The sequence below is a fragment of the Lycium barbarum genome, chromosome 9, assembly GCF_019175385.1.
Source record: "Lycium barbarum isolate Lr01 chromosome 9, ASM1917538v2, whole genome shotgun sequence".
NCBI classification, from domain to species: Eukaryota; Viridiplantae; Streptophyta; class Magnoliopsida; order Solanales; family Solanaceae; genus Lycium; species Lycium barbarum.
In genome coordinates, this window is record NC_083345.1 from 8,981,343 (window position 1) to 9,052,996 (window position 71,654).

At 33.6% G+C, this 71,654-nt stretch overlaps 5 protein-coding genes across 8 annotated transcripts; 4 read left to right on the forward strand and 1 right to left on the reverse strand.

The window, feature by feature from the left end:
* The first annotated feature begins 5,535 nt into the window (after nt 1–5,535).
* On the forward strand, nt 5,536–12,721 carry LOC132611269 (probable methyltransferase PMT3). 2 transcript variants are annotated; one of them, XM_060325687.1, is made up of 8 exons: nt 5,536–5,695; nt 7,899–8,319; nt 8,501–8,665; nt 8,788–8,970; nt 9,059–9,653; nt 10,897–11,009; nt 11,135–11,355; nt 12,188–12,721. In XM_060325687.1, exons 2-8 carry the CDS (start codon nt 8,056–8,058, stop codon nt 12,501–12,503), a joined length of 1,857 nt encoding a protein of 618 aa, XP_060181670.1. In that variant the 5' UTR covers nt 5,536–5,695; nt 7,899–8,055; the 3' UTR covers nt 12,504–12,721. The 2 variants fall into 2 exon arrangements, with proteins under 2 accessions (XP_060181670.1, XP_060181671.1); XM_060325688.1 differs by having other exon boundaries at nt 5,544–5,802.
* A 13,568-nt stretch (nt 12,722–26,289) lies between these two features.
* Nucleotides 26,290–37,663, forward strand: LOC132608865 (uncharacterized). Of its 3 annotated transcripts, none has more exons than XM_060322636.1 (14): nt 26,290–26,651; nt 27,719–27,995; nt 30,436–30,610; nt 31,337–31,420; nt 31,515–31,756; nt 31,883–32,102; nt 33,068–33,147; nt 33,232–33,316; nt 34,543–34,674; nt 34,761–34,874; nt 34,987–35,034; nt 35,690–35,774; nt 35,982–36,038; nt 37,181–37,663. In XM_060322636.1, exons 2-14 carry the CDS (start codon nt 27,775–27,777, stop codon nt 37,282–37,284), a joined length of 1,647 nt encoding a protein of 548 aa, XP_060178619.1. In that variant the 5' UTR covers nt 26,290–26,651; nt 27,719–27,774; the 3' UTR covers nt 37,285–37,663. The 3 variants fall into 3 exon arrangements, with proteins under 3 accessions (XP_060178619.1, XP_060178618.1, XP_060178620.1); XM_060322635.1 differs by having other exon boundaries at nt 26,291–26,651; nt 27,618–27,995; XM_060322637.1 differs by lacking the exons at nt 26,290–26,651; nt 27,719–27,995; nt 30,436–30,610 and adding an exon at nt 30,666–30,983.
* An 829-nt stretch (nt 37,664–38,492) lies between these two features.
* LOC132610093 (probable protein kinase At2g41970) lies at nt 38,493–41,579 on the reverse strand. The gene is made up of 7 exons (XM_060324352.1): nt 41,270–41,579; nt 40,260–40,507; nt 40,044–40,170; nt 39,566–39,803; nt 39,309–39,441; nt 38,898–38,984; nt 38,493–38,790 (listed from the first exon to the last, which is right to left on the reverse strand). The coding sequence occupies exons 1-7, from the start codon at nt 41,397–41,399 to the stop codon at nt 38,689–38,691; spliced, it is 1,065 nt and encodes a 354-aa protein (XP_060180335.1). The 5' UTR covers nt 41,400–41,579; the 3' UTR covers nt 38,493–38,688.
* A 1,574-nt stretch (nt 41,580–43,153) lies between these two features.
* LOC132610904 (putative pentatricopeptide repeat-containing protein At3g23330) lies at nt 43,154–47,275 on the forward strand. Its single transcript, XM_060325314.1, has one exon. The coding sequence runs from the start codon at nt 43,442–43,444 to the stop codon at nt 45,680–45,682; it is 2,241 nt and encodes a 746-aa protein (XP_060181297.1). The 5' UTR covers nt 43,154–43,441; the 3' UTR covers nt 45,683–47,275.
* A 3,779-nt stretch (nt 47,276–51,054) lies between these two features.
* LOC132608831 (casein kinase 1-like protein 10) lies at nt 51,055–58,890 on the forward strand. Its single transcript, XM_060322594.1, has 15 exons — nt 51,055–51,730; nt 51,833–51,873; nt 52,451–52,520; nt 52,617–52,765; nt 52,842–52,937; nt 53,481–53,551; nt 54,889–54,950; nt 55,029–55,092; nt 55,192–55,276; nt 55,426–55,552; nt 55,680–55,753; nt 55,847–55,910; nt 56,398–56,534; nt 56,683–56,999; nt 58,406–58,890. Exons 1-14 carry the CDS (start codon nt 51,655–51,657, stop codon nt 56,959–56,961), a joined length of 1,395 nt encoding a protein of 464 aa, XP_060178577.1. The 5' UTR covers nt 51,055–51,654; the 3' UTR covers nt 56,962–56,999; nt 58,406–58,890.
* The last annotated feature ends 12,764 nt before the right edge of the window (nt 58,891–71,654 follow it).

The following is a 71,654-nucleotide window of genomic DNA, read 5'->3' on the forward strand; positions in this document are numbered from 1 at the left end:
CCCGGAACCTATGGGTTTTAGCCGAAGGGCAAAATTTAAAGGCCACAAATATGAGGGGCAAAATTTAAATACCACCCCAAAAAAAGGGCAATTCGCATTAGTAGAGATTGTTTGAAATATAGTGGCTCATTTGCACGATTGCCCTTCAAAGGCACTGGTCTTTAATTTTTGTCCCTCAAATTGGTGGTCTTTAATTTTTTTCATTCGCCTAATATCTCAAGGTTCTGGTTTCAAACCCCGGCTTAATAAAAAAAAAAAATTGCAAGGCAACGTTTCGTAACAAAATTAGGACTATTCGGGAAAAAGTTAGGCCTTAAGGCAAAGTTTTTAGAATTTTAACTGAATAAAAAAAAATTGTCTTAATGGAAACCTCTACCTTAAGGTAGAGTTTTGCTTTAGGCATAAGGCAAACTTTTGCCTTGTGAATGCAAACTCTACGTTGTGATTTTTTTTATTTTTTTTATTTTTGACTAAGCGGGAATTTAAATCCAGAATCAAGGGTTTTTAGCGAAGGAAAAAAATTAAAGATCACCAATTTGAGGGGCAAAAATTAAAGACCAGTGCCTTTGAAGGACATTCCGCCCAGAAAAAAAAAAATGAAATGTAGGAAGTGTTCCTACTTCCTAAGACCAAGTGGTAAAGGCCCAAAACTATGATAGCCCAAAATCTCATATTGCAAGTTCAGTCAGTCCATTCAAAAGTAGAAACACGCTCTAATGATCGACAAAGTTTTATGCTTCTTAAAAAAAAAAAAAAAAAAAAAAAACTCCTTCAGCGTGCTCGCTTGTTCTATCTATAACCGGTTCAAATTATGACATTATCTTGACTAGAGGTGTCAAAATGGGCTGATCCAGTTAGGGAAAATTTTATAAATGACTAACTTGGAAGTCTTATTTTTGCTTTTTAGCTATATTTTACCTATTTACATCACGTAGCAAACATATAGCAAAACTCAACACTTGTTACTTATTGTATTCGTGTCGCTGTATTCATGAATACAGTCATTAAAATTTGCTGAATTTTGTATTCAATTTAAATGTATTCAACTCAACTGTATTCATTGTAGCTACTTTTACACTATATTCACCATATTTTTCGGTATGAATACAACAAATACAGGCAAAAACACTTGATACATCATAGATACACCAAAAAATTAACAAATACGTCATATTTTCCGGTATGTATACAACAAATACAAGCGAAAAACATTGTATACACGGTAAATATACAAAAATATAGCGAAAATTCAGACTTTTCCCAGATCTGTCCGGAAAAAAATTCCAGCGAATACAACAACGTATGACATTTGTATACACTTCAAAAAGTTCACTGTATTCATTTGTATACATTTCAAAATCCAGATATGACATTTGTATGTATACAACAAAAAGGAAGTACTTCTGTTAGATATGAGTTTTTTTTTCTTTTCTAGCATAGACCTGAGTTTTTTTTTCTTTTCCGGCATAGACCTGAGTTTTTTTTTTCTTTTCCGGCGTCCTCTCTTTGTGTTGATACAAATGTGTTGTAAATGGGCGGTGTCACTCTTCTTGCTTTCCTTTCTGGCTATGCAGCCATGGCGGCGTCACACATTTTTTTTTTTTTTTTTTGCTTGCTTTCCATTTGGCCAGCACTCCGCGGTTTTGTGGTGGCCGGCGGCAGACTAGTGGGGGAAGATAGGAGAGAGAGATGGGAGGATTGGGTTGGAAGTGAATAATGTGATGAAGGGATATTCTACTTTGTATATATATATAGCTATAAGTTGTATTTAACATATTATTATTAACTATGGAATGTAATTATTTTAAACTATAGCTACTAAATATAAATATGCGGTAGAGTTAGTTATGCCATGTAGTTATTCCAAGAATTAAATCGGCTAGGATGGGCTGGCCCTTTTAATTGAAGGGCCTGCCAAATGACAGCCCAACCCTACTCTAAACGGGTCGCGAGCTAGGATGGGCCAGCCCTTTAAGTTTTTTCATCTTCGAAATAACATTTTCTAGGTGATTTTTTGTGCAATTTGAATATGAAATTTTTGCAATATGAAATAGAATCTTCTATCACCCATTCTTGCGCAAATCCATATCATAGAAGAAAAAATTCAAGTGAACAAATATAATTTATTATTTTTAATCACTAATTCAAATCACGTTCAAAAGAAATTGAACATAATACAAATTCTAAGACTAAAACGTATTACTCTAGTTTCTAATCACCACTTTGTAGTAAGTAAATTCTTTTTTCTCATTTTAATTTACTTTTTTTTTTAAAAAAAAAAATTAATTTATTATTCTTTTTTGGCTTCAGCCCAAACCCTTGAGGCCGGCGGACCAAGAGAGGCTGAACTTTTGAGCCTCACTTCTATATAGGCCAATGAAATCTTAGCCCAACCTCATAGGCCAAGTCCATATTGACAGCTCTAATCTTGACCATGTAAATCGTTCTTGGGCAGCCACACCTTGCTTGTGCAATGAACATCATGGACTTAACCCATGAGCCTTTTTTTTTCATGGTAGGAAGCTCCCGGACACAACACATGGGTAGAATTTGTAAATTTCTGCCTTAAGGTAGAATTTTGCAAAATTTGCCTTGTTCATTTTTTTTTTACTGAGTTAAGGTTTGAACTTACAACCTCGGGGTATTATGCGAAAGTCAAAACTTAAAGACCACCAATTTGAAGGACAAAAATTAAAGACCACCCCAAATGAAGAACAATCCGCGTAAAAAAAAAAAAGTTGAACGATGTCAACCCAGGCCATGGGCCTTTGTCCATTGAGCCCATCCTCGTACTATATTCGGGTGTGGCCCTTAAGTTGTTGGACATTCAAACAGGCTCGTAAATATTTCTTTTGTATTGGACTTTTAGGACTGGCCCAATATAGTAGATCCAGCCCAAAATGAGCCACCGACGAAAATTGACAGCTTTCGTGAAGTCCGCGTTATTTTGGAATCTAATTAACGTAATTCTAAGGTGTCGTGCAACTTGTAGTCGTTAGATATCAAATTATTAATTAAAAAATTAAACATGATATAAATCAAAACAGTTCCACACGAGAGAGTAATATTTTATTTTCCTTTATTCTATTTCATATGACTTATTTAACTGAATGAAAATTGAAGATAATTAAGTAGTATATTTTATACGTTAAACGATGAAAGAGTTGGTTTGATGAATACAATATCACATCAAAGTCTGTGTTTGTAAAAAAAAAAAATATTAAAGCTATATAAAAATAAAGTGATTCCACACATAGTTAATTTGCAGCGTCATAAAATGAAAAAATGTCATATAATTGTAACGTGGAAGTTAAGTAAATGGTTCATTTTATCTATAGGACGAACGTGCACGTAAAAGAATTTAAATTATGTTTACTAAAGAGTAAAATATGTTTTTACACGTTCTCTACAATTTAACCAAATTTCTATAAGTTATTTCTCGTTTTTCTGGGCTATCAAACTGTGTATTGTATATTCTAATGCTAATATACAATTGGTTTTTAAGTAATTTGATAGGATCAAGATTTATCGGCAAGAAAACTTTAATAGTACGTAACCAAAAAAGAAAGAAAAAAAAGATTTTGATCAAAGTTTGATGATGTTCTCAGACCTCAATCACATGCAGACTCAAAGGTAGAACTTAGAGGCTAGAGTTGACCATAAAGTATGTGGGATTAGAACAACTTAAAGATAATTTTAATATGATGTAATATTATCTGCTTTGAGTTAGACTCGAACGTTTTGTCCAAAAGACCTCACATCATTAAGAAGATTTATATATTTTATATGTGACTTTTCAATCTTTTTAGCTATCATGTGAAACTTTATTTGCAAACTCGAAATCTTTCACTAGAACTATGTTTCACATGGCCACTAACACGAATTACATATCACCTCCTCGCATTAAGTTCCCCTTCGTCCATTAACACAACTTATGGGTAAATTTTCGAAATTTGTCATGCATGTGATTGAGCATTTATAGCTACGGAACTCCAAACTAGCTTCTTGATTTTGTGCCTGTGTTTTTTCAAGCTATCCTTTACATAGTAAAAATAGTAAATTGAGCCCCACAACATCATGCTTTAATTTTTATATGCATTTTATGAAATGATTGACTTTGATACTAGTTGTGTAGTACTAAATTAATTAAAAATATTTTTGATATGATATGATATTGTCCGATTTAAAACACACATCATTAAACATCACTACACCTTATAGGTAAGAATATCACTCGCATCTAATAAATTACTAGCATTATTATATACTCCTTTCGTTTCATAATAAGTGATTTTTTAGGCTTTTTAATTTTTTTCAAAATAAGTGGTGCTTTAGGATTTCAAGAAGACTTTGGGCAGATTCTTCTAAGATTATCCTTATTTAAATAGTCAAGACTCATTAACTATCTTTTATTTTTCTAGAAAGTAGTAAAGCTTGATTAGAGGTAACTTAGTAAAAACACTCCTAATTTTTTAAGAGCGAGCAATTTCTTAAGAGGTATGTATGAGTCTAAAAAATCACTTATTGTGGAACGAAGAGAGTAGTAACGAAATAAATGTTAAAATTCATTGAATCAAGTGCACATGGGCAATGGCCAAAGATCCCATTCCTCTACTCATGGAATTTCAGTTTTCTCACTATATTCTCCATCTACTATTATATTTTCTAGATTTTCTTATTGTTTTGGGGATTTCAATCACAGATAATAATAGTTCTAACATGACAATATAACGACCAAGACACCGCGATTCAAACATTAGCGTCACGGGTTCAGATCTCAACAATTTTTTTAACTATTTTTATTTCTTTATTAACCATATATTAAAAAATATGCAAAGGAATAGTAAAGATAAACACTTTTCAAATAATAATCTCCAAAAGGAACCTTTCAAGTTTGTCATAAACAAAAAAATTTCTATATACACTAGCGGTTAAATATTATTATGAGTCCAATTAATAATGCTTTTACCAAAAAAGAACGCACAACTTGCACAACACATTCCAGATCCACTTTTTTAAGGATTGAACTTGTTTATTGACATGCTTTAAAATTAAATTGGTAGATTTAGTTTTAATCAATTTTTTTTTTAAAATCTAAGTTGTAACAATAGCTCAAATTTTCCTATTTAGACAAAAGTATTTATAAAATACTCAATCTGTCCCCGAATACGCCTATTCTTAAAATTACCTATTACAATTCACACCTATTTAGACAACAGTATTTATAAAATACTCAATTAATGTTTTTTTTTAATAAATAAATATAGTGAGGTAGTAATTTTTTTTTATCCCACTTGATAGCCCTATAAAAGTCCCTTTTTTTTCTTTTTTAAAGAAAAACTGACCACACTGAATTTTACACTTAGCAACATGAAAGTTTGCACCTATCACTTTTATTCCCTCAATTTTCCCAAAATAGCAAAAAACATCCCAAAATTTTCACCCTCACAGAAATTGAGATCCAATACCCCACCCCCCTTGTCGGCACACACACACACACACACTCTCCATTCATTCTTCTCAACTGTATCCCATAATACATTTTCCTTTTTATACACTACTTGTACTTGCCTTTCTGTCACTCTCTTCTCCATCATACACTTTGCTATTTTCTTGTTTCTCTTGCCACCTCACACTATTTCCATTTTCTAACACTTACCCATTTTTCCAAATTTCAGATCTGTACCTTATCCCTGTAAGATTCTTTCTTGTTTCATTGGATCTGATTGGTTTTTTGCTTACCCTTTTGGCCTTTTTTGCTTGTTAATCATTCTCAGCTAGGCAAAGTTCTAATCTTTTAATGTTAGTGCTTAATCTTCTTGATTTGTATTAACAATTATGGTTTTGTTAATGCATCATGTTGAATCTTGATTACCTTTTTGGCCTTTTGTGCTTGCTAATCATTCTCAGCTAGGCAAAAATTTGATCTTTTAGTGCTATTGCTTTATCTTGTTGATTTGTATAAACCAATCATATTGAATCTGGCTTGCCCATTTAGCTTTTTGTGCTTGTTAATCATCTTAGCTAGGCAAAAATCTAATCTCTTGATCTACTGTTTTTGACCCATTAATGCTAGTGCTTAATCTTCTTGATTTGTATTAACAATCATGTGTTTATCATTCTTAGATAGGCAAAGTTCTAATCTTTTAATGCTAGTGCTTAATCTTCTTGATTTGTATTAACAATCATGTGCTTATCATTCTTAGCTAGGCAAAGTTCTAATCTTTTAATGCTAGTGCTTAATCTTCTTGATTTGTATTAACAATCATGTGTTTATCGTTCTTAGCTAGGCAAAGTTCTAATCTTTTGCTCTAATGTTTTGGGCCCATTAATTGCTAGTGCTTAATCTTGTTGATCAATCCTGTGTTTATCATTCTTATCTAGGCAAAGTTCTAATCTTTTGCTCTAATGTTTTTGACCCATTAATGCTAGTGTTTAATCTTCTTGATTTGTATTAACAATTATGGTTTTGTTAATGCATCATGTTGAATCTTGTTTGCCGATTTGGTCTTTTGTGCTTGTTAATCATTCTCAGCTAGGCAAAACTCTAATCTTTTAATGCTAGTGCTTAATCTTGTTGATTTTATTACCAATCATGGGTTTTTTTAGTGCATTATATTAAATCTGGCTTACCATTTGGACTTTTGTGCTTGTTAATCGTTTTTAGCTAGGCAATTTTTTTTTTATGACAAAAAGTTTGATCTTTTAATGCTAGTAGCTAGGCAAAAAATTTGATCCTTTATTGCTAGTGCTTAATCTTGTTGATTTGTATTAACAAATATGGTTTTTGTTTTAATGCATCATATTGAATCTAGCTTACCCATTTGGCTTTTGTGCTGTTAATTATCTCCAGCTAGGCCAAAATCTGTTCTTTGCTTAAGTTGTTTGTACCCATTGACGTTGATGTTTAATCTTCTCGATTTGTATTAGTAATCGTGGCTTGTTTAATGGATCATATTGGATTTTTTCTTACCCTATGGGCTTTTATGCTAGTTTATATTTCCCAGCTAGGACGAAATCTGTTCTCTGCTTTTTTTAATGTACCTATTAATGCTAATGTGCCTAGACTTGTTGATTTGTATTAGTAATCTTGGATTGTTAATCGTATCATCCCAGATCTGTATTTCAGTAAGTTTAGTTATTCTTATAGCTGTCCTTATCAAAAAAAGTTATTCTTATAGCTGTCATTGATGGTTACTGTTTAATTTCTTGAAATGATGTATTCTTTATTTGTTTATTATTTTTGTAAAAAGGATTCCTTGTATGTGTTGTGCTGAATTTGGGTTCTGATCTTCCACCCATCTGGTTGATCAGGTGCATCAGCATAATGGCATTATGGTTTTGATCTCCAAGGATAAAAGTTGAATTTCATTTTCCTTTTGAATACATCGCTTAGTTACATGTGTAATTTTATACCTATTATATTTGGGGGAGCAAAAGTGTTCTTTGGTAATCCTCTAAAGATAAATCATGAAGCATTATGCAGTTAGTGGATCGTTGTTGCATCCATCTAGATCTCTACTGGCTAGAGAAGTAGGCAAACTTATCGTCTTAATTTCAAGGAGTAATACCCAAAGTCAGAACCATATGTGAGCTTGGGAACTTTTATGGAATTCAATATGACTTCAAAGATTGTTTCTGATATCATGAAAATTATACAAGAAATGCATCAGTTTAAGTTACATTTTCGTTTCAAAGAAATATTGCTTATGTGGCGTACATGCAAGATTAGTGCATACTGCAATATCTACTTGGGTTGGCCTTTCTTAATTGCTTTTTTGATTTTTTAGATTCATTTTTGAATTATCTCTGTGTTTGTTCTTTCTTGTTATTTCTTAAATTTGCTTTCTTCCACACTACTTGAGCTAACTTAATGGTTTGTGCATGTGAATCCACAGGTTAATTCCCCAATAAAAGAAATCCCTCTTCCTTCAGATTGTGCAATCTGTTAAATTTGGGATCTTCGAGCTAACTGGTCCACCTAAGCAATGACTTCTAAGAACTGAAGGGGAAGGGTGACGCTGAAGCTTTTCTGCAGATTCTAAAACTACAAAAATGATGCGAGGGAGATCAGATGGAGCCCAGAAGAAGCGCTTGTTGACTTCTGTAGCTGTTGTTGCAGCCTTTGTTGTTGTCCTGTATTTGTATTTTGGCTCTAAGAACAATGGTGAATCTGCTCTGGAGTACGGCAGCCGATCTTTGAGGAAACTGGGATCTTCATATTTGGGTGGAGATGATGACTCTGATCTCAGCAGCAAGCAAGATGAGAAGTTTGGGCTGGAAGATGGTGAAGATGGCATCGTTCCTAAGAGCTTCCCAGTGAGTATTATTTTCCTTTCTTGTTTTTCTTTCTAGTTTTGTTTCTAGATGTGATGTCACATCACTCTCATCCAACTAACCCGTTGGATAAATGGAGGAACAGGAAATACTTGCCGCATTTTGGTTGTTTTGTTTGTTGACTTTTTGACTTTTCTGCTACTATTTTTTTTCTTCTTGAAAGGTTTGCGATGATCGTCATTCGGAGTTAATTCCCTGTCTGGACAGGCATCTCATATACCAAATGAGATTGAAGTTGGATCTGACGTTAATGGAGCACTATGAAAGACATTGTCCATTGCCTGAAAGACGTTACAATTGCTTGATTCCTCCTCCAGCTGGATACAAGGTAAATAAGCTATATCAGTACTAAATATAAGTCAAGAGTATGCTCTAACTTCCAATATTGCTCTTCTTTTTTTTTCCTGAAGAGATACATCTTTTTTGCTTTCCCCTTGTGTGCTGTTTTAGGTACCAATTAAGTGGCCAAAAAGTAGAGATGAGGTTTGGAAGGCGAACATACCACATACTCACCTTGCACATGAGAAATCTGACCAAAACTGGATGGTTGAAAAGGGTGAAAAGATAATATTTCCTGGTGGAGGCACTCACTTTCACTATGGAGCTGATAAGTACATTGCTTCAATTGCAAATGTGAGGACTTCTCTCTGAAAATATTGCAGATCTTTCAATAAAAAAAATGCAATATGTAACCAGCGCTATACCTTAATCATGATTGCAGATGCTGAACTTTCCCAACAATAACTTGAACAATGGAGGAAGGGTACGCACGGTTTTTGATGTTGGTTGTGGTGTGGCTAGCTTTGGTGGTTATCTTCTATCATCTGATATCATAACAATGTCATTGGCGCCCAATGATGTGCATCAGAATCAGATCCAATTTGCCTTAGAGAGAGGAATTCCTGCATACCTTGGTGTTCTTGGAACAAAAAGGCTTCCCTATCCAAGCAGATCATTTGAATTTGCTCACTGTTCCCGTTGTAGGATCGATTGGCTTCAAAGAGATGGCATCCTTCTTCTTGAGCTAGATAGGGTGCTTAGACCTGGAGGCTATTTTGCCTACTCATCTCCAGAAGCATATGCACAGGATGAAGAGGATCTCAGAATATGGAGAGAGATGAGCGCACTTGTTGAACGCATGTGCTGGAAAATAGCAGAAAAAAGGAACCAAACTGTGATTTGGGTCAAGCCTCTAAACAATGACTGTTACAATGAAAGACCAGCTGGTACTCAACCACCACTTTGTCGGTCCGATGATGATCCTGATGCTGTTTGGGGTGTGAATATGGAACCATGCATAACACCTTATTCGGATCGTAAGTTTCCTGTCTCTTGCTTATTTTCATTCTTCAGCATAAAAATGGCAGATGGAATTATCTTATACTTGGTTAACTAAGCAAGAGTGACTGAGTACCCGATCTCAAAATTAGATAGAGTTGAGCACAAAAACTAGTAGTCTTTGGAAGGTTTTTTCAAACGGTATAGCATATTAAGAAAATCTGCTAGTGAAAGCACCTAAGCAGTGAATAGTGAGTGTCATAACCAAACAGCTCACTAAGAGCTTGGAATCATGGCTTCATAAGCTGAAATACATCCAGACAACTGGTCCATACCACTTACTTTGCTTTGTTCAAGGTCTTAAGTTTCCGTCTTAACTTGTTGCCTTCATTATCAATTTAGATGATTTACTTTGGCTAATGTGGGGATTTAAACATGTCAGTCATGACTGAAACTATTTAAGATGGTGTTACTTTGTTTTAATATGAGTTATAAGAGATGGAAAGTATAGCCGTTACAAGGATGAGAAATTGGGTCATAGTAAATTGGAGATCTATTTAACTAAATTGGGATAAGGAAGAGTAGCAAATTTTGCAATTTGTAGTGTTTTGATATTGCTTTGGGTAATTTTTTAAAAAAAGATTGGGAATCTTTAGCTGTGATCATATCTTTGTTTCAAACGCATACATTTTCTTTCGCCCGGACCCTCTTCCTACATCACTTAAGATTTTCCGAAGCATATTCTGTTTCAGAACATATAATATCACAGTAATGGTCCATGTATGTTGAAGTTGACAAATACTATTTCGATAACGAACCTCCTTATGGTTATAGTTATACACAAGATGGAAAGCTAAAAGCTCATATTCTCGTTTCGACAGGCATCGTTTGATGCAAATTTGCAATAGGTGCTCCTGAAGCTACTTGAAATGATTACTTGGTTTCCGCAGCTGTTCATGTAGGTTGCAAGCAGCTCTGGTTTTCCTTTAGGTGGATAAGAATTAAAGTTAATGTCGTCGTTTTGAATTTTTTGTTGGCCACTAATATTACTATCACTTATGATTGGTCCCAATAGTTTACTGATGTGGTTATGTAAAAGTCAACCAATATCATGTCTGTATCTCCCTGGATTTTTCAACCTTGTAAGTGCATTTTTCTTGCATATATGGTCTGATTATGTCTGGAGCCTTTTATGGAATAGATACATCTAATATTAAAGTTAGTTCTCTTTAGTTTTTCTCAAAAGATTATTTCCTTATTCACGTCATTTTCTGATATCAGATGACCACAAAGTTAGTGGAAGTGGACTTGCTCCTTGGCCAGCTAGGCTAACTACTCCTCCCCCCCGTCTTGCTGATTTTGGGTATTCAAATGAAATGTTTGAGAAGGACATGGTAATCTTCTAGTACTTATATTTCTGCCACTTCACTCCACACATGAGATTAAAGTGCTCAGGTGCAATTGTGAGAAAGAAAAGGGGAAGCTTAATATGTGTCTTGCTTTTCTTGGCTTATAACAGGAGCTTTGGCAGCGAAGGGTTGAACATTACTGGAATCTGTTAAGTCCAAAGATCTCTTCAGACACTCTGAGAAACATCATGGACATGAAGGCCAATTTGGGGTCATTTGCTGGGGCTTTGAAGGACAAAGATGTCTGGGTCATGAATGTTGTACCCAAAGATGGACCTAACACTCTCAAGATTGTATATGACCGTGGTTTAATTGGCACAACTCATGACTGGTACGTGAATAAGTACTTACTTTTGCAGAACTATATAGATTTCTCCAGTCTACTTTGTGCGCATCAATCTTTCACCTAAGAGCACTATCTAGCATCATTTATAAATTGATCAAAGGCATGTCTTCAAGCATCTTTGCATCACAAAATTCTTGCAGAAAGTGACCTTCTGAGATTCTCTTAATATGTCAATTAACTGACAGCAAAGATGGAAAATAAAACCTGTACAAGTATCATTTATCTGAGGTGTTAAAATGCGCATTGCCTTTTTAAGTGCTTATTAAATTTTCTTGGCCGTTGAACTAACTTTAGAATTTACAACCATAAAAAGCATGGAATGGTTTAGAATCTCTGAGAACACGTTTTTATGTTTTTGTTTTGTTTTCTCATGCTTTGAGCTAATGATGATTAGGGCTGGCAAAATGATTAAAAAAAACAAGTAGCCGTCCAATCCGACCCATTAAATATGGGTTGGATAACTGACCATTTAAAAATGGATCAAATATGGATATTATCCACTAAAAATTGGATATCCAGATGGATAATATGGATATCCATATTATCAATATCCATTTGTCTGCTTGTTATTTTTCATGAGTTCTTGCTTCTGGGAGTCTAAGCTTATTTTGGCTTTTAGTTTGTGTTCTCACCTGACTATTCCTGAAACCATGGATATCCATGTTATCCGTCAGTTAACCCATTTTGTATCCGTGTTAAATATGGGCGAGTCTGATATCGACCTGCTCATATCCAATCTGAGACGCTCGTTTGCCACTCCTAATAATGATCATCGGAGATTCGGAAATCTTACTTCCTTTCACATCCTTGGGTGCAGGTGTGAAGCATTTTCAACATATCCTAGGACCTATGATTTGCTCCATGCTTGGAATGTTTTCTCTGACATTGAAAAGAAGGGTTGCAGTGGTGAGGATCTGTTACTCGAGATAGATCGCATAGTAAGGCCTAGCGGTTTTGTTATCTTCCGCGACAAACAACATGTGATTGACTTTGTAAAGAAGTATTTATCTCCATTGCACTGGGAAGCAGTAGCTGATCCAACTACAGATCAAGACCAGGAAGGAGATGAACTTGTTTTTATCATCCAAAAGAAGTTGTGGCTTACAAGTGAAAGCATCAGAGATATAGAGTAAATTAAGTTTGCCACTAAGCACACTTCTTCTTGATTCATTTTCTCCTACCTTTTGGGATTAAGTAAGAACATTACACCTCAAAGGTCTAGGAGATATCAGTTTGATTTTGTAGTATTTATGATATTATTTCTTCCTTTTCCTTATTACTTAATTTCCACTTCTTGTTGTTAGTTGATAAATTCAGAGACTACATATATGCATTTATAGGCTATTCTTAACTTTGGCATTGGTAGAAGTTACTTTTTGCATTACATGAAATTCTTCCTCTGCTGATGGATATAGTCTTATGTGCTAAACATGTTGCTGAAATGTATCATTTAAAAAGTCTCATAGCAAGAATTGGCAAATCTTCGGTTGATGTAAGTAGTAATGCCACTTGACAACTTTTTTTTCCCTTAGTTAAGAGTAATGGAGGTACTTAAATGGAATAGTGGTGATTCATATAGTCAATTCCAATTTGTTTGGGATTGAGTCATTGTTGTTTGTTTGTATAGAGGAACTTCAACTATTAATAAGAGGCTATTTTCAGTTATACTAAATTTGTTGCAAATTCATTCAGACTTAATAGTGTAGCAAACTTCCATTCTGTGTAGGAGTGTTCATTAAAATTAGATGAAGACTTACATAACTTTTCATTTTGGTCACATTAGACATTTCCAAATAAAAATAGCTTTACCTCAAATTTTGCTTCTACCTGCATCCTACTATAATAAATCAGTACATTACTACATTTGAATTCCAAATCAGTTGAGTCAGTTGTATGAACCTTCTTAATTAGTTTGCTCTATCTCCGGGTCTATTTCAATCTAATACTAGATACTTTGTCTTCTAAGTTAAATTGCGACTTTTCTAATACTAAATTTTGTTTTCTAAAAAAATATATTGCATGTATCCCAAGAGAGAGATTTTAGTGGGGAGGGTGGAGAAAAAATAATGAAAAAGGAGAAGCAGAAGTCTTAACTATCATTCTTGCATACACACCAAAAAGATTATATGGATGCATTAAAACATAAGACCAATCTTTGAAATGTGATTGAGAGACTACTTGTTAATCAAAAAGAGATATGCTATTGGCTAGCTGCCAATTAATTTTATAGCAAAATTAAGATTCTCTGACCGGATATGTCTAATAGATCCTAGATAAATATTAATCACTTGAATGGCATGTGAATCTTTTCTATCTAGCTTCTAACAAACAGTACAAAAGGAAGAGTTACTCACACTATCAAAATCTTTGGAATGAAGTTGCTTCAAAATTCTGGTTTAAGTTGTTGGATAATGCCTACTTATGGTAGTTTAAGGCATCTAGTAATGTTCTTTATTCTTTTAAACTTTTCAACTTTTCTTTCTTGCCAACTTTTGACTTATGAGGTATCTCTGGGTGAAACATAGCTTTGCATCTCCATACTCTATTGACGATTTTGTATTCTGGTGTTTTAGTCGCCTTTCAATGGCTTTCTTAACGAGGTACAAATCATTTTCATCATCAATTAGCTCACTAGTCACTATCTAGATAAAAAATTCAAAGATATCAACTTCTATAAGCATTTGAGACTAGAGTAGTTATGCCTCAATTCCAAACTCGTTCAATATATAACAAATTCAAAACATTGGAAGGCCCAAATTCTTGCCTGCATAAAAACAGCACTGATGATAATAACAACACTCACAAAATCAAATCAAAACCCCCACCAATGGCCCCTCTCCAAAAAAAAAAAAAATAGAGAAAAGAGACAAGGAGGGTCCCTTTGCAATGAATAAACTAATTATGGTTGTCAATTTGCCTATCCATAAATGGGCACACTCATCATACCACATAATAAAATAAATTAGTAGATATTAATATAAAGAGACCAAGAAGCACATGCAAATGCCCTTTTGCCATCGTCTATCAGGTGAAGCCCCCCCTTAACATCACTAACATGGCTTTAAGATTATTTTTTAGTTGCAGTTGCATGTTTCTTTTCATTTTTTTTGCTATATAAACAAGTACAATTTAATATTTAAGTCATGTTGAAATGTCTGCCCTAGCTACAACATCTCTCTCCTTTCCCATCTTCCTCTCACCTTCTTGCTAATCACCTTTGTATATGATAGTATGCATCTTGATTGCTAATTTGCGACTACAGGTAGTAAATAGATGGTTTAGGTCAAACTTGGACAAATTGACATATCATGGCGTCATTGCATGTCATTGCAGGAAGCTAATAATTGCAAATATTTGAACGACGATAAATCAGACGACAAAAGAAAACTATAAAAAAAACTTTATTAGTACATGATATGGATTTGATCAATTGACTTACATATGATAATCTGATCAAGACTTGATCAGCGTGAAAGTTTAATTGAGAAAAAGTGGGTTTGATCTAATAAGGTCAATAATCCAATCCATACAACATGATCTAACAACCGTTCCTTTTTTATTTTACTTTTTAAAGAAGTGAAAATTAATGTATTTTTCTTAAATTATTAGCTATAATTCTTTCAAATTTGTGTTATTCTTAATCTTCATACTTGAATTCCATATTAACCCACTAGGTTACATTATTTTGGCTCGTTTTTACCTTATAATTTTATGAGTCATTTCGGATTCAATCTACTGGATCAAGTGAACAAATGCATCATAACCCAAACCGTTAATTTGAATAAGTTATTTAAAGATGTGTTGATTTTGTCACCTATAATTGTTTTTTCTTCACGTAAGTTATAGCAAAATACTCCTATTGAATGACGAATCATCCTCTCGCCTCTTTTTTTCTTTTTTCTTTTTTCCTTCTCTTCTAGCATGTTATAAGAGACTTTTCTCCTTGTGTTTTTTCTGTTCCTTTTCTTTTAAACTGCAATTACCAAACTCTGCTTATAGAAGGACTGCTTCTAGCCATGACAGTTGGGTGAGTTGACAAGAATTACATTTCCCCCTCTAGAGCAAAAAATTTCAAAAACATGAGAATTGTTTGAAAAGTCACTTTTATGTTAGAAGGAAATTTAGGAATTATATGAGTACTTTTCCAGAAGAAAATTCAATTAGTGGAAGTGTATAGACTAATATTTAATCCAGAAGAGTAATATGAAGGAGAGACTTAGCGTAACTGGTAAGTGACCAGGAGATCACAGGTTTGAGCGGTGGAAACAACCTCTCATAGAAATGCAGGGTATGATTGCGTACAATAGACCTTGTGGTTCGGCCCTTCCCCGAATCTCATGCGTGGCGAAAGCTTAGTGCACCGGGTTGTTCTTTAAGATAAAAAGGAAGAATATTCAGCCCTCCTTTCATATTGAGTCTAAGGCTGAAAAAATTAGTTCATGAAACTATAATTCCCTCAACGCATCCAAGTTTCGGTTCAACCCCTCAAAAGTAGGGCTGAAATATAGCCCAAACTTATCCATGAGAAATCTTGTTAAAATATTTTTAAAAAAAAAAATTTGATATGTTATATATAATCACAATAAGAAAAAAATGTTTTATTAGATAAATAAATTATAAGAGAACAAATAAAGAAATTAGAACTTGGTAAGAGTTGAGCGTGTTAGGCTATGACCCATTGTTTAGCTTATTTTTTACCTAGTTCATTCAACCTAAATAACCTTCTGGCGGAATAATGACCCGTCATTTATTAACTCAATTCATTTTGACCCACTAAAATTTAAATCTACCCGTTCATTTGACACCACTAATTGAGCCCAATATATTTGGCAAGCTTGAGATAAAAATAATACAAATAGTAGCTAATTTGATAATAAGATTATGAGGGAATTTTGAGGACACATTAAAGCTAGGCTATCCACAAACAACCATAGCAAATTGACATTCCAATTGAACACTTTAATCAAATATTGAACCAAACACACTAAACTAGAAAGTGATATGGCCCTAATTAAAAAAAGTTATCTACTAAACTTTTTTAATGAGAAATTAAAAAGAGTATTCAAGCAGATTCCTTAGTCATGATGCAATTGGTAATGTTTGACCAATAATCAAAGATAAATTAGTTTAATCAGTGGGATATTTGTCAAAAAGGGCCCTTTTCATTTGCCAGTAAGGACTAAGGACATTTTGTCTACACAAATTGGATTAAAGATGGTCCCCCAATTGAAAATTTGTTACCCTTAATTTTGGGGCACAACTTTAAATTGCCCTAAAATGTGGGGTCTGCCATCACCAATTCTTATCCCAATTTGAAAGCAAACTTCCCCTTTTTTTAAGAGTTTTTCAAATTTAAAGATCTCATTAATTAGGTTTTATCAGGGATTCAAATGTAAATCTTTTGTAAAATTTTAGCAAACTTAGATCCTAAGTTAAAGTCACTTGTGGACCGCTGTAATAATATTTTTCTACAAAGTTTGCTTAGCATAAGCCATCCTAGTGTGCCTTTTATCCAACTGTAAATTAGAGATGTTAGTTTTGAGTCATTGGAATATGATACTTTTAACATGAAATATTTTATCCTCAAAGAAAGACTTTCCAATGCGAACTAAATTTATTGGGTCCAAAGTGGATATCGGACATCGTATAAAAAAAAAAAAAAAAAAAAAAAGGGAGATCTTGTAAAAAATTTCTAACCCAAAGTTTACCTATTGCTTCTTTTTTTGACTATTCCATATTCACTTTAACTTTTGAAAAAGGGAATAAAGAAAGAAAAACAAAAAGAGCTCATTTTATTATTTCTCCATCCTTGAATTTTCACAAATGATAACTGATACTAGTAGTAGTTTCTTAAGAGATTCCAATGAGGTCTCCAACTACTTATATATCTATCTAGGAGTATATATTAAAATTTTGAACGCCCTTAACAATTTTTTGACTTTGTCATTGCTTGTACTAAGAATTCAACTCATCGCAAATGAATTTAAAACAATAAAAGAAACATAATTTCTTTGGTAGTCAGTTTATTCGTTTTCTATTAAGTAACAAAAAATATGGCAGTTGACTAGGGATATTGAGAAAACACAAAGAAATTATAATGTATAATTTTATTTGTGACAAAATGTTGTTGCACCATTTGTCTACCGGTTTATGTCAAAGTTTGGTTATTCATAATTTAAAAACGTTACTAACTTGGAATCTCCTATTCATGGTATTCGGTTCGTATTAAATGGTGTTTTTACCTTTTGATTTTGGTTCAGAATAAGAGCATTTCACTAAAAAAAAATGAGTCTAGCTCAAGAGGTTAGAATTGTCCAACCCTTACAAAAGCTCTCTCATACCATAATTTACCGACATGTGACTCCTTCAACACCCCCGTCAAGCTCTGGGTTGAACGTCATGGACGTTAGCAATTTTAATATGAGACCCAACATTGTAAACGAGAATTGAAATGAGTTATGCTCTGATATCATGTAAAGAAATAGATCTTGAATCTAATCAACCCAAAAGTTACCTCAAGAGGTGAGGATTGTTCAAGTCATATAAAGAGATTACCCATCTCATACACTTCTTACATTCTAAGAGTGAGTAAACTTCTTAAAAAGGATGTCCAAATTTAAAACACCATTTAATATGGACCGAAAGGATTGTCCATCTTTTACGGACTTTTCTACTTTTCTTACAAGAGTTTGATAGTCTTAATCATAAAATTTATTTTCTAAACCTTCATTTATCTCTCTGAAATGTCACACTTAATTGACACTCACTCGTAGGAATATTGAGGATGAACTTGAGAAAAAAAAAAAAAAGAGAAAAAAAAGGTACTCCTAGTAGATTGCCCTTGTTCTAATCTATATATATTATAAAGCTAGGCATAGACAAGGTGATGTGGCACCTTTCTCTATGGTCTTCATTCCTATTTATCTTTTTTCTCATTTTTTTGACTTTTTCCTCTTATATTTACCTCAAAATATTGCTGAAAATAAAATTTCTCTATCATCTATAATTGTCCAAATTCATTGCTCAATTAAAAGAGAAAGGCATTTAAAAATATAAACTGAAAAACAGTGGAATTTGAAGAGACTAAAAGTTGTTTCTTTTCTGTAATTAAACGTGATCATTCGTGCATATAAATGCATGTCTCACACACACACACACACACATATATATGTGCTACTCTGCAATTTTGTGCCTCTGTTTGTTCTCTTTGGCTTAATTTTTTCTCTTTTATGTTTCAGGCCCTATGCAGTTTCTTTGCTTGCAAATGTCTTCCACATCCTTATTCATTTTGGCTTTTCAGTTGTGTATGTATATATTTCTTTGAATCTTTTACTTATTTGCCACCATGTGAGTTAAATAATTGTTATCTTCTTTACTTTTGTATTTTTAACAGTTTAATATTGCATATTATTTTTTTCGCACAAAAATAATATGTAAGTAATATACAGTTATATATGTCAGGCAAACAAAAAATTTAAGAGCTTTTCATGTTCTCCTGCGAAATTGAACACATTAAGTTTCGACACATCAGTAGCTTAACTTTTTTGGGCTACTTTGTGAGAATTATATTCGAATTTTATTTTTGAGTTTTGAATGATTGTAAAGCAAAAGAAATCTTGATACTCCCATGTCTGTTCTTTTAGTTTTTCTTTCAGATTTTTTGACTTATGCTTTGTGCTTATGGTATGAACCGTGACTAAAAAAAGTAACTTACAATTGTAAGAATTTTGCTTCAATAATGAGTCAACCAGGGATTTTCTGGACAATTGATTAGGAGTACTATTCAAATAAGGTGGGTGTCTTTCTAACACGCCTGTTTTTTATTTTATTTTTAAGGTGTATGTATTTTAGACAGTTAACTAAAAGGAGAAGCTAATGATTATCCCGAGTGCTCATTTACTAATGGTAACTTCAAAAGTTTTTCTTATGAATATGTTGTATATACACCAGTTTTTTATTTTTATATTTGTGTATGGTTGCTAATTGTTAGAGCTATCAAGGATTCTCTTGTATATCTTTAATGCATGTGCTATTGTGACATTTTAGAAACAAATGACTAGATATATAAGAAAAAAAAAAAAAAGGTAAAATAGGAAGGACAAGAGGAAGAGATAGAAGAGAGAAAAGGTATATAGTTTCACCACAAAATGAATCAAGCATTACTGAAAAGTTAAAAATCCTGAAATGATAGCAAGTAGAGAGAAATATAAAATGATATGTTAATAATAAAATCAATTGGAACTTTAAAATAATATATTTGAATTTGAAGATTAATTTAAAATATCTAATTTTAGGTTTCTTACTACCGCGCGAAGCACGGTCAAATTCACTAATTTCTATAATGACGCTAATTTATGAAAACGACTAATATTTAAGATTAGAATACATACAAAATTCTAGTTCAATTATAAAGACTCAGATTTTGTGACCGTAGCCTTAACAGCTCGAACAACCAAACTGAAAAAGGCTGAGATTTTTCTTTTTTTATTAAAAGGTTGAGATTCCCCAAAGACAATGGTATTGTATGGGGTAGTGTCAATAATTATTTGGAGAATTTGTGAACAGAAAGCAGGGAAACAAAGATTTGTCAAAGGGCCCAAAAATGGGAAAGAGTTGGACGACAGCTACCAATCATGTTATTATGCTTCCACGTGTCGATCATCCCCTATGTTTCTGCCGGACATCAAGGCTATCTTATATTTTTGTCTCCTATTCCTTTTAATATTATTGCCCGTTTGGTATGAATGATAAGGATAAATAATCTCAGAATTATATTTGAAATGAGTTTATTTTATATTTGGTTTGGGATAAAATTGTAGTGTAACTAATCTTGAAATTGTAATATTATTTTATTCCTGTAAGAGGGTGAAATAATTAATTCCGGAATAAATAATCCCAAGATAAGTTATCCTGAGATAATTTGTTCCAAACCAAACGACTCCTTAAGGATTTAAACTTTATAGGTTTTATTAGAAAATTATTTGAGATGAACATATTATATACAGTACATTTGCCTTATGTAGAGCTCGTTTGGCTTAGCTTATAAGCTGTTTTCAGCCTTTTTAAGTGTTTGACTGGCCAGCTTATAAGTCATTTTGTGCTTAAAATAAGTTAAAAAAAATAAGTTGAGGTAGCTCAATTTTTATTTTTTTTGGCTTATAAGCTGTTTTCAGCACATAAGCTGCGCCCAAAAAAATAAGTTGGGGTAGCCAACTTTTTTTTTTTAGCTTATGAGCTGTTTTTTTTTTAAGCTAAGTCAAACGGGCTCTTATAAGACTCTGACAACTACTATTAAATATCTGTTTTAAATTAGCTGTAGAAATAGCACCAATTGAAATATCATTGTAAATTACAATTGGTAGACATTTAGAGCTCGATCATATGGTTTCCATTTTGGGTTGTATACGATGTCATTTTCATATTATTGAGATATAAGCATGTGATACAAGAATTGAATGTGTAAGTAGTGTTTTAAAAGGCGGGGCGTTTTACATACGTCTCATGGGTATTTAATTTTTAGTATTTCTTAAAATAATATAATTATAATCCAATACTACGACTTGTTATATGAGTTACACCCAATCTTCTATTTCTATAGATGAAAAACTATTAAGTATCATTATTTTGTTAAACAATTATGAGGGTGAATGAATTTAATTAAGGAATTTAAAATATAATTTGTGTAAGAACTGTTAGGCGAGCCCTGGGCGTTAGGCGTGTTTAGGGCGTACGGTTGGGCGCTTAGGGCGTAAGCCTCACAGGAACTAAGCTCTGCACGTTAGCCCCAAGGCGTTTTGCCACTGCCCTGTCCCGAGACGAGCCTCGGGGCGAGTCCTGACACTGCCTTTTAAAACCATCATTATATTTATAAAACGAGACTGATGAATGAATAGAAGAATCAAGTCACGATCATTATTAATTCATTTGTGAAGAGTAAAATTGCTTGAATTTAGAAAGATTACCTTAACAACAAATAGAGAGAATGCGTTATAATTAGAACTGTGGTTCTGATTAATACTTTGAAGTACAGGTGTCAAATGGGCGGGTTGGGCTGAAATTAGCCCAATTAAAATGGGCTTAGGTAATAAATGGGTTGGACTAACATTGACCCAAAAGTTACTTGGGCTGAAATGGGCTAAAAATGGGTTGGGTCATGACCCGCCCAACTTGACCTAATTTTTTTGAATGGTCTATTTTCTAGAAAAACATTTTTCGCGAAAAATATTTTTGTTGAAAATTATTTTCGCGGATTTTTTGTGAAAAATATTTTTGAGGAAAACATTTTCCTTGGTAAATATTTTCAAGAAAAACACATTTTTCGTGAAAAATATTTCGCTTCATATTAAACATATTTTCGTGAAAAATATTTCCCTTCATATTAAACATACCACAAACTTATAAGATACATGATACAAGAAAAGTGTATACATAAAAAAAAATAAAAAAATCTCAAGTAATAAATTCAAATTTAAGTAAATTTTAAAAATGAGCTAGAATTGGGCTAACATTGGGCTAAGTTGGAGATCACTTTAAAATGGGCTATGTTGGGTTGGGCTAAAATCAGCCTAATATAAAATTATCTTGAGCCCAATCCATAAAAGTTTGAGCGAATTGGGCGGGTCATCACCTTTTGGGTCAAATTTGACGCCCCTACTTTGAAGGCAAAATGTGAAGAAGTGTTTAGTCTCTTGCATAACAGTTTTATAAGAACATTTTCTTTAACCAAGTAAAACCAGTGGAATGAAAAAAGAAAAAATAACTGCGGGATTTACCTAAAAAGAATAGATTCACAACCATCAATTTGTTAATCCATGGGCATGCAAAGACATATACCGACCTATTATATTAAGACTAGGATGAATCAGCTCATCAATTTCTCGACAGGTCAAGTTCGTATATCCCTAAATTAAATAGGACAGTTATAATCGTGCTTCGTTCAATTAATACTATCTACACCACATCTACAATGATATAGCATTTGATAAGACTTTCAGATAAAAAAATCAATTCTAATAAATTCGAGACGATACTTTTTGCTATTTTTTTATAAGCACGGAGCTATCTATATATGAGAAGACATGTCATTAGGGTTTCATATACCAAAAGACTTTATTAACTACCTCAGCATTATAATAGGCCGTTTTTTTGTATTGCTTACGTTATTGTATAGTTTACATGGCAGTTAGAGATAGGTCACCATATAGTTCTATTAGGGGTAAATGTATTATATTTGCACGCCCTTTTCCCTTAATAATTAGTCTATTAAATTATATTTTCCGTAATATAAGATCTGACTACATTCATGTTTTTTAAGGTATTCGTTCTAAATTGTTGGTTTAATGTATCTGTTCACATTGATTTTTTAGTACGTACTATGTACATGTATGTAGATAGATAAGTATGTAATTATTGAAGCAATTATTCTTCAACGGTTTTTATTTTTATTTTTATTTACTTTTGGCAGTAGGGTCCGAAATGGTCCAGCTAAGCGAACCGCGTTTTTTCCATTAGTACTAGTACCAAGAAAAAAATGTCTTTTTATCTTTAATTTATCGGTTCGTTTTATCGTGATAATTTGTGTTAAATAGAAAAAGTCAATATATCGGCTAAGGGCAAAATTGCGTAGTCAAACTCTTCAGCAGGTGTATGGTCAACATTTTGGCTGTGATTTTCCTAGGGTGTTGCAATATTTTGGACAGCGTTTATTCAAAAAAAAAAAATGTGAAATTAAAAATTCCAAGTATCATTAGCGAAAAGTTTTTTAATTGTTAAAAATCTTCTTTTCTAAAAGTGGAATATCTTCGTCTATTTTGTATTTGATTGAAAAGTTTTAACAAGTTTGAGAAAAAGATTTCGTTGCTCTTTGAAACAAACGTCAAAATGGAAATAAAAAAGTAACAACAGCAACAATAATATACCTAGTATAATTTCATAAGTGGGGTATGAAAAGAGTAGGATATAATAAGACTGAAATAAAAAGTAAAGGCTAAAATATTTAGGAGCACCGTCGATGAATTTGTAAGCATATAATAAGCGTCTATTAATATTTCCTGAGATTAATAAGATAAATTAATACGGAAATGAGGTGTCATTACATTAACTTGTAATTGCATTAACACTTACATTTCACCTTTGCTCATTTAATTTAATATATTAAAAAAAGGTGAAACACTCACAAAACAAAGTTATGGAATCAGATCTTCAGCATTTGACATTCGACCAATAATGTCATATATTATTAGTCACATGAAGGCATTACAATTATGAGTTTCTAATTACAAATAAGACGGAATAATTTCTATTTAGAGGGCAAGCTAAATTTATGATAGCAGTCAATCCAGTACATTGATTTAGTAAGCAACAAAAAGTCGTTGTACCGTATATAACTGGTCACAAAATAAAATGAGAAGGCTTGATAACAATTGAAAGAGATCGATGCTTTGTTCCTTTTCTAGCTTGAATTGTTCGCAGATTAATGCAAGTATAACTTGACAGCTTTAATGATTTACAATATTTATTTCACTAATCAATAATGTAATTATATTACATGTCATGAATACAAACTAAATCGTCAAGATTCACAATCTATACTCATATTGAATTATAAAATATTATTTTAATATTTCGTATAAAAATACTTTTACTCTTCTGAAGAATCAACTTTCACAAAATTTTAATTAAGAGGAAGAGATTTTATGTATATTATTGGGAGAAGTAAAGAATGTATTTTTTTCATTTTATTTTATTCTATTCTATTTTATCTCATTTTCCTGGATTAACCAACATTCATGACCTAGATTTCTTTTGTTAATTAAAAATTGAAATACGCAGTGTTTTTTTGGCTTGCCTAAGAAACAAAAGTATGGTCAAAGAATGTAGGAAATTAAAAGTCGTGACTGCACCTTTAAGGTGAAGTTGATTGGTATTTTGGTGTCACATATAGTCTAACAAAAATCCAATAAAAAATAAAAAATGTATCGATCAGAATTAGTAGTCACGCTCAGGTTTTCGCACACATGCGAAGCAACTAAACAACAAAAATACAAATATGAACCTATGAAAGTGTTTAATTGCTTATTATTTGGCTTAAGTCACTAATGACTCCTTAAAGTTGTGCACAAAATTCAGTTTGACACCTCAACAAACCCATTTTCCTACTATTAGACACTTTAATATTAACAAATGCGTACCTATCAAACACAAAATGACAATTGGTTTAAAAACTATCACGTGTGTAGCTCACACACGAATGACCTGAAAAAGTCACAAATAAAACTACGACATGTGACACAAGGGTCCAAAATAACTATAAGAAGACGACTGGTCGTTTGTTGGTTGGGAGGGAGGGGGGTTGCTTTTTTATTTTTTTGGTTCAGATTTTTTTCTTCAAATATGAGTAAAAAGTTCTTTTAAAGTTATTCAATTATAGCCATATGTCAATTAAAGAAAAAAAATATAAGTTTTTTCTGGGAAAAAAAAAGGAAAATATTATTTGGGATTCATCCACGCGCTCAAGGAAAGTGAGAAATACTTTTTTGCTATATCAGTGTTTTGTGTTTAATAGGTGTACTTTTTGAATAATTTATGTGTTTAATAGATACTAGTTCTAGGTGAGGTGTCAAACTGAATTCTGTGGACAACTTTAAGAAACCACTAGAATTTTGCCCTAACATCTCAAATGAGTTCTTTTAAATGTTTACAAATACAAAATTGAAGAACATACACACACATAGAAGAGGTACTACTAGGAACTTGATCATCGATAAGAGGTACTACTAGGAATTCCTCTCGACGCAAATCATAATTTCATGATGTTAATAGTGTTAATAATGGATCAAGGAAGCTGGTGGGTTATTATTTGTTAGTGTTTACATTAATTTCTAAGCTAGAATACATCAAGTCTTTAGAATAGAGAATATTTTAATAAGAATTTTTTTTTCTTTATAACACTCTTAGATCTCATTTGTTTGCACTTAATGATAGTCCGAGTCAGAATGGTTCAGAACTTAGGTCATTAAGTACATTTATTTACATTAAGATTTAAACACTTATTTGGTCTGTACAGGTCTTAATCATTAAAATTTTGAACAAAGTCTTAATATCGTTAAGAGTTATGTTTGTGTGAATAATTTTCACCATCCCTATGTCCATAACCAACAATCACCACTACTAATCACCTCTTCATCATAATCACCACCACCACCTTTGCCATAACAATCACCACTAACAACCACAATTGCTGCCAATCACTATTGTCAGTTGCTACCACCAGTGGCGGAGCCAGGATTTCCGTCGAGGGGGTTCAAAATATAAAAAAGTGAACATACGAAGAAGTCTAAAGGAATTCAACATCTACTATATACACATAAAAAATAATTTTAACCTTGTAAAAACAGTGTTTTTTCCACACTATGACACCTCCATCATTATAATTACATCCACCACTGCCGTCATTGCTGCCGCCATCACTATCAGCCACTACCATTATTGCAACCAATCCCTACTACCAACCACCTTCACTATCATAACTAGCACCCCGCCAACTACTATTAACACCATCATCAACACCAAGCATTCTTTAGCTACTATCATAACACCGCCTACTAACATCAACCTACTCCCACTATCACAACCACCACCATTATTAACCACTAGCACCAACCGCCACCATTACAAACCATCTGATTTTGGCAAAAAATACCTGCTGGTTGGGCTTCTGTCTCTACGATCAGTGTCCATTTCACTCCACCAACTGAAAAAAAAATAAAAAAATTCACTCCAACTCGCCAAACTTCTCACGATATATTGAGCATCCTCTATGCTGATAAGAGTCACTGTATAGTAAAGAAAAAGGAAAAAAAAAAGTCTTGCTTTTTCATAAATGCAAAGAGAAAAAACTCTCAATTTAAAATCTTATTTTACAATCTTCAATCAATTAGAGGAAAAGAAAATCAAGACTTTCCTTTTTCTCTCTCACACAGTATAATGTGTGTTGATGCCACCAAATCACACACACACAAAGTGGTCATCCCCACTCCCTCCCCACACACAATTCTTCTTCTTCAACTAACACAAATACAATATCTTGCCTTTCCCACTTTTTCTTTTCCCTCTTTTAGGGGTTTCTTTGTTTTTTTTTTCTTTTCACCATTCACAATTTAACTGTGTTATTTCAACAACCCAACTATCTTGATTTTACTTGCCACACAAAAATATTCATTTTTTCCTTTCTGGGGTTTCTTGATTTGGTACAATTAAGCATTGTTGAAGCATTTCTTGAGGTAAAGTTTGAGTCTTTATTGTTTTTATTGCTTTTCCTTTGTTGATTTGGTACAGTGCAAGCACAATTAAGCATTTTTGTAGAATTTTTTTTGAGGTAAAGTTTGAGTCTTTATTGTTATTATTGCTTTTCCTTTCTTGGTTTTGTTGATTTGGTACATAGCTAGCACAATTAAGCATTTTTTGAGGTAAAGCTTGAGTCTTTATTATTATTATTGCTTTTCCTTTTTTTGTATATATGGTTATTTAGTTAAGGTTAGTTTTTGGGATCGGCTACTGATGTCTTACTGATTTTTTTTTAATTAAAAAAGTGGTTTTCTTTGATATTAACTTGAACTTTGCTTTTTTTTTTTTTAGAGAATTTTGTATTTATGGGTTGTTAATTACCAGTTTTTTTTTTTTTGGTCTTTTTCTTTGTGAATTGTGACTTAATTGAGCAATCGCTTGTTAAGGGTTTAAAATTAGAAAAAGATATGTTTCTTACTATTGTCAAATTGATAGTACTTATAGTCATTTGGTTTGAAACCAATGGGGTCCTTATTTTTTTTTTTGGTTATAAAATATTTCTGTAATTTGATTTAAGTAATGGATTTTCATTGTTCCATGATATATAGAAGATCTATCTTATGTGCTATTTACTTCCCATGTTGGTTTTGATTGACAAGCAATTTTGAAGTTCTAGATTTCTACTGTGTGGTTATCTGAAATCCACTTTGTTTACTTTTTTTCTCTTTATTCTTTATTCATGGAATAAGTCCTATTATCTTCTTTTTTCTGTTAATTTTTTTGGATGGCAGTGCTGGTGGACAGTTTATGAGATTTAGTCTAACAGTAATGTAAAGTGTATTATTTTGCTAACCTATAATTAAACAATCGACCAAAATGAGAATGCAGAAATTTCAGATTTTGACAGTTTTAGTTGCCTGTAATGGTCAGTTGATTGAATGCCTTTTCCATTTGTCCACCAGGGCTGAGCATTGAAATGGTTCCTTGCTGTGCTTTGAAGCTTGGCTTATAATTGATTTCTCTGAATACTTTTTGACAAAGGAAGACGAAATTGCGCTTGCAGAGTTCTAGCTCTTGTGATTATTGCTCCTATCTTTTGTAAGTTGACCAAGGTGGAGGATGGAGAGTGCCAAACGATGGTTCAGTAAGCTTGTCAAAAAAGATAAGCCCAAGCCTCCGAAGAAGCAGGAAACTACTAGTAATGGGAAAGAAGGGTCAAAATTGTCATCACATGAGGAAACACCTTCAACTGCCACTAAACAGAAAGTTGCAGCTGCCAAGCAGTACATAGAAAAACACTACAAGGAACAAATGAAGAGCTTGCAGGAGCGTAGAGAGCGGTATGGTAGTCTTCCTTCTCCTTAGGATAACTGTCAATTAATATTGGTCATTCCTAGATGTGTGTCCTTGCAATGAAAGTTCATTTGAGTTATGTTCTGACTTGTGTTTACTGCGGGAGGGTTGAATAAAGATGAAAAATGAACTTAACTCTTAATAAACATTGGAAAGCTGATGACATCTATGCATAACTATTTTCTTGATGACATCTATGCATAACTATTTTCTTGTCCCTTCTCGTGATCATCCTTGAATCTATTATCCCGTTCCAAAAGGTTTTAATGTAGGTTTCTGTTGATTATGTTGTTAGCAGTAACTTTTCTGATAAAAAAATAAATCGATAACTTCAGAGAGGGATAATTGAAAAGGATGTCATTACATAGAGGGTTCTCTGAACTCTCTCCTGAACAAGTCATATAGCCTCATCCTGGCAGCTGGAGTTGGTTTATAAATTGTCGCGACATTTCATTCTTTTGTTGGTAGTTAGACGATAGATGATATATTTGCAAGGAGGTGCCTGCAAAATTGCTTACCCAGATTTTCACAACAAAGTGTTCCAGACAGCTGGAAATGAGCTTTGTGTTTTTTTTTTTTGGATAACTGAGAAACCCCTGAGGGCCTGCTGGCGCACGGTTTGAAATTAGGTGGATAATGGGCACCCGTCTACCCTTCTCTACTTAAATATCAGAGGCTTTTGGGTTCGAACTCGTGACGTGCGCCTAACCCACACATCACGTGTTGCACCCATTTGGTGACCTGTTATGCCTTTGAGAAATTACAAGCGTAGTTCAAGTGGTTACCCTGGTATGTTTGCATGTAGAATATGCCAAGTTTTAGATCGAAGGTTCAGTGGAATCAAATGTTTAAAAGAGCACTAAGGGCCACCCGAAGAAAGTAACCTGGACGCTTTGTTAGTGGCTCTTTGGATGTCATTCCTAGTTCTAATGTTTTAGAGGTTTTGGTTCTGCCTATCGGGTTGGTGCAAAATTTAAACCTTTCGTGAGCACCAAGAGATTGATCCTGGGTATAAGGTATTTATGTTTGCAGATATAGTTAATATCAGAATGCAGTTTACCTTTCACAAGTCATCTTGGTTCATCAAGAAACTGATAATTCTACCACCTCAATCCTTTCTCCATGTATTTTCTCCCATTGAAGCGAACAATCCAACATCTATTGTATCTTCACCGTTCTACCCTTTATTAAACAATTTTGCTCTTAAACATTAAAAATACTGTTGTATCTGATGAGCTTGTTCTGGATAGTATCGGATAATAAGTCCCTTTATGTTGTTAGCCACTTAGCCCCTGGAAGTTCATGGGAAAATAATCAGGTTCATGAGGCAAATGAGGATATAGGAAATGTATCAGAATTTCTGATGGTTTTCTGTGTGCCACCTTGAGGTAAATTAATTCCTTGCAATGATTAAACATTCATGGAGAAACATTATGTGAAATGAAAATAGATACAGGATTTCATTCCCTTTTTGGGTCATGTGAGGCTCATATATTCATGCCAATCAGGACTAGGTAAAGTTATAGAAGTTCTTAACTCTTGCCGAGTTTTTTCCTGCATTTTGGCTTTTATTGATAGAGACCTAGTTATAGGTTTTCAAGGGAAATTGGTGGGAGTTTTAGGGAACTCTAAATTGCCTTTTGGGTATATGGATTTGACTTCTAATATATATCTTTGTAGATATATCTTTTGTTGTGAAATCTTTGCCTCAAACTGCAAATATGAACTTTTGGTGCCTATGACGTTCCTTTTAGCATAGCTGACTTGCTATTGTCGAGAACCATATTATTGTGTAAGATCCCAACTTTTGTATATGACTTGTATTCCTGGAATTTCCACCCTATTAGTACAATTATTACAAACCGAGAGAAGTTTGCTTGAGATAGTTTCGTCATGTCCTGCGTCGACCTCCAGATGCACCAGTCCATAGATGTGCAACCAGGACGAGTGAAGGTATTTAAAAGAGGCCAAGGTAGGCGCAAAAGCACATGGAAGGATGTTTTCTCGAAAGACCTACAATTTCTTTGAATCCATACAGACCTAGCGAAAGATGAGAGTACAATGGAAGAAAACAATTTTTACAGGCAATAAAAATCATGTAAATAAAAAAAGGTGATATCAATAGTTGGAAGATGTTTTAGTCATGTTGATCATTTGCTTTAGGTCTTATGCTTTCGAGGACTTTCTTTAACCCTATTTGAGATCTTTATGCTAATAGAAAATATATAAATTTCTAGTACATTTTGCTCCCAAGGGTTAGCTCATCTGGCAAAGTTTGATAGACTTGTGTCTTAGTTCACAAGTTCGAGCCCTGCTCCATCACCCCATTCTTTTATCTTTTTCATGTTTATTGTGCTTTAAATGTATTGTGCGTACAAAAATCAATTTCTCTTGAAGAATAATCATCGTTTGCTTGCTTTGTTGCAGACGCAATATGCTTGAAAAAAAATTAGCTGATGCTGAGGTTTCTGAGGAAGAACAGAGCAATTTACTGAAGTACCTTGAGAAAAAGGAGACAGAATTTATGCGCCTTCAAAGGCATAAAATGGGTGCTGATGATTTTGAGCCTTTGACAATGATAGGAAAGGGTGCATTCGGGGAGGTCTCTTTCATTATATCTTACCAAATACACACATACTTTAGTCCTTCATGTCTGACCAGCATAATTGTCAAAGAGAACTGTGATTGGCAACCTTTTAAATTTCTTTTTAATTCTACTTATCAAGCTTGTATCTTTTTCCCTCGGGGTTCGAGCATCCTTTGGGAGAAATAAAACTAATATAGGTTAAGCTAAGAGCACCCAAGGGTGTGGCCTAGTGGTCAATGAAGTGGATTGAGAAATGAGATCTCAGGTTCAAATCCCAATGTAGCAAAAAAATTGGTGCTTTCTTTCCGTATGTCCAAACCTTGGTGGTTGGAATTGCCCGATACCTGTGCTGGTGGGAGGTAGCGGGTACCTCATGGAATTAGTCGAGGTGCGCGCAAGTTGACCCGAACACCATGTTTATAAAAAAAAACACAATTACACACACAAACACACACATATTAATAGATAGAGAGAGAGAGAGAGAGGGTCATTATGTCCTTGGGTAGAAATATTTTCCTGGTTGTTTTCTACATCATAGATACTCAGATAATTAGAAATTGGAACTCTTTCCCTAGTGAACTGTTATAGGTTCTTTTATTCTTGCCGGGGCAGACCAATTGGAACTCTCTCTCTCTCTCTCTCTTTTTCTCTCTCTTCATCTTTCACCTGAATCAGAAATATAGATAGCTTTGGAGATTATATTTCTTTTTGACCTTGTAAACTTATTTTGTCTTGCTTCAGGTTAGAATATGTAGGGAGAAGGCAACTGGTCATGTCTACGCCATGAAAAAGCTTAAGAAATCAGAAATGCTTCGTAGAGGCCAGGTAAAAAACACGCAGAGCTCTATCAATAGTTACTGGGTGATTGTTTGTGTTGGTTAATGCATACTAATTTTTGCTGATCAACTGTGTTTGTTAGGTTGAACATGTTAAAGCCGAAAGAAATCTGCTTGCTGAAGTGGAGAGCAATTGCATTGTTAAGCTCTATTGCTCTTTCCAAGATGAGGAGTATCTTTATCTAATAATGGAGTATCTTCCTGGTGGAGATATGATGACTTTGCTGATGCGCAAGGATACTTTAACAGAAGACGAGGCCAGGTTTTATGTGGGGGAGACGGTCCTTGCTATAGAATCTATCCATAAACACAATTATATTCACAGGTGGCTATGAAATTTTGTTTCTGTGTTATGTGATTGCAGTGACCTTTCACTGTTTTTCTTTTCTGTTCCTTTTCTCCATTGTTTCCTGATCCAGGAGGAATAATCTCTTCTATCCCAAATTTGCAGAGATATCAAGCCTGATAACTTACTACTTGATAGACACGGGCACATGAAATTATCAGATTTTGGATTATGTAAACCACTGGACTGCAGTAATCTTCAGGAAAAGGATTTCACAGCGGCAAATAAGTTAAGTGGTGCTCTTCTAAGCGACGGACGTCCAGCCCCTCCAAGGCGCACTCAACAGGAGCAACTGTTGCATTGGCAGAAGAATAGGAGGATGCTTGTAAGTTCCGTATTACAACCATGATAAATAAGCCTTTTATTTTCAAAATCTTAAACACAACCCCAGTGCCTTCCTTCTGATCCTTCTTAAAGTAAAACGATTAGAATAGGAGAGAGAACTTAAGGACAAGTTAGAGGAAAAGCTCCTTTCCTAAGATATAACATATGGTACAAAAATATATGCATGAGAGCCATCTGGATGTATATATGTGTCCTTGCTTTGGTAGCTCTTTTGGTTTCCCAAGGATAGCTGTAGCTGGGGCAAAACCCCCGTTCTTCGCTCCACGAATTAGAGAAAGTCGGTAAGAGAGATTGAACCTGCAATACCACTTCGGTGCCAGAGTGGAGATTATGTTCAACAAAGCCGAATTTGCCAAGCCGTTTAGGTCATGGAAGATGTTGTACGCCTCTGTGTTGTAAACTAATGCATGATTGACTCTTAAAGTTACTACTGAGGACAAAAAGGCTTGCAATAATAGTGAACTGTCATTCTCTCTCCTCCTCCTTTATCTGATCAACTTCTCTCTCTCTCTCTCTCTCTCTTTTGTCTTAATTCTCTATCATCACTTCTCTTGGTTGGAGCTCTTGCCTATATTTCTATCACTTTGGTTTCATGATTTGCCAACAGAGTTTCCTTTTCAATACCTTGTTTGATCATAAGAGTGTGATATACTCCACTGCTATGCACTCCCTCTTCATTCCCTCCTCCCCAGTTTAGTTTCTATTTTCAGATCTTTCTTCTAATCCCTAGCTCTTTTCTCAAGCAACTACCTTTAACCGTACCCTAGCAGCTGGACTGGAAGTATTTGGGTGAATTCTTTTCTTATTGGATATTGTTGTGGAATTTAGTAAGAGTTCTTCCCTTACCCCTGCTTCTGTCTAGGAAGGGATAGTGCCAAATGGTTATTTTTTATAGCTCCTTGTATTCATTACATGGAATCATGTTAACACAATGATTCCTTGCAGGCTTATTCCACTGTTGGGACACCTGATTACATTGCTCCAGAGGTTTTACTGAAGAAAGGATATGGATGTGAATGTGATTGGTCAGTATCTTCCTAGTATTATGTTCTCTCTGTCAAGTCAAAGCTTATCTGTTTTATTACATTTTCTGCATGTTCCTTTCTCAGGTGGTCACTTGGCGCGATCATGTATGAAATGCTCGTGGGATATCCACCATTCTATTCTGATGAACCTATGTCCACCTGTAGAAAGGTAAGAACGGGAATTTGCTCTCTTGGGTTATGCATGCTGAAAAGTCTTTAGTGTTTGGAATCCACTGGTTATCATCTGTGCCCATTCATACCTTTGGTCTTGTTACTCATGACCTTAGCTATTCTTTTGTTTGACTTTAAATTTTGGATTATGTTGGAGAGTTCAGGTTTTCTGGTGTTTCAATTAGTTAGTTTTCTGGTTAGGGGCACACAACTCAAACTATTAGAACTGAAGCGAAGATATTACTATTGAAAATTCAATACTCCGCAAATAAATTGAACTGCTTGCCAAGACTCCGAGACTGATCCATATGCACTGTCTAAGTTGATAAGAGATCTGGAAATGTAATTCTCTGTCTGAGCACAGTGAGGGGTTTGGTATGTGAAGGAAACACTTGCCAGCTATTTGCTAATAATCATTATGATTCGTTCAGTATCTCACTTATATAGAAAGGACCTGGAGGAAGTAATACAGCTTAAAATTTATCATTATGCATTTAAATACATGCCTCTTAAGTTTTATGGTGCAGAATCTCATGCTCTGTTTAGTTCATCCAGAGTCTGAGGGACACCAAATATCCTGGGGCAGAAGCCTATGTATTCAAGGGGTTTAATGGGATTCTGGAAACTGGATGACATGCAGCTTTTTTGCGTCCACCATATATTAATGATCTATATGTGCATTCCAATATTTACTAACGTAATATGCCAGCAACTTACATAAGTTAACCTGGAAAGAATGCATTCTTATGACATCTTTCTAGGCACATAAGTGTCAGTATAGGTAAAACACATATTAAATGGATTTGCTACATGGCCAATTTTAAACTACAACGGGCAAGGCTCAATCACTATTTAGGGATTGGATCTTGATACCTGTATATTCTTGTTTGACATGCATAACCATTTCATTGTGACAGAGGCTGCAGTGTTGTGGGTAAGGTCCAAAAAAATTTGTCTTCTCTAAGCATAATTATTGCATTTGGCAACATTTGCTCAAGATGACTTCTAAGAGCGTTTTTTCTTTGTTGCCGATTTCATCTTGTTCTTCTCACATTTTCTTAACTATCGAAATGCTACTCTAGATCAGTTATATTGCATCAATTGTAATGTATATAACCTTTGGTGAAAACTTGGAATATTTGCATGAATCGTTGTAGGTTTCGACCTTGAAGTTCCATTTTGATCCTTTCTAGATGACACTCGATTTATGTCTTGTTGTTACAGATTGTAAATTGGCGGACTCATCTTAAATTTCCTGAAGAGGCAAAACTATCTCCAGAAGCAAAAGATCTCATATGCAAACTCTTGTGTAATGTAGAGCAGAGGCTTGGGACCAGGGGTGCTAGTGAAATAAAGGTACTTGGTGTATTCAATGTGAAATCCCTTGAACACTTAGAATGGGATTAGGCTTGGACAACTTTAATCGGTTAACTGTGTTTCAGGCTCACCCATGGTTCAAAGGTGTTGAATGGGATAAACTTTATCAAATGAAAGCTGCATTTATTCCAGAAGTTAATGACGAGTTGGATACTCAGAATTTTGAGAAGTTTGAAGAGGTATGCAGATCGCCTTGCAGTCTTGGTTTCCCCATCAGTGCTACAGTAACCCTTTCTGTGCTATTCTTATTTGCTCGTCTCTCATGTCTTCCTTTGCAATTTTTGTTTGCAGGGCGACAATCAAATTCCAACAGCAGCAAAATCAGGTCCATGGAGGAAGGTTAGTATCGATTAACTGCCAGTGAATTCATATTTTGTAGGGGAATTCTAAATGACAACTTAGAATTCCTGTCCATGTACTACTTCTCTATGTGGCAATTTAACTGAATTGTCAGTAATAAAAAACCAAGACCGATATATCTAATTATTGAGCTCCTAGTGAGCTAGCAGAGATGATGATTTTTGGTAGATAAGTTCCGTAGTTGTGCAGAATAAGTATAAAGTCATTTTTTGCTGTTTCCAAAAAATCGATGTAATTATTTCTAAGGCATTGTAAAGAATATAGGGTAAAAGGCAGTTGAAAGGGAAGATGCTGCTTCCTTTATCAGAAACTAATTGTAAGCAATTTGCTGAGAGAATGCTGAAATGCAAGGTAAGGCTGCGTACAATAGACCCTTGTGGTCCGGCACTTCCCCGGACCCTGCGCATAGCGGAAGCTTAGTGCACCGGGCTGCCCTAACTGTTTCAGTGTTGAGTAAGAGGAAAATGTTTCATTTTTCTATTTATCATCAGCTAATTTGGTTGTCAGTAATGATCATAGTGATTCATGTGGCTATATTGGTTCATCAACTTCTATTGTCTTTTTCATCATGCACTCTTTATAATATTCCTAGCATTGTTAAACCTGCTCTTGACCTTTCTGTTTGTTGTTACAGATGCTCTCCTCAAAGGATGTCAACTTTATGGGTTATACTTACAAAAACTTTGAGATTGTGAATGATAATGATGTTGCACAAATGGGTATTTAGCTTTTCCTTGCATTAAATTATAATTAATTCATTTGATCTATTTTGAAGTTATCTTGCCTAGTATAAGAATGATTTCATTTCTGCTTTTATCTGTGCTTTGCTAATCAATCCTCTGTTTTTCAAGTATTAAATAGTTTTTTTTTTTTTGGTAATTTCCAGTTTGTGATTTGTCTTGAAATGTTTATTTCTATTTTTTCAGCTGAATTGAAGAAGAAGAGCAACAAAGCTAAGAGGCCAACTGTGAAGTCGCTTTTCAGTAGGATATCTGTCCCTCTTTTTAAATTTATCCTGGTTTTCATATACTACTTTAGACTAGAATTATTACTTCTCTAAGCATTGCTCTTAGAAAAAGAGAAGCAATAGCCAAGGAATGGGAATAATAGTTGCATGTCTTCACTTGCTCAAGTGTTGGTCATGTTCAGAAGACCTTATCCCAGGAAGTGAATTGCAACTTATACTGGGATTGAGCATCACCATCCTTCATATTTATAGAGTACTAAAGAGCAGGAGTTGAAGGGATTTTTTTTGAATTACCCATAATGGTGGTAATTTGTCAGAAGGAAACAAGGGATAACTTTTTTTGATGGCCGAGAAACCCTTATGAGCCCAACCCTTGGAGTTAGGACCAACCGCAAGCTTCGAAACCGGGATAATGGGCCCGCCCCTCTACCCTTCTCCACTTAAGTACCATGCTTAGTTTGCTGGCGCAGGGCTCTAACCTGTGACCCAAGTCACTAATCCCTCAACCTTTGCCTCTTGAACCGACTCCTGGGGGCTTGAAACAATGGATATTATGAGCACTCAAGGGTGTAGCCTAGTGGTCACTGAAGTTAGTTGACAACCATGAGGTCTCAAGTTCAAATCCCCAACAAAGACAAAAACACTAAGGTGATTTCTTCCCACTTGTCCAAGCCTTGGTGGACAAAGTCACCCGTACCCATGCTGGTGGGAAGGTAGCAGGTACCCTGTGGAATTAATCGAGGTGCACTCAAGTTGGCCCGGACACAAAGGTTATTAAAAAAAAGTGGATATGGCGATCAGCTTTCTAGCAAAATAAAATTTTAAGTATTAGTTGACTCTCCATTTGCGATTTTTCTTTACAACTTTTGTCCATCGTTTTATGCTTTCATTCTCGTTATCCTTATGTTTATTCATCTGTCATGGATCATGAAGTTTCTAAGAGTTGGAGAGCCTAAGACAAATCTATATCTGAATTTCTCCGAGTGGTGTTAATTTCTCCAAAAGAAACGGAGGATATTACTATCAGCTTTCAAGAAAACGAGTTGATTATTGGTTGACTTTCTGTTTGGGATAGATTTGCAGCATCGTGTCCATCTGTTTCATGTGTTCTTCCTATGGATATAATTGGCTAAAATATGGATTTTCATATGTTTGTAGATGAGGATTCAGAGGCTACTAACTCTCAACAAGCTCATGGGAGTTTCCTTAATCTCTTACCTCCACACTTGGAAGAATCCTCAAAGCAGGCTGAACAACTATAGCTACGTCCAAAACTAATCTGTTAATAACTTCATGACCATAGCCAAAAACAAAGCAAACAGGACAACGTTAAATCCCTCGTCGAGTCAATAGCTTTTGTTGTTGTGTTTTTAACCTAGGTGTATTCCAAGTGTAAGTAAAGTACTCACGACGAAGGCAGTTTTGCAAATTCTGTTGTAACTGCCTTGGTTCATAGTTTGCGCTGCTTGTTTTGTGTAAATTATTTCTTGGAAGTACATATATCATTCTTTTTGTTGCTAGTTTGTAATTTTCCCCAACTCTCTAAGCTGCAGAAACTTGTGACCTTGTTGTAATCTCTTCCACTCTGGGTTTATTTATTTCAATAGCCCATCTAAAAATGAATATTCAGGTTTGCGTTCTTGCTGGTTATTTCTATTATATGGAGAAAGCAAAATTACAGAAATAAAGGACAGTTTCCATGGAGTTAGTCGAGATGCGCGCAGGCTGGGTCCGAACACCATGGTTATAAAAGGAAAAAAGAATAGGGAAAACGAAATCTGTATATCTAAACTTAGAGAACCATTTGTATGTTGGTTATTCAATATTTTCGTTTAGGAAAGGGTAAAAGATGCCCCTCTATTTTGGGAAAGGGTTAAAAATATCCTTCATTACAAATTTGGGTAAAAATATTACCCGGTCATTGCAGTTTTTAAATGTACCGCTATCTTAATGGAAATCTGGTAGGATATTTTTCCTTCCGTGGGATAAGGTATGTATTAGTCACAAGGCAATCTCCGCAAATTTAATTATGTAGAGCATATGTTAGAACTGTGTAAAATCTAAAAGAAAAAATTTACAAAAAACCGATCTAACAATCGAAACATTAAAATTAGCGTACACAACAATATTCTAAGTCAACAAGTTTCTTCCAAAATTATCTAATTATAGTTAAAATGTTTGAAAGAAAATGCAAAATGCCAATATTTCAGGCCGCGTATGTCAACAATTAAGGACCCTTTTGGCCATAAAAATTATTCATTTTTTGGAATAATTTTATTTGAAAATTAGTGTTTGGCCATGAAAATTTCAAATCCAACTTGAAGTTGTATTTTAAATTTAGAAAACAGTTTACAACTTATTTTCCAACTCACTTTTCACTTTTAAAGTTGTATTTAAGTACATTCAAGCTTGAACATTGATCTGAATATTCTTTTTAAAAAGTATAACCAAACACAATTCCAACTCTAACTCCAACTTCAACTCCAACTCCATAAATTTCAAATAAAGCGAAAAATAATTTGAATCTATGGCCAAACGCCTACTTAATACGTGTATGTTGGTCCAAGTATCATTCTTATAAAGAAAACTTAAGAAAATTTTGGGTTACAAGAAAATTTTGAAATGACTTCAAATTGTAGGAAAAGACTGAATTAGCCCCTGCTGGTTTAATTCACACTGAGAAGTGGCTGCAATGCCCTGACCATAATTGCCATGTTTGGTCGAAAATCTGGCTCTTCTTGAACACATAATCCTGCAAGAGCTGCCACCTGAGAGAGAATAGCCAAATAGTGGTTACATTCTGTAAAAAAAAAAAAAAAAAAAAAAATAGGCCTTGATTTACAAGAATTTGTTCAAAGATGAGGAAGAAAAAAACCTTAGCAATTGCCTTTGGAGGGTACTCATTGTTTAGTTTGGGATCAACACACTCCTTCACTTTATCTTCACTTAATAGAGGAGTTGCCTGTAGAAGATCATTGTGGATGAATCAGTATATTGAGGCATAAAGAGAGCTAAACATTAACGATTATTCTTTCCGTCTCAGTTTATACACTTTTTTCTTTTTAAACTTTCTAAAAAAAGACACATTTCTATATTTAGTAACAATTTAACTTTAAACTTCCCATGTTACCCTTACTGAAACGATTTATAGCCACACAAATAAGTCTTTGCTTATTTTAGACCACAAGTTTGAAAAGTTTTTCTTCATTCTTAAACTCTATATCAAGTTAAACATGTTCACATAAATTGGGACGAAACGAAGGGCGTAGGTAGGATAAGAACCTACCCATGTGACAAGACTTTGTTGCCCTTCGGGCATTGTATAATCTACTGGCTTCCTTCCTGTCAACAGCTCTAAGAGAATAACTCCAAAATTATAAACATCACTTTTCTGTGTTATTTGTCCTGTCATGGCATACCTGTATTATAAATTACCATCTTATTATGACACGATTTTCTTGTAAAAGTTCAGAAAAAAAGAGAATAAATCCTATTTTGAGTAGCTAATTACTAGGATATAACTGGTTAAAATGCAAGGCTTACTCTGGAGCATTGTAGCCAAAACTCTCTTGAACTCTAATGAAATGTTCTGAAGACTGATTTGTCAAGTCGAAATCAGCAATCTTTGTTGTAAAATCATCAAACAATAGTACATTGCTAGATCTGACATCACGATGAATAATTGACGGTTCCACTTTTTCATGTAGATATTCGAGGCCACATGCTACACCACAAAATATTTTAACTCTCTGATTCCATGTAAGAACTGAACCAGGCTTACCTACAACATAACAACCAAGAATCACTTATGATGCTGCAACAGAAACTAAAGAACTACAAAATCTAGCCTATACTTAGATGTAAAATATGTTATTGTACTGAGGCAACAAAGGGTTTGTGTAACATGTTATTCTGAAGCTGAATGTCTAGCACTTATCTAGAGTGACCTGAATGAATTCATGTTGATCAAACCAAGAATCAAGCATTGGAAAGTTTATTTATGGTTCAATTATCGACATACCATGTAATACATCATGCAGCGTGCCCATGGTTGCAAACTCGTAAACCAAGATTCGGTTGTTTGCTTCTAAGCAGTAACCCATCAGAGTCACAAAATGCTCATGCTTAAGTCTTGAAACCATTTGTAACTGTGTACACAAGAAGGAAAATATTTTGAGAGATTGTTCTATTCATCCCAAAATAGTGAGGAAAATATCCAGTACTCGAAGACACTCACCTGTTCTGCGAAGACAGAATCTGGTTCCGGAGAAGAACTAGTATCCAATTGCTTTATTGCTACTTGTTGGCCATTGCTTAATTTAGCACCAAAAACACGGCCATAGGATCCCTCGGCAATCAGAGCTTTCTGCCCAAAGTTATCAGTGAGTATAGTTAGCACATCCAAGGACATCTCTGCATGTACCTCAATTGGTGGAACTTTATGAGGAGCTTCACTTGGCTCTTTTACTTCACTTGCTGCATTATCTAAGAAACAACATTGAAGACATAATTAAGTTAATAAAAGTGTGTTCTCTCTAGCAGCTTAAGCTTTTAAATGAGATGGTTACACAGTTCAAGAGTTTTCATCAATACAATATAGGTGTTGGGGAGGGCTGGAAGAAGGACGTGCGGTCAAAATCTTCCTCATTTCACCAATAAGCCAAATGTTTACGATTGAGCTAAATAAGTCAGAATACCCAAAAACACCCCTAAAATTGATTCGGATTATTAGTTTTCTCCTTAAATTATGTCTAGTCTTAATTAGCCCCTGAGCCTGACTATTTGAAAAATACCCCATGTGGGAGCTAATTTTTCAAATTTTCTTCATTCTCACGCGCCTAAAAGAGAGTGTGTTCACACTCTTTGACGCTTCAGCTTTTTAAGGGGGTAAAGGCTATCAAATAGCCAAGTTCAGGGGGATAATTAAGACTAGACATAATTTAGGGAGGAAACTAACAATCTGAAGTTTAGGGGCGTTTTTAGATGTGTTTGTGGTTTGTTTGACTAGAAGGCCTTATAAATTTCAAGCTAACACATGTAAATCAACATGATCATATCATGTCCAACTAAGTCGATTTAGATCATATGGACCGAGTTAATGAGTTATATATCAAGAACTTGATGGTCTAGCTAGACTATCATTACACCATTCTTAACAAACAAATAAGCAGAAAGAGATGAAAGGAAAATAAAGCCCATTTTGCAAGGCTAAAAGGTTAACTATGATACAGAAGAAAGCTTCTTAACCTTGTTTGTAGAATCTATCCTTGATGAAATTAATGATAGCCTTAATGTAACTAATGATGATGATAGACACAATAGCACTGATGATAAGGAAGCCATAGTTGCCAAGATTTGATTCTGAAGAGGAAGACATTGCTCTACTTCAATTTTGGTGTTAATTTCTTTTCTTGTTTTTATAACAAGCAATGGGAAAGGTTTCAGTCACATAACAACTACTAGTATTATTTTAAATAATACAACAGCAATTTGCAGGCTGCTAAGGCATGTTGAGTTGTTCAAAAGTAAACTTGCATTGACAATTAGTTGATTGTTCAAAGCAACCAGAGAATAAAATCAAAAGTGCTTACATGGGGTTGCAATCTTAGGCCAAGTTACTTAATTCATTATTTTTTCAGTCTACTTGCAAGACACCGAATCTTTGGATAGCCCTTTATTATTAGCAAATGATTCTTTTTTTATTCTATTTAAAATTAAATCTACGTATGTGCTCTGAATAGTGGCAGCCTGGCAGGGAACGAAAACTCGAGTTTATCTCCAAACCACTAATTACAAACATAGGACAGCTCTCTTGCAATGAATTACTCCATCCAGTTCCAACATTTTTTTTACATGTCCCTTAAGAAATATTAATTAGGAGGGATATTTGACAAAATTTATCCTTATTTATGCCTAAGTTATAATCTCTTTCCATCAAATGTTTACTCTATTTGTGTGTCATCTCAATTGATGACAAATCTACTAAGAGTAAAATGAGAAAAAAATTATTAATTGTCTTGAACTTGTAAGACGATAAATAATTTGAGATAACTTTTTTTAATAACCATAATAAATAATTTGAGACGTAGGGAGTCTTAGCAAGGGACAGAGAAAAAACAAAAAAGGATAAGAAAATGTGAAAAAATAAACAAACAAACGAAAAAAAAGAATATAAGGATGTGTGAATGCATTGACTGTTTCAATTAATGATTGATATGGGAGTTTAATAAGCATCATGGCCGATAGAAACTTTATTTTTGAGTCAGCAAAGGCTATAATGGTTCGAATAAAGAGTAGGTCGGTAGATGTGGCAACTATACTAATTAGAGAACTTTGGGACGTTTAGAGGCTACCTTAGAATTAGTTCAGATCATTTAATTTACTCCATCAGTTCACTTTTACTTATTCATTATTTCTTTTATAGATTTTTATTTTTACTTGTCAATATTTACATATTAAGATAAGACAAAAAAAAAATCTGATTTTACTCTTAACATTTATTACTCATTTCAAATTATTTTCCCAACTCAAATACAATTATACACCATTTAATAGGGATATTGTGATAAAATATCTATCTTAATCATTGTTTCTTAAACAACGTGAAAAGTCAAAACGTAACAAGTAAAAGTGAACGGAGAAAGTATCATTTCTTTTTTCCTCCTTCCGACCTAAAATGATCTTTGATGAGCAAATGACATAATATAGTCCTCAAATATACCCTAAGCAATTTTGATATTACAAAATAGGTTAAAAGTGAGTGCTTTTAGTCTCTCTTAAACGTTTCACAAACTAATAGTTAGATTAACAAAACTTGTGAAAAAAGGAAAATTAACGGGACTCACATTTGGAAGTACTATTCTTACTGTTTTGTCTATTTGTGGTCTATCTCTTATGTTTTATGCAATTTTTACTGTTGCAATTTCTGTGATTTGACGTGATTTTTACGATGTTTCAAGTGATTTTTTTTTCTCCATAAATCTAGCAATCAAATTTATTAAAAATTTAATAAAGATTAAAAAACCCACTTTTATCAAACTTAAAGGACAAAAATATTCAAAATTATATTTGAAAGTCTATTTTAAACTTTACACAAAAATATTTGAAAGATTCCTTTTTGCATTGGAATTCTCCTTCCCTTTCTGCTTTTATTTTTTTGTTACAGAAACAGCACAAGTTAGAACACCATACAATGCTTCGAACTGATTATATCCCAATAAAGACACCATTTTTAATGTTGGATGACAACTTTAACTAATTAGTATTGACAATAGCACAGTCACAAACCAATCTTTAGCAAAATCCTAGGTTCCTCTAAACATGTCTTTTTCACATTTTGCAACTTCACAAATGTGAGTATGTGACTATTAAAAAAAAAATTAAAAAATCAAGATTCACCCCAAAACCCATTGAACCAAAATGGATTCTTCAACTGAAAACTTTTTCAAAATCCTTTTAAGAAACCCATCTTCCATTAAAACAAAGTTACAAGCCAAACAACTCCATGCCCAAATTGTAAAAACAAGAGGTATAAGGTCTATTTCACTTGCCACCATCATTCTTAGAGTTTACTCTGACCTTAACCTTCTAAAAGAATCTTTACAAGTTTTTAACACTTTTCATTATGTACCCACAAAAGCATGGAAATCTGTTATAAAGTGTTATTCTTGTAATGGCTATTTTCTTGATTCTTTATCTTGTTTTGTTGAAATGAGAGGTTGTGGAAAGTTGCCTGGTAGAGATGTATTTCCTTCTGTTGTAAGAGCATGTACACATTTGAAGGAATTGAGAGTTGGTGAATGTGTTCATGGTTGTGTTGTTAAGTTTGGTATGGAAAATGATGTTTATACTGGTAATGCACTTATGAATATGTATGTAAAATTGCAGGTTTCGTCGAATGATTGTAAGGTGTTCGATGAAATTCCTCAGTCAATTCGCTTTAGTAGTCGTAAAAGCAGCAGTTTGGTTAATAATAACAATGTATATGGTATGGCCCAAGATTCTGATATTGAAATTGATGGTATTGGTGAAGTACCAGTTCTGTATCAGGAAACAAGAAATGAGTTGATAAGGAGTGAAAAAAGTCATTTTGATAGTGTGAGTAAGATTTTTCAAATGATGCCGAATAAAGATGTTGTTTCGTGGAATACTGTGATTGGTGGAAATGTACAAAGTGGGTTGTATGAGGAAGCTTTGGATATGTTAAGGGAAATGAGCAATGCTAATTTGAAACCTGATTGTTTCACCTTGTCGAGCATCCTTCCTGTCTTTGCGAGGCATGTAGATGTCTCAAAGGGAAAAGAGATTCATGGGTATGCAATTAGACGCGGGTTTGACAAAGATGAGTTTATCGGGAGTAGCTTAATTGATATGTACGCGACTTGTACCAGGGTTGAGGATTCTTATAGGGTGTTCGATTTGTTACCAGAAAAGGATGACATTTCATGGAATTCGATAATAGCAGGATGTGTGCAAAACGGTACTTTTGATGAAGGGCTGAGATTGTTTAGGCAGATGTTAGCTGCTAATGTCAAGCCTGTTGAAGTATCTTTCTCAGCTATATTGCCTGCCTGTGCTCATTTGACCACACTACATCTGGGGAAACAGCTCCATGCATACATAATAAGAATGGGGTTTGATCAAAACATGTATATTGCTAGTTCACTTGTGGACATGTATGCCAAATGTGGGAAGATAATGACTGCTAGATGGATTTTTGACAGGATGGAGGTACACGATTCAGTTTCATGGACAGCCATAATCATGGGCTATGCATTGCATGGACATGCCAGCGAGGCCATTATTCTATATGAGAATATGCAACGTGATAGGATAAAACCTAATGCTGTGGCTTATTTGGCTATTCTAACTGCTTGCAGCCACGCTGGTTTGGTTGATGAAGGTTGGAATTATTTTACAAGTATGAGCAGATATGGTGTATCTCCTGACCTCGAGCACTACGCTGCTATTGCAGACCTTCTTGGTCGTGCTGGAAGATTAACGGAAGCTTATAAGTTTATCACAGACATGCCTATTAAGCCCACCGGGGGTATTTGGGCTACGCTTTTATCAGCTTGCCGAGTTCACAAAAATGTTGAACTGGCTGAAAAAGTTGCCAAAGAAATGACTAAAGCTGATCCTGGGAACATGGGACCTTATCTGCTCTTGTCAAATATGTACTCTACCGCTGGAAGATGGAAAGATGCATCAAAATTAAGAACTACTATGAGGAAGAAAGGAATGAGAAAACCACCAGCCTGCAGCTGGATAGAAGTTAGGAACCATGTTCATGGTTTTGTTTCGGGAGACACATCTCACCCATATTATGATCAGATACACAAAGCACTAAGAGATATTTATGAACGCTTGAAACAAGAAGGTTACGTTCCCGAGACGAGTGAGGCACTACATGATGTTGATGAGGAGCAAAAGAGTGATTTGCTCTATACTCATAGTGAACGGCTTGCGATAGCATTTGGCATTATTAGTACACCTGCTGGGACGACCATTCGCATAACCAAGAATCTCCGTGTATGCGTAGACTGTCACACAGCCATAAAGTTGATATCCAAAGTTTTGGGGAGAGAGATAATTGTGAGAGATAATAGTCGGTTTCACCATTTCAAAGATGGGAATTGTTCATGTGGAGACTATTGGTGAGAGCAACTATCAAGTGTATCCATTATTAGCAGCAAAGGGCTTCATATGGGAAGGTTCTGAGGAAATGACAGATTATGTAGGACTTCCGGAAGTCTCTAGTATTGTGCATTCTAGTAGCAAATCTAGAGATCATGCCTCAGTGCTTTGGTCTAAAAGTTAAAAGGTCCTTCGGACGCTGTTCAACAATAAGGTATTGGGGGCATGGATTTCATCAATCCATAAATGGCCTGATGTGAACTTCCCATTTTCTCCTGGTGTTACAAAAGGTTAGAGACCTTGAAGCTCTAATATTCTTGTGTCTTTGTTGGTGACGACATTTTGGAATTTCACAAGGTCATATTCAATTGAGGAGGATTCTTGGAACTGGACCTTTTAACTTAACTATTTTTTGTGTAAATTACAAAATTTTCTGACGGTTGAATGTTTTGCACCACCTGAAAAGAAGTTGCTGAAAACTGTGAGTCTTTTGATGCCAAAAAATAATGCAATCTTTGTCATTTTGGAAGCTATCTTTGTAGGTTAAACAGATCTTTTGATACTTAAGAAGGATAAGATATGGAATTTCTAAATGGTCAAAAGGTGTTGTTTCTTTACGTTTGCTTAATTGTTTCTTGGCGCTGAAAGGTTTAGGAGCTCTCCTGAATTCGCGCAAAGATTCCGTTCCTCTTCTGACTATATTGGTTTAGATGGAAGCTTCATTGCTGGTAACAAAAGCTCCTAAGAGCTGATGAATACCTATGACCCCGTCCACATAACCTGTCGAGGAATCTCTTTGTACTCAGTCATCAACCTTTACCCCACTGCAGGTGCTGGCTTCCAATGTGGGGAATGATAACTCCACTTCTGTATTGTCCTAAACTTCAATACTACATTGAGCTCCTCTGTACTCAGTGGCAGAGACATACATATGAAATTGGTACATATACAGAGGCATCTCTCTTTGCGCAAAATTCTGCGCATGCCACTGTTTGTACAAATAAAGTATGCTGAATAGGTCTTCAAAAACTGAAGTCTGAATAAAACAACAACGTAATCCCACAAATGGGGTCTGGGGAGGGTAGTGTGTACACAAACCTTACCACTACCTTGGGAGATAGAGAGGTTGTTTCCGATAGACCCTCGGCTCAAGGAAAAGCATATCAAAACAGTATGGAACAGAAATAACAGAAGTAAAGAAGCAACGGCAAAATACTATAGATAGCATGACAAAACAATCTGAGAAAAGGAACAGTAGCTACAACAAAATAATACTATGGATGGATCTTTGTTGTGGAGTTGGGATGGGGAATGGTTGAGATGATGGTGTTTGTATTTTCTTATAGGAGTTGGCATTTAGGAGACAAAACCTATATCACATCAGGAATAAGTCATAGTACCAGTAAAGTAAGCGTGAAATGGGACCAAAAAAGAGACAACATATAAAACAGTAGTACTAGTTTTATACATGTGTCTGAACTGATAATGTATTAGGTCATTTGCCACTATTTGTTATTTGTTTCTTGGCATGTGAAAGCAACAATGCAGATGCACAAGTAGACAAAGTATGCCTGTGATTTTCTTATGTTCGATCCTTGTGATCTTTTTTGCAGTCTATTTTGTTAAGTGTTTATGCTGGAGAAAGTGAAGAAAATGACCATGATTTCATCTTACAAAATGATCTCATAGTCAGAGCATGCGAAGTGAGACAAAAAGGATGTTCTGATTAATATGCAATTCTGCAGTCATCACTTAATTTAAAATTTATAAATAGCTTTCCTCTTTACTTCTTATCTTCTTTGTTTTCTTTTTTGGATGTATGTGTAACTTTTTTTTGTTATAAATATTTTAGGTAGATTAAAGATTGATAATTTCTTACAATCTATGAGGTAACAAAACACAGGAGAAAATGAAGTTGAGTGTCAATTTAGACGATACAACTAGTTGGGGCACTTGAGGGTGTGACCTAGTGATCGATAAAGTGGGAGAAGAATCGTGAAGTTTCAAGTTCAAATTCCAGCATAGACAAAAAATGCTAGGTGATTTTCCCCATATGTCTAAACTCAGAGGCGGATCTAGGATTTAAATTTTAGGGGTTCAACATCTTAAATTTTTATTACTAAACCATTATATTTATAAAGTTATGGGTTCATATTTACTATTTATGTAATTTTAGTAAATTTTTACACATAAATTTATACCCCGCATCGAAAGTTTGGTGTTCAATTTGAACCCCAAGTTGTAGAGCTCCATCCGCCTCTGCTAAACTTTGGTGGGTATAGTTATTCGAAACTTATGCTAATGGTAGCAAGTACTTAGTGAAATAATCGAATTGTGCGTAACTTGACCGAACACCACCCTCATTAATAAAACTAGTTGGTATTAAGGTTAAGTCATTGTTGGTGGACTTGACATTAGGTCCTATATTGGATAGGAGTTTCTTCAGTTTGGTTAGAGATGGTTCATGGTATATTAGTGTAGAATTTAGTGTGAATTAATGAGATTCTTAGTCTTAGGAAACAATCTTTTCTTTTATTCCAACAAAGACAATTTATTACGTTTTGGAATGAAATGAGCCAAGATAGAAAAATACGAATATTCAGAATTCATATGTCGGTTCCAACTAATTTGAAATTAGAGGCATTATTTGTCTCGTATCGTTTTGTGTGTGTTTTTTTTCCCTTTCCTTTTTGTTAACTATGAAAGAGAGATAAGCCAAACTTTTCTATAAGAATACTTTTATAAATGTTGAAGCTAAACTGACTCTTGTCTATATTATGGCAAGCGAATATATAGGGGTAGGTAACCTATGCATTTTGATGCCTTGTATTTAATTAGCAGATTTGACGTAATCTCCTTTAGAAATAAAAAAGGAAAAGGAAATGAAAAGGACGAAATATTTCGTGTTTCAAATGAATTGTTGATTTTTAAGAAATTCTGTTTCGAAAAATAAGGAGGGGGGGGGGGGGGGGGGGGGGGGGGGGAAGTTGTTGATATCTTCTTAGTGGTGAACGTTTCAATTTTGACCTCTCTATGAGTCAATGTACAAAAACTATATTAATATTCTTTAGTTATGTCTTTGTTTTCCTCAATTTGCTTTGACACATTCACGTTATCTAGCTAAGATTATGTATAAAAAAGTAAAATCGCTTCAAATCGTCAATCCAACCCAAACCATGTTTGATCAAATCATTAAATTGAATTGTTGGACACGATATTTTAAATTAATATAAAAATGGTACTTGTTCAATCAAATCAAATTTAATTTCGTGAGCTTTTATTTCAAATTGGCCAAAAAAAAAAAAAAAAAAGAGAAGACAACCATATTGTTCAACGTGCAATAATTAAAAATTCAAGTAGATGGTCGAGAGATTTTTTTTTTTCTTTTTTGTTATTCGGCTACAGTAGCAGCCATTTGCGTGCTTGGACTCTTTATGGGAGAATCCAAGCCATACACGAAAAATCACAACAATTTCCCATTCTAGAGACGTAGTTTCTCACGAATTTAATGGTCTTTTTCATCCGCGCGTAATAAGTGCCTAAGCCACTAGTGTTAGAATTCCTTGACCTGGTCGGCTTCGGGTAATGAGGGGTCTTGGGCTGCGAAGGATTTTGGGGTAAAATTAACTTTGTTATCTGATGACAGACGTGTGATTGAACTCTCTTTGAATTCATCCTCTCTAGAACACACCCTAGGAGGGGTCGACATCTCCTAAGAGATAATATTATGTAGACTTATGTAATATACGTATGCCAAATCAAGAAACTATTAATGTATTTACAAATCTTAATCCTGGAAATATACCACCCAACTTTTCTTTATTATTCAAGACGCCACAATGTTTTTTTGTAGATATTGAATTGGAAAAGTAATTTCAACATGTTTCCCCATTTTTTGGATTGGTTTGTTTATGTCCATAAAAAATGCTATATATTGAAAAAAGTTGAATTTCTTTCACACAAATTATTAATTTTATTTTATACACAAGAAATGTCGACCAAAGTACATCAACCATAAGTCGGAGGTGTTGAACATCACCGGATGAAGAAGAGGCGGATCAAAATATGAAGAAAGAAATTCAAATTGATGTGAATAAGAGATGCCTCTCTAAAAGAGGACCTGCAGAACACTACAACTTGTACAAAGATAATCAAAGCAGGCTCTCTGAGACAGTAAGTGTTAGGGTTAGGTTGATTTGGAACGATTACGAAAGTCTCTGATAGTTAGATCATTTGAGAGCCTTGCAAAACTTTTGAAAGTTAACTACAATGACAAAAGTCTGACCCAACTAAAACTAATGCTATTTTTCAAGCCATTTGGTGAAGGTAATGTAGTAACACATCTAACAAAAATCATGATAATAGGATCTCCCATGTTACAATTTTTGTAACTTGCTGAATTTGAGTGCATTATGAAGGAATATAGGTAATTTGAAAAGTATCATAAGATGTCAAATGTCGTGTCGGATTTTTTTTAATTGCCTTAAAGAAAGATAAATCAACAACAAATATACCATATATCTCTTTTCGAACACGTTTTTCTTTTGATTTTAAACACTGTTAACACACGTTGTCAAGATTTGAAGACATTTGAAAATTTGATAGTTTCTCTATAAAATTTAAAATTGTAAATTTGCCTTGCTACTTCTGAAAAGCATTTACATGAAATTAAATTTTTTAAAGTTAAATCTACTTTGTTTAAAAAAAAAAGGGGACAATACCCTCTTATAAGGAAGAATGGGCTGCGGACATTAGCAATTAAGAATATAAAGCTAAGAAACAATGATAATTCAAAACCTTTTAACAAAAATTTTAAAATAATATGGACATGTACATCTATATTTTCTAGAAAATTTTAGCATACTAGCTTGAAATTTGAAAAAATTATAATAACCACCAAAATTAATTATAGTTAATTAATCCCATGGGCCACAAGTGGTGTCCGAAGAAATTAGAGGGTATACGCAGACCTTATTCCTATCTTGAGAGGTAGAAAACATGTTTCCACTTTCCAGTAGGCCCTTAGCACAATAGTTAATATGCAAAAAGAATATTAATCCTCTTAAAAAAATCATTTTAATCTTCTTTCCTGGAGAATAATCACAATATGTTCTTCTTCCCCTTTTCTTAATTATTCTCCCAACATCTAAGGTTTTTCTTTTAAAAAAGAATTTATCCCACCGAAAAAAAAAATAATTGGTAAAAAAAATATAATAATAAGAAAAATTTTAATAGCTCCGTTGGTTGGTTAATTGAACTAATAAGTTTGAACTTTCATTTTATTAGTGAGTTCCGTTCCCCCCGCTGATACCCTCCATTTTCCCTTCCCTACATAATTCAAAAAAAATAAAAAAAATATAATAGTAAGAAAAAAAAAAGCCAAGAAGAAAAAGGAAAAGAAAAAGCTTAATATTTTCCCAGCTTTTCTTTCTTGTATCTCATTTCCCCTAATTTCTCACAAATCTTCTTCTCTTACACAAGCAAAAATCCCATTTCTCTTTGAATCAAAATTCCCATACAATTTTCCTTAGATTTCATTTCCATTGTATTCTCTCTTTTTTCTCTCCCCTTTATTTTCACTTTCCTCTATTTTTCCATTTCCATTTCCCTCTTTCATTTTCAATTTTTTTTTTCAAGAATCCAAAAAACCCACTTCAGATTTAGGGTTTCTTATCAAGTTTTAATTTTTCTGTATTTTTTTTCCCACTCATTGTATTATTCTTTTATTTTTTTTACAAAAAAGAAGAAGGGAAGACTGTTGTTGAAAAATACTTGTTCCAACTGTTTCCATATATAATACAACTAATATTAGGCTTTAGGGCAAGGGGTCACCAAAAAAAATAATTTTTTTGGTGTATTTTTTTTTTTTTTGGGGTAAGGTAGATTTTTGCTGGATCTGGGGTAATTTCCAGATTTTAACAGTAGTTAATAATTAATAAATCTTTTTGGTTTAATTGGGTTTTTAGTTAAATCAAGAAAAGATTAAATCTTTAATTATGGATCATGTTGTTAGTGGCAAGTTTAAGCTTGGTAGAAAGATTGGTAGTGGATCTTTTGGGGAACTTTATTTAGGTAATCTTAATTTGTATTTCTTGATTGTTGTTTATTACAATTGTAGCTCAACTTTTATGTTATGGGGTTTGTGTTGACCTTGTGTTTTGATTTTTGTATTAGGGGTAAATGTACAAACTGGAGAAGAAGTTGCTGTGAAGTTGGTGAGTATGTTAATTAGCTGAAATATGGTGTTTTATTGTGTTAAAGATTTAGTCTTTTACTGGAATTGAATGAAATTATAAATGTTGGTTTAGCTGAAGTTGCTGTCAATTGTCTTAAGATTGAACCTTTCACTAGCTAAATAAACTTAACAACATGTTAAAGTTAAAAAAGAATTGAGTCTTTAGCTAGAAGATGAGAAAATTGTTCTTAAGTCATTAGTTCTCATAATATAAAACTTTAAAAAAATATCATAGATGCACATTGCTATTTTGGCTGAATGTTCGAGTGACATTGCGTGTTTGGCCCTTTTTTCCGGTGTTGGTTTGTTAGTGTGCATTTTGCTTAGATCAGCATATTTGTTTGGTAGGGGACCCTATTGTAATACCTTATGGACTTCATATGTGGTTTGCTTCTCAGCTTTTGTCACCATTTGTCAAGTGTTTTAAAACATCATGAATAAGATTTCCTTGCGCTTTCTATGCACAAGTCTATTTCCACTGCTATTCTTAGACCTGTAATTTTTTTTCTGGATACATTAGCTTTGCTGTTTCTAGAATCTAATTTTTTGGCTTGCAGGAATCAACTAAAACAAAGCACCCTCAGCTTCACTATGAATCAAAGCTGTATATGCTTCTACAAGGAGGAAGTAAGTAATAGCTTCTACCCAGGAGTTTCAATGATGTTATATTTTCTAAATAAACTAATCTGTTTTTTTTTTTTCAATTCATTTTCTTACTTTAAGCTGGAATTCCACACCTCAAGTGGTTTGGCGTTGAAGGTGAATACAATGCCATGGTTATCGACCTTCTTGGACCAAGTTTGGAAGACTTGTTCAACTATTGCAATAGGAGGTTCACTTTAAAGACAGTTTTAATGCTGGCAGATCAATTGGTAAATAGCCGAAACTATACACTGATTAAAGCATAATTTTTGTAGCTATTTGCCTAAGACTTGTTCTCTGATGAAGATTAATAGGGTTGAATATATGCACTCAAGAGGATTTCTTCACCGTGACATCAAGCCCGATAACTTCTTAATGGGTTTAGGGCGTAAAGCAAATCAGGTGTGCACTTCATCATATGTTCTGTAAGTGTACATATATTTCTATGGTTAACTACAAGGTCATATGCTCCTATTCATTTGGACTAGCTACTCGTGAATGTTCTCCAACCACTTATTTCAGTTTCCTGGAACAATGTTCAAAATCCAGTTCATTATGAAGCTGCATATACTTGGACACAGTTAATATGTTCAAATATTTTCTTTTTCCTTTAGTGTATGTTTCCAGCATGATTCTTACGCTTTAGCATGGGAGGAAGAAGTTCTAATTACCAACAAAATTCTGGTAATTAGACACTTGCAACTGGAAGAATTTTCCTATCCGGAAACTAGTGGATGAAGTTCGTCCCAACTTTTAGTTCCTAAAAATTGACCTGGCCTAGGGAATCTGTTATCGTATGAGCATTTTGTAATTACTGGTTCTGTCTCTGTGTTACTTTGTATATCTACATTAGAACGAGTTTATGAATCTGATGGAAAAACAATTCCTTAGACATGACCTGTGCATCTCTAAGTCAGTTTTTGGTGTTTTATTCTGCTATAACAGGTATACATCATTGACTATGGTCTTGCCAAGAAGTACAGGGATCTTCAGACACATAAACATATACCATACAGGTAAAAAATGTAAACCTCTTATGTTCCTCAAAGATCTCATATGGTCTTCTGTTTCTAGAAATTAAAGTGGAATATTACTTGCTGAGGTGATTTAATATTTGGCCAATTGACTACAATGTGTTAGTAACCATGATTACTTGATAGAGAGAAGCTGAAGGTTGAATCTTTTTCCAATTGTTTCTTTGGCGGCTTCCTTTTTTGACCTTTTTGAGTAGTGAGGGTTTAAACTTTTGGTCGAACCTAGTTATGACCTTCCCTGCTTTGTTATATTTGCTCCAAAGTTCTCTTTTGCATAAGCTGAATCAAAGAAGTTCAAGCTGCCCTTATGGATACGGAAAACCATCTTGGTTGATTAGACTTGTATAGATTTTGAATGCGGATGGTGTATTATGTTATTGAGAAAACAAAAGGCTGGATGAAATGTTTCTGCCCCTCCATTAATTCCTGTTTAAAAGCTTCTTTATTTTTTGATAGTTAAATCGTTTGAGAGCCTTGCAAAACTTTTGAAAGTTAACTACAATGACAAAAGACTGACCCAACTAAAACTGATGCTATTTTTCAAGCCATTTGGTGAAGGTAATGTAGTAACACATCTAACAAAAATCATGATAATAGGATCTCCCCTGTTACAATTTTTGTAACTTGCTGAATTTGAGTGCATTATGAAGGAATATAGTAACAATTATTACTTGATAGAGAGAAGCTGAAGGTACTGCTACCTTCTCAAAAAAAAAAAAAAAAGAGTGAAGCTGAAGGTTGAATCTTTTTCCAATTGTTTCTTTGGCGGTGGCTTCCTTTTTTGACCTTTTTGAGTAGTGAGGGTTTAAACTTTTGGTCGAACCTAGTTATGAACTTCCCTGGTTTGTTATATTTGCTCCAAAGTTCTCTTTTGCATAAGCTGAATCAAAGAAGTTAAAGCTGCCCTTATGGATATGGAAAACCATCTTTGGTAGATTAGACCTGTGTAGATTTTGAATGCGAATGGTGTACTATGTTATTGAGAAAACAAAAGGCTGGATGAAATGTTTCTGCCCCTCCATTAATTCCTGTTTAAAAGCCTCTTTTCTTTTGCACTCTTGTCTCTTCTATATACACATCCAAGCTTCTCAATAATTTAAGAAACAAATTATGATTGTTACCATTCTCAAAAAAAAAAAAAAAAAAAAAAACAAATTATGTTATCATTGTCAAAAAAAAATAAAAAAAATTAAGAAACAAATTTGGAGGATCTGCATTCTTAGCAAGCTTTTCTTTCCTTGACCTTATTTTTAAAAGAGTTTTGAGTGGATTATTGGAGTGTAATATGGATTGAGTGACTTTTTTGCTTCCTTGGACAGAGAAAACAAAAACCTCACAGGAACAGCTCGTTATGCTAGTGTTAACACCCATCTTGGAGTTGGTAAGCGAGGATGATATTACCTCAAACACCTAGTAGTATTTTAAACTTTACATAATTACCTCTCTTCCTTGTATGCAGAACAAAGCAGAAGAGACGATCTGGAGTCTCTTGGTTATGTGCTTATGTATTTCTTGAGAGGAAGGTTTGGAATTTACAGATAAAGTTTATATTTTGTGCCTCCGTCTTTATTTCCATGTGCATTATTTTTCTTACAATTAACTTATTTGATTGTCTTTACTAGTCTGCCATGGCAAGGTCTGAAAGCTGGCACCAAAAAGCAGAAATATGACAAGATTAGTGAGAAGAAGATGCTTACACCTATAGAGGTAGTGACTTTATGTACATTATATTTTCCATTCCATATATAACCTGTCCTACAGGGGACAGAATACCGGGTCTTGCAATTATATCTGTCCTAAATTATACTGTCTGCATCAAACTGCATAATGACATTACACTGGTCTCTGTTAAGCAGGTGCTTTGCAAATCATATCCCTCAGAATTCATATCATATTTTCATTATTGCCGATCATTACGGTTTGATGACAAACCAGATTACTCATACCTGAAGAGGCTATTCCGTGACCTTTTCATTAGAGAGGGTATGTTTTCTGTTTTAGGATGCTTGTAGTTTCAATTATCTGTTTCTTCCTTTATATTATCTCTTTGGCGCAACAAGTAATATTTCTGTAGTCTTATACAATAAACTTCTTTTTGTATACATTGTAGGTTATCAATTTGACTATGTGTTTGATTGGACTATCTTGAAGTATCCACAGATTGGCTCCAGTTCAAGAACTCGAGTCTGTGTCTTTAATCTGCTCTCGCTAAAAATTATCTACTGTTATTTTATGTTTGCATTCTAAAATCTTGCTCCTTTTTTTTTTTTTTTCCAGCAACCTATTGCTAGATCACCTGTGAACCCAGGACCATCAATTGAAAGAGCAGAAAAGATCCCTGGTACTGTTTCAAGAAACTTTGGCTTCAGAAGTAGCAGCTTAAATTTCTCATATGATCATTGACATGTGGGCTCATGGCGTCCTTTGTCTCTAATCTAATCTATGCTTTTAACAAAATAACCAATTATTGGGAGCAGAATAGCACTATAAATTTCTAATAATAAGTAGTTTCAGAAGACCCACTAGAAGCACATAAAGGCCTGTGAAACCATTCACTGTCAGAGGGGAAGACACACGGTGCTCAAGTATGTGCATTGACTATAAGTTGGAGCTACCTTAGAGGCTTTCTTAATCTGGGGAAATGGGTACTCTCCAATGGGTTCTGAGAAAAAAAGGCAATATATGAGCTAAATAAGGCTAGGGCATTTTGTTTTGTTTCTGTTTCCTCCTGTGTTTTTTCTACCGTTTTTTGGTTGAATTTCTGGTATCGTGTTACAGATTTATAACCTGAAAGCTAATATCAAGATTTGTCTGATCTCTTCTTACAGTGAGGCAGGAAATGAAAGATAGGTTTTCTGGTGCTGTGGAAGCGTTTACTAGAAGGAACGTGTCTGGAACTGGTTTGCAAGGGGACCATTTGAGACAGCACAGATCTTCAGATGATGTACCGTCATCTAAGGATGTGGTAAGTGTCGAATATGAATTTTTTAATCTGCCTGAAGCCTGTAGATTCCGTGCAATATTTCTGCATCCTCCCAAACTACAGGCATCAATTTATTGGTGTCTGAACTGCTGATTGTGGGTTATCTTCTGATGCACTGTTAATATTTCAGCAAGCTGATGCGGAAAGAGGGCGTGTATCTCGGACTGGTAGCACCTCGAGGAGGGCTGTAATGGGAAGTAGCCGACCAAGCTCATCTGGTGAACCCACTGACAATCGCACTGGTCGATTAGGTTCAAGCAGTGGCCGTATTTCCACTACCCAAAGAGTACAACCTGGATTTGAATCCAAGTCATCATCGTTTACCCGCGCTACTGCAACAAGAGGTGGTAGGGATGATGCTCTTAGGAGCTTTGAGCTGCTAACTATTGGCACCGGAAGAAGGAAATGAGGCCATTATATATGATGTCTAATAGCTGCCCCCTCAAGGTACCAAAACTTTTACCGCTGGCATTTAAGTATTTTCTTAGGGTGTGTTAGGTATGGAGGAAAACATTTTCCATTTTTCCCATGTTCGGTTGGCCAACATTTTTGGAAAGTAATGTCCGTAGGAAAACAAGTTCCTTGAAAATGAGGAAAATGACTTCCCTAGTGGAAGTAGGGAAAACAAGTTTCACAAGTGGCATTCCACATTGATTGTGTCCTGCCACCTCATCTTCACCCCCACCTCCACACCCCTACCCCCCACCCCACCCCACAGACACAAAAAAACTTCGAGAAAAGGACAAAAATGGTCCTTTAACTATGATAGTAGGTTCAAAATAGTCCCTTAACTATGCATTTGACGGTTTTAGTCCTTTAAGTTTGTTACAAGTTAACAAAAACGGTCCCTTAACTATGAGAGTAGGTTCAAAATAGTCCCTTAACTATGCACTTAACGGTTTTGGTCCTTTAAGTTTGCCATAAGTTGACAGTTTTAGTCTCGACAAAATATTCATCAAACTCTGTTTGTTAGATTTGACGAGAACTATGAAAAAAAGGGAAAAATTAGTGAGAACTCTAGATCGGTCAAATAACTCGGGACAAAACCGACGGACGTTAGTCAGTTATAGGATGGACTTTTGCGCATTTTTCCTCAAAAATAACCGATGGACTTCCGTTGGTTTTCATAAAAAACAATAAAAATTAAAAAAAAAATAGTGTCCCTCGATTTTATCCATCGGTTTCCGTCCATCATTTTTTTCGCTTGTTTTTGGTAGTGACAACTTTTTTAGTTTCTGCTATTTCTAATTTATTTCTAAAGTCTAGTGTATTTTATTTAGTCGATGGATTCCCTCAGTTTTAATCGATAGAGTCCGTCGGTCTTTGTGTTTCGAGACATCATTTTCTGACATTATCAAACCGTTAAGTGCATACTTAAGGGACTGTTTTTAACCAACCCTCATAGTTAAGGGACCATTTTGTCAACTTATGGCAAACTTAAAGGACCAAAACTGTTAAGTGCATAGTTAAGGGACTATTTTGAACCTACTCTCATAGGTAAGGGACCATTTTTGTTAACTTGTAACAAACTTAAAGGACTAAAACCGTTAAGTGCATAGTTAAGGGACTATTTTGAACCTACTATCATAGTTAAGGGACTATTTTGAACCTACTATCATAGTTAAGGGACCATTTTTGTCCTTTTCTCAAAAAACTTCCACCTCTCATAGTATTTGTGTAGATTATATATAAATTTGTTTAGGGTAATATTTTTTGCTTACGTACCGAACTCAAGAAAATAAGTCAAAAACCCAGTTATTTTCCCGAAAAACATTTTCCTTCATACCGAACACCCTTATTCTTGATATATTAGTCCTCAGCTAATTTGAAATTTTGCTGGTTTTTGCTGATAGTTGAGCAGCTGTCTTTAAGCGCTTCCCAACAAGCATGCACTGATTCTTGCAATTTATCAGGCTTGCTAAACTTTCAAGAGATAGGGGGGTGTTTCTGTTTTGTATATTTGAGAATGCCTCTCTAATGTGTGATGTTGTAGACCGGGATTTGTCGCGAAAATAAAAATATTTCAAATCTCTAGATTGCTTCATGCAGAGATGAGCATAGCTCCCTTCTTTTTCTGATGCATGGCTGCTGTGTTTGCGAACGAGGAGGATGTTTAGTGGAAAGTAAATAGTTCATGGTTATGTAGTGTAGTTCCGATTACTTAAGGGGCTACCTCGGTACTTTCTCTTAGTCGTGTGGTTCTTGTGCCAAGAAAGATTTTCATATACTTTTTATGTAATGTACCTTAAATTTCTGCACTCTAATCTTTCTTCCCTATATGATTTGTTACTATGAACTTGAGTTGTTATTTAATTAATCCAATTTGATGTACCTTAAATTTCTGCCCTCCAATCTTTCTTCCAATTTGTTATTTGCAAGATCTGTCGTGTATATGATTAATGTTGAGATGAATTTGATTTTATAATTTGGTACTTGGATCTATATCTGTGGAATTTGATGTGATAGTTAAGAATTTACCTTGTTCTTTTAGCTAATTTTGACAAAGTGTGTTCGATTTTTATTAAACAAGACGACTAATCTTCATATGATGTTATGGCCCAATTTTACAAGGAAAGAAAATTTTGAATGGAAATGAATGGAACATGTTAAGCTATAACCTTGGATCAAGAAAAATAAATACTAAAATTTTGTCTCCCCTAATTTTTTTTTCGATAGTTGTGTGTCTATGAATCTCAACTTGTGTGCGTTGCGATTATGTTATTGTGTCATTCTTTTTCACCAGAAACTTGAAAATTAAGTTTATAACTCGTTTTGGCACTCTATAAGACATAACTATTCTACCTAAGTTTTTCAAAGAAGTAGAGCCTTATTCGAAAACTTCTTATTCCACTACAAAATAGTATTTGCTTTTCTTTGTTCATTTTATAAAAGGGATTATAATTATTCAGGCACATTTACTTCGGACAACTTTTTTCCCGAAATTATTTAAACTGCTGGCATAGTTGGATGCGAAAGCCTATTAAAAATGAGTAGCAAACATCAAATAAAATTATGTGATAATTAGAATTCTTCCACAATAAAGGGTCTATGATGCGAGCTATAGAAATGGAGAACTTTTTGGTAAGTAGTGTTCTACTGCCTTAGTAGGCCTACCCGGCGCGACTGCAAATTAGTTGGATCACTAAGCTTTAAATAAAATAAAATTTTCATGGGTTATATTATTTAGACACCGTTATTTAACTTGTATTCAGTTTTTGAAAAGAAATTCACGTTTATTTTCTTCGGACCAACTTTATAAATGTGATATCTGAAGTTCAGGAAAAAAAGGTGTATGAACTTCAGGCAAAAATATGAGGTTTAGACAAAAATGATTGAATTAAGTCACATACGGTTGAAGTTCAGACAAAAATGATTGAACTTCAGCCATATGAAACTTCAGACACCACATATTTAAAGTTATTTTGCAGAGATAGACTTACAAATTGTTATGCGTTTCGAGTATGGCTCAAGTGGTGGTACTAAATTTGAGTGTATATATGCACTTTGGCCTCGAATACTAGATAGTTAATAAACAAAATTAAAATCGAAATGCACCAGCTTTGCAATTTACTCCTTTTCATATTAATTGAAAGATTTTAGTTTTCGGAGGATTTTACCCTCTTTTTTTACTTCCCTCAATGCTTTCACAAAAAAAAAAAAAAAATTACTAATTTTTTATTGTTGTAAATGATATTCCTAAAGGCTAAAGACATCAATATTCACAAAGATGAAAATTATAAAAGGTGGATATCTCTTCGTTTTTTTTTTTCCCTTTAACAAGGGGAAAATAGTAGTGTTTTATGTTTATGTGTACCAAACATTAATTTCTCGTTTTTCCCCATGAGCCAACTTTGGTATAGTTGTTCACCATTACCTTGTATTGTTGTAATATTGCCTCAATCTAAAGCATGGCTTTGTATGGTCAGGGAATAATTAAAATAACCATTATATGTTTACTACTATAAATAATGTTTTCTATTGTATAATTATTTAAATCTATACTTAATTGTTGAGATAGATTAATTTTATTTCCAGTTTAAAATCATAATTGTTTATAATAATATCACTTACAAGTAAGAAAATTAAAGCTTGTCCAAAATTTCATAAAGAAATTTGATTCAATTGACATAAGTAATTTTAAAGTAGGATCAACTCTGTGTATTGGATTACAACAGTAAGTGATAGTCTTAGTCAAAAATAGATCAGATTACCGTAATTCATTACAACAACAACATATCCAGTGAAATCCCACAATGTGGGGTTTGGGAGGGTAAAGTGTACGTAGACCTTACCGCTATCTCGAAAGGCAGATTACCGTAATTCATTAATGAAAATAAAATCTTTAGTTGTATTTATTTAAACTTTAAATTCGTAAGCTTGCCGCGTTAAATATAAATGACCAAGCGACGAGTTCAGTTATTTAAGAAGGGCACTTGATCGACTTAGAGAGAAAACATAATTTTTCTCTGAAGTATATCGACTTAGAAAGCGTATTTTTTCTGAAGTATATCGACTTAGAGAGAAAACATAACGTTTCAGCTGGTGAGTTATATATAGGTAACAAATTAGGAAAAAGTAAATAGAATCACTAGCTTTTTTATTTTATTAGCAAAGTTAGCTGTCATTGCAACATTATTTTGAACTTACTATTGCAAAAATGGAACATACATAAATGAAGGTGGGATGTTACACCATGAGTAGCCTATAAATTTTCTTCACATTTTACAAAATTATAGTGTATAGTTGGTACTTTTCTCTCCCATATCTTACTTTAGAGAATTTTTTGGTCATTCATAATCCAAATATGCATAATGCAAACTTTTCTCCTTCTTCATTTTTAATACATTCTCGAATACTACTTCGATGCCCTTTATGCTATGCAGTGTTTCGTACTCATTTAGAATTCATAAATCATGTACAAATTATTCACCCGTTATTGTCAGAACAAGATATGATCCTACGTTCTCCTGTAGATGCATCCTATATTTTTTTACCAGGACATCCCCTATCAGCTCAACATGTGCCCCCACAACATGTGAGTTCACAAAGAAATAATAGAGTTGTTATCCTGCCAACATCGTCTTCAAATCATAACCACTCAATAAGAAGGGGCACAGCACCACCAGTTGATATGCAACAAATGGCAAGAACAAACAGAGTTGGAGGTTCAAATTCAGCATTTGTATATTCAAATGGAACTACTACTGATGGTACAAGACCATTAATAAATCAATTGGATGTTCCTATTACATCCATAGCTGACGAACAAAATGATTTGGACTTGACCTTGAGGCTTTAGTTAGAGCAAAAATTATGTGGATCTTCTTATAAGGGGGTTGTCTAAAAATGAGCTATGTTTGGAGTCCTTTGTTTTAATTTATTTTATATATGTTGTCTGATAGTGGGGTGTCTAAAAGTGTGAGTCTGTTGTTTTGTTTTATTTTATTTTTGGTCAGATGGGGTTGAGTGTCTAAAATTATGTTATGATTGGAGTCTGTTATTTTATTTATTAAATACTTGTATTGATTTAAATCATTCAAATATATTTGTGTGCGTGCAAAAATTTCTCTATTTCCCTGTCAAACATATTGAAAAAACAAAATTTTCATTGTTCAATTACAATTAATTTCACATATTATTACTGAGTGAAAATACCAAATTCCAGGTATCAGAATATATATGACAAGTCACTCTGCACATCAACGCTTTTCCACCTTGTAATTTTCACATCAATTCTTTTTTAAAAAAAAATCATTGTGTAAAAATATAACAGATCTTTGCTTTCTTCGTCACTTTGTTCCGTTTTTTTTTTTTTTTTTTAAAAAGAAAAAGAATCTAATTAGAGTAGAATCAATTTAGTAGGATCCATTATGTATACCGGATTACAACAATATGGTGATAATCATTAATCAAAATTTAAAGGGAAAATGCATAAAAACACCCTCAAACTTGTATCGAATTACCAGTAACACACTTATACTCTGCGGGGATCCTATGATCCCCTGCACTATTTTAAACTGAAATATTTATATCGTTAAGTGATGATGTGGCACAGCAAGTGTGCTCACTCTCTTGTAGGCAAGTGTGAGCCAAAAAAGTAAGTAAAAATAAAATAAAATTGACAAGTGTCATTTCTTAATTAGAAACTCTCTCTAACCCCTTCCCTCTTTTATAACCGTGCAACTCAGTCATGGAAACAACATTGTCAGCCACCATTCCCCTCCAAATATTTCTATCTTCTCCTCCTTTCATCTTAATCCACAATATTCTTTTTCATTGTCAGAATCTTCAAATCTTCTCGGAAAACACACAGCACAACCAAAACAAAGAAAAAGAGAACCCTTCAATTTCTTCACCTCGCCGGAAATATTTTCGGCCACTTGCTTAATCATTTATCCGTACCTAAAATATCAATAATGTAATGTAAAGTATAATTAAATGGATATTTTCCCTAAGATTTCATTCATCATCAAAGTTGAATCTAATCTGACCCACTTAGTTAATATTCGAATTGAATTATGATACATGAAAGGAAAAATCAGGATGAATAAGAAATGTTTTTGCAGATTTATAAGTATCACTTATTACAATTAGTTGACCTCTCAATGTTTTACTAACATTTTATTTTCAAGTTAACTTTTTTCTATAAAAAAAAATGGAGGATGTTTACAACAAAGATCACCATAAAAGGAATTGATTCAAGAAGGGAAGAATAACGAGTAAGTAAAAGATCCAAAACTGAGAAAAGAAAACATTTAACGGGAGGCATCAAATACAACAACAAGATTTTGGAAAAAGAATATATATCGACAAATACAACCAAAAATTTATGTAATTAGCATCATGTTTTAAGAAGAGATGTTTGGAGAAGAAAGAATAGGGAGATAAAGAAAGATAAAAAAAGGGCGCGTGTATTACACTATGCAACAAAGATCTGGGGATGATGTTTTAATGGTGTCAATATTTCAGTTTAAAATAGTTCGGGGGGTCATAGGACTCCCGCAAAGTATAAGTGTGTTACTGGTAATTCGAGACAAGTTTGAGGGTGTTTTTATGCATTTTCCCAAATTTAAAAAGAGACCAGATTGCCGTAATTCATTAATAAAACTAAAATTATTATTATTAGGGGTATTTACTTTGAATTATAGATTCGTAATTCCATCGTGTTAAATATAGATGACCAAACGACGAGTTCTGCACTTATTCAAGGATGCGCTTGATTAATTTATAGAGAAAACATAATCTTTTTTTGAAGTTTGTTCGGCTTAGAGAAAAAACATAATCTTTTCTGAAGTTTGTTGTAGCAAGTTAGTTAAATATAAACGAATAAGGAGAAAGAAATCGCCAGGCTTTCAATGTTGTTAGCAAATTTGTCACTCATTGCAACATTATTTTGAACTTACCATTGCCGAAGTGGAAGACGCATAAATGAAGTGAGGAAGATTATACCATGAGCAGCCTATTAAATATCTTCACATTTTATAGGTTTTTTTTCTCTATCATTTCTTAGTTTAGGGAGTTTTTTTGTCATTTATATATTCAAATATGCATAATACAATTTTTTCTCCTCACTTTTAATACCTTGTCGTATACTACTTAGATGTCCTTATGCTATGAAATATTTCATACTCATTTAGAATATATTAATCATGTACAAACTCACTAGTTATTGCCCGAGCAAGATGTCATTTTACGTTCTCCTGTAAATGCATCCGATACACTTTTGCCGGGACATCTGCTACCAACTCAACCTGCACCCACACAACAGCGAGTTCGCGAAGAAAATATTTTACTTATTTCTTCAATTCCTTGTTACGTATTGAATTTCTAAGTGTGTGGTACGTCATTTCAATACTTGAATCTTGTTTATGAAAATATTCATTTTTCAGGTTTTGGGTTGGAACTCTTGTTATGCTTATGTATTGAATGATTTTATTTCTAATGAAGTGAGTTATCTTTTTTTTTTTAAAAATAAAAAATCTTGTTCTTTAATATATCTTAAGGGATTAGCTAACCCTATGATTCGCCCACTTACTTCGATTTGAGCTCGAGAGAGGAAAATCGATGCGGGAAAGATTAATTAACAAAAATATGAAGCGTTAACCCTCATCTAATAACTTGAGCTAGAAATAGGAAAGGTAACTTGAGATTCAATTGATTGTGCTTAATATCATACTCAAAGGCTTGAAAGAGCTTAGAGTGAAATTCATTGATTAGTTGAAAGACTTTCAATGAGATTCTAGGAATCATTATCTATTAACATAAACTCAATCTTAAGTGTAATAGCGTAAAGTATATTGGATCGTTACTTGAGAGTAATTTATCTTTCAATGCTAATGACCATTGATCATTTCACTTGTTTTCTAGGTTAGTTTATATTTCCTCATTGGTTATAAACTTTCTCAAAATAAAAAATTATCAAGTGTTTGGCTTAGCTTAGAAAGTGATAATTCTTTACTTGCTTGATCGCCTAGTATATTGTTCCCTGTGCATTCGACCCCGACTCATAGTTGGGTAAATTATGTCAAACACGTAAAGATTCAAAATCAAGCAAAACCTGAAAGTTTTTCTAAAAAGAAATTTAGTTTACCGATCTGACTTATTCAACACAATGAGGAAGACTCTGAATTTTCACATCAACACTATGAGATTTTGTGAAGAATTTTTAGGCCTTGCCCACCTTTACTTACGGATCTCACATATGCTAAAAAATGTGTCAGAATAAATAATATTGTTGATACTAGGATCGACAACCCTGAAAAGAAATTTAAAAGTTATTGCGTTTTTCTTCTATTTGGAGATTTTGTTTTCTTTTCCACAATTATATTTCATTATCCCGTTATGTTGGATAATACATATTATATTAATCTAATAATATAAATAGTTAGTTGTAGAAAATAAATAAATAAATCAGTTTAATCAGCATTTTTTTGCCTCCATTCCCTGTAAATCGTAGGTTTTCAACCTCGAATCTAGTCTTATTCTTCGTTAAAGCGTTCAATAAGACATCTCTAACTTGTAAAATAAGTTTATTTTAATGTTTAAAATAAGTAGTTTTTATGCACGTGTTCTGTACGATATTTTCAGTTAATTATTAGACAATTTGAATCATGAACTCTTGATAAATACAAAAATGATTTTGTTACATAAAGGGCGTAGTAACGATGTAGTGTGATAATTCGACATTCTTAAGAAGAAGACAAATTAACGTCAAACACGTAAATATTCAAAATCAAGCAAAATTTGAAAGTTTTCCTAAAAAGAAATTTGGTTTACCTATCTGAATTATTCAGCACGCGGAGGAAGACTCTGAATTTTCACATCAATATTATGAATTTTTCGAAGAATTTATAGGTTTTGCCCACCTTTACTTATGGTTCACACGTGTGATATAATACGGTACATATGTCAGAATAAATAATATTGTTGATGTTAGGAGCAACAACTCTGCAAACAAATTTGAAAGTCATTGCTCTTTTTCCCTTCTATTCCAAGATTTTGTTTCCTTTACCGCGATTATATTTCATTATCGCATTACGTTGGATACCATGTAACAATTTTTTTTTCAACATTGAGGATATAGAATATGTGTCTCATGGAGTTTAATACATATTTATATTAATATAATAATATAAATAATTAATAGTTGAATATAATAAATAAATTAATCAGATTTTTATGCCTACATTCTCTGTAAGTCATAGGTTTCAACCGATTTCTCATATTTTCAGTCTTATTCTTTGTTAAAGAGTTCAATATGACATCTCTAATTTGCAAAATAAATTTATTTTAATGTTTAATGTTTAATGTAAGTTGTTTCTATGCACGTATCATGCACGTGTATTTTCAGTCAATTATTAGACAACTTAAATTATGAACTCCCGATAAATGCAAATGATTTTGTTACATAAAGGGCATTGTAATGATGTAGTATGAGAACTTGACATTCTTAAGAATAAAAAAAAAAAAATTAATGCCTAACACGTAAATATTCAAAATCAAGCAAAATCTAAAAGTTTTTCTAAAAAGAAATTTAGTTTATCTATCCAACTTATTCAGCACGAGGAAGAAGACTCTGAATTTTCGCATCAATACTATGAATTTGCGAAGAATTTATAGGCCCCACCCACCTTTATTTGTGGATTCCACATGCTATAATATGGTAAATCTGGCAGAATAAATAATCGTGTTGATGCTAGTAGCGACAACTCTGAAAGTCATTTCCCTTTTTTCCTTCTATTTGGAGATTTTCGTTTCCTCGTTCTCAATTTTATTTCATTGTCGAATCATGATGGATACTATATCATAATTTCTTGTTTAATATTGTGGGCATAAGATATGTGTCTAATGGGTTTAATACATAATTATATTAATCTAATAATATAATAATAAATAAAAGTTGAAAAAAAAAAAAAAACTAGTTTAATTAGGTCTTAATGCCTCCATTCTCTGTAAGTCGGTGATTTTCAACCTCAAATCTTCAATTGTTTTGCCATATTTTCAGTTTCACTCTTCGTTAAAGCGTTCAATAAGATATTTTTCATTTGTAAAATAAATTCATTTTAATGTTTAAGGTACGTAGTTTCTATGCATGTGTCCAACATGTGTTATCATGAAGTACTCCCGATAAATGCAAATAATTTTATTACATTGTAACGATTGGTGTGAAACTCCACATTCTTACGAAGAAGAAAAAAGAAATCAATGTCAAACACGTCAATATTCAAAATCAAGTAACACTTGAAAGTTTTACTAAAAAGAGATTTAGTTTACCTATCTGACTTATTCAGCACGTGGAAGAAGACTCTAAATTTTCACATCAACACTATGAATTGCGAAGAATTTATAGGCTCCGGCCAACTTTACTTATGGTTGGTAAATCTATCAGAATAAATAATATCGTTGGTGTTAGGAGCAACAACTCTGCAAACAGATTTAATAGTTCCTGATGTTTTTTCTTCTAATTGTAGATTTTTGTTTCCTTTTCCAAGATTATAGTTCATTATCGTATTATGTTGGGTACCATGTAACAAAACTTTTTTCAACATTGCAGATATAAAATATGTGTCTGATGGTATTTAATACACAATTATATGAATCTAATAATATAAATAATTAATAGTTGAAGAAAATAAATAAATTAATCATTTTTTTTAATGCCTCCTTTCTCCGTAAGTTGTAGGTTTTCAACCTTAAATCTTCAACCGATTTCTCATAGTTTCAATCTTATTCTTCGTTAAATAGTCCAATATGACATCTCTAACTTGCAAAATAAATTTATTTTAATGTTTAATGTAAGTAGCTTCTATGCACGTATCATGCACGTGTATTTCCAGTCAATTATTAGACAACTTAAATTATGAACTCCTGATAAATGCAAATGATTTTGTTACATAAAAGGCATTGTAATGATGTAGTGTTAGAACTTGACATTCTTAAGAAGAAGGAAAAAAATGCCAAACACGTAAATATTCAAAATCAAACAAAATCTGAAAGTTTTTCTAAAAAGAAATTTAGTTTATCTATCCAACTTATTCAGCACGAGGAAGGAGACTCTGAATTTTCGCATCAATACTATGAATTTGCGAAGAATTTATAGGCCCCACCCACCTTTATTTGTGGATTCCACATGCTATAATATGGTAACTCTGGCAGAATAAATAATCCCGTTGATGCTAGCAGCGACAACTTTGAAAGTCATTTCCCTTTTTTTCTTCTATTTGGAGATTTTTATTTCCTCTTTCTCAATTTTATTTCATTGTTGAATCATGATGGATACTATATCATAATTTCTTGTTTAATATTGTGGGCATAAGATGTGTGTCTAATGGGTTTTAATACATAATTAAATTAATCTAATAATATAATAAATAAAAGTTGAAAAAAAAAACTAGTTTAATCAGGTCTTAATGCCTCCATTCTCTGTAAGTCGATGGTTTTCAATCTCAAATCTTCAACGGTTTTGTCATATTTTCAGTTTCACTCTTCGTTAAAGCGTTCAATAGGACATTTTTCACTTGTAAAATAAATTCATTTTAATGTCTAAAGTATGTAGTTTCTATGCACGTGTTATCATGAAGTACTCCTGATAAATGCAAATAATTTTATTACATTTGAATGTTTTACTCAAAAGAGATTTAGTTTACCTATCTGACTTATTTAGCACGAGGAAGAAGACTCTGAAATTCACATCAACACTATGAATTGCGACGAATTTATAGGCTCCGACCACCTTTACTTATGGTTGGTAAATCTATCAGAAGAAATAGTATCATTGGTGTTAGGAGCAACAACTCTGCAAACAAATTAATAGTTATTGATGTTTTTTCTTCTAATTGTAGATTTTTGTTTCCTTTTCCAAAATTATAGTTCATTGCAGATATAAAATATGTGTTTGATGCTATTTAATACACAATTATATGAATCTAATAATATAAATAATTAATAGTTGAAGAAAATAAATAAATTAATCAATTTTTTTAATTCCTCCATTCTTCGTAAGTCGTAGGTTTTCAACCTTAAATCTTCAACTGATCTCTCATATTTCCAATCTTATTCTTTGTTAAAGAGTTCAATTTGACATCTCTAACTTGCAAAATAAATTTATTTTAATGTTTAATGTAAGTAGTTTCTATGCACGTATCATGCACGTGTATTTTCAGTCAATTATTAGATAATTTAAATTATGAACTTCCAATAAATACAAATGATTTTGTTACATTAAGGGCATTGTAATGATGTAGTGTGAGAACTCGACATTCCTAAGAAAAAAAAGTAATTAATGTTAAACACGTAAGTATTCAAAATTAAGTAAAAATGTGAAAATTTTCTAAAAAGAAATTTGATTTACCTATCTGACTTATTCAGCAAGAGGAGGAAGGCTCTGACTTTTCACATAAATACTATGAGTTTTACGAAGAATTTGTAAGCCTTGCCTACCTTTACTTATGGATCCCACATGTGATATAATATGGTAAATTCATCACAATAAATAATACCGTTGATGTTAGGAGCGGCAACTCTGCAGACAAATTTGAAAGTTATTGCCTTTTTTCCTTCTATTTGGAGATTTTTGTTTCCTTTTCCGCAATTGTCTTTCATTATCGCATTATGTTGGATAACATTTAACGATTTATTTTTTGACATTATGCGTATAAAATATGTGTCTGAGGGAGTTTAATACATAAATATTTTAATCTAATAATATAAATGATTAATTGTCGGAAAAATAATAATTTGTTTAATCAATTTTTATGCGTCAATTATTCTCTTTAAGTCGTAGGTTTTCAACCTCGAATCTTCAATTGATTTCTCAAATTTTCAGTCTCATTCTTTTTAAAGCGTTCAGTATGACATCTCTAACTTGTAAAATAAATTTATTTTAATGTTTCATGTAAGTAGTTTATATGCACGTGTCATAGACATGTATTTTCATTCAATTATTAGACAATTTATACATAAAAATAAAAAAAATCTAACTCATATACATTTCAATAAATTTACTTAAATACTATATTTTAATAAATGTGCAATTAGCATTGAAGCAATTAGTAATTTACATGAAAAACATACTTTTATCTTTAACACTGAAACGATAATCTAAGGTTGTGTCCGTAGTCCATTTTAAAGGACAAGCATATTACTATATTAGTATACTATCAGGGCAAAATTTATTATGAATGCTCAAGTTTACTAGCATCGTTATTAGATAATCCAATAAACGCAGACCCTAATTCTAAAAATCTGCATATAAGCTAATCATCACGTCTTGCTCGATTAAGACCTTTTGGAATTAGCCAGAAAGTATCATTTATTAAGCAATTGGAGAAGCCAATCGATGACATAAGTATGATTATATATAGTGATGAAGAGACTAATCTTTGTGCACGTGCCTTGCACGTGTATTGTCTATTAAATAATATTAAGTTTATATCTAAAAATACTTAGTGATGAATATCATATAAATATATAGTGTAAAGAATCTTTTCCGTTTCGGAACCTCCGTAAAAGAAATAATATTTGTTATGAATTATCATTGTTTTCCCTATTTAACCCTCACTTTCTCACCAGATTCTATAAATTCCCCAAAATTTTTGTTATATAAATATCTCCATGCCTTCCGTATTTGTAAGTCGAAGGTGCTCAACCTCATTTCTCCTTTATAACACCTCCAATTTTCTTTCTCGGAGCAAGTTCGATTAGAGCTTGCTCTGTCTCACTAGTAACAGTTTTAGATCACATACATCGGAAGTTGATACTTTTTAATACCTAGAGTGAAAAAATGCCTCAATTTGGAAATGTACCACAAACACCAAACGAGAAAATGTTACTGGCTCGTGGATTTCGCGTTGAAAATGAAGAGTTCACATTGTCGATTAAGAGGCATAAGAGAACCATAACTTCTCTAAAAGAGCTAAAAGCGGTTGGTCAGTATTCAATTAATTCTATCCATCTTACTCTTTCACCAAAATCTTCTATACGTCAACCACTTAATTTTATCTCAAACAATAATTCAACAACTCAACAAGAGTCGGCACCTCAACAAGATGTGTTTTGTGGGATCCCAAGACTTTTCTAACCCAAAAATAAAATTTTGGAACCAAAATAACCCATAAAAAAAAAAGAACCTAAATAGGCTTTACGCACAGATTATGTGCGTAAGGACCAAAGTGTAGTTTTACGCTTTAAGTCCTTTTACGCACAGAATATGTGCGTAAAAGAGGTCAATTATATCGGGCCCTTCTTCTTCTCCACTGGTCCCCCCGAATTCGAAAAAAAAAAACGAAAATCAGCCATTAAAAGTCCCTTTCCGAGGTCCCACGCGATCAAAAACATCGTTTTCTTGTTGATTTCCAACCCAAAAGTAGTATATTGAAGTCTAGGAATAAGTTTCTTCGCTATAAAGCGGTGTATCATTCAATTCAAAAACTCAAAATCAAAGCTTCAATCTAGGTATTTCACTACGATTTTTCGATTTATTAAACTAAGCATTACTATTGTGGGAATGTGGACAAAAAAAATACTTTTACGCACTTTTTTTGTGCGCAAAAGGCTGTTTTCAACCCGTTTTTCATTTTTTTAAAATATTTTTTCTTAATTTGT

Bases quoted from the DNA above. Each gene is read 5' to 3' on its own strand.
- LOC132611269 (XM_060325687.1), top strand. From the start codon at position 8,056: ATGATGCGAGGGAGATCAGATGGAGCCCAGAAGAAGCGCTTGTTGACT. The intron at 8,320-8,500 runs GTGAGTATTATT...TCTTCTTGAAAG, and splicing joins TCGTTCCTAAGAGCTTCCCA to GTTTGCGATGATCGTCATTC. The intron at 8,971-9,058 runs GTGAGGACTTCT...TCATGATTGCAG, and splicing joins ACATTGCTTCAATTGCAAAT to ATGCTGAACTTTCCCAACAA.
- LOC132608865 (XM_060322636.1), top strand. From the start codon at position 27,775: ATGGAGAGTGCCAAACGATGGTTCAGTAAGCTTGTCAAAAAAGATAAG. The intron at 30,611-31,336 runs GTCTCTTTCATT...GTCTTGCTTCAG, and splicing joins GAAAGGGTGCATTCGGGGAG to GTTAGAATATGTAGGGAGAA. The intron at 35,035-35,689 runs GTTAGTATCGAT...TTGTTGTTACAG, and splicing joins AATCAGGTCCATGGAGGAAG to ATGCTCTCCTCAAAGGATGT.
- LOC132610093 (XM_060324352.1), bottom strand. From the start codon at position 41,399: ATGTCTTCCTCTTCAGAATCAAATCTTGGCAACTATGGCTTCCTTATC. The intron at 40,171-40,259 runs GTGAGTGTCTTC...TTGTGTACACAG, and splicing joins ATTCTGTCTTCGCAGAACAG to TTACAAATGGTTTCAAGACT. The intron at 38,791-38,897 runs GTTTTTTTCTTC...ATTCTCTCTCAG, and splicing joins CTCCAAAGGCAATTGCTAAG to GTGGCAGCTCTTGCAGGATT.
- LOC132610904 (XM_060325314.1), top strand. From the start codon at position 43,442: ATGGATTCTTCAACTGAAAACTTTTTCAAAATCCTTTTAAGAAACCCA.
- LOC132608831 (XM_060322594.1), top strand. From the start codon at position 51,655: ATGGATCATGTTGTTAGTGGCAAGTTTAAGCTTGGTAGAAAGATTGGT. The intron at 55,277-55,425 runs GTAGTGACTTTA...TCTGTTAAGCAG, and splicing joins AGATGCTTACACCTATAGAG to GTGCTTTGCAAATCATATCC. The intron at 55,754-55,846 runs GTCTGTGTCTTT...TTTTTTTTCCAG, and splicing joins GCTCCAGTTCAAGAACTCGA to CAACCTATTGCTAGATCACC.